Raw genomic sequence first — 71,578 nt, 5'->3', positions numbered from 1 at the left:
TGGCTACATCCCAGCTTGATTCTGCTCTGGTTCTCTGTGTCTACTTGTTTCTGGTACCTTAGGATTTCCATTTCTTCCTTAAGTATTTTCCTTAGGTGTTGTAGGTCTCTATAAGGAGGAAGATTTTCAGACTTTCACAGTATATACATTTTCAGGAACTCTAAGATGTCTAGAAGTAGACATTTTTAAATTAGTAAATTCAAAGATCTGCACACAGCTAAAAATGGGCATTTTTAGAAAGCACTGTGCCATGCATTTTTCTTCAGATTTGAAGCCAGAAGTGGATTTGTCATCTGTCTTTGGTATCTACAGAGCCTACACTCAGTAAGTTATTGATCCTAACTTGTGAATCTTTCACCCTTGGCTCTCTCTAGCTTGTTGTTGGATGTAGCTTTGTTACAACCTTTGGTCTCCCTCCCCCAGAGATGCTCAGGAGTAACGACATAGAAGATAGCAGTGGCATCTGAAATGGCTGTGGGAAGAACCTTGGTTTTCTTCTTGCTTCCTTTTCCATGTCTGTGTCTCCATTATATCCTGCAAAGCCTTGAGCTCCTAAAATGTGACCATAGCCACTGTTGAGACAGGGTCAGTGAGGCTGAGGTTAGATGTAGTGTGCCCAGTTGCACAGGACACTCTTCTCTTCTGAGCCTAGAGCAGGGGCTGGTGTATCCTCTTGGTTGAGGGGTTGGAAATTTGGGGTTTGCATCATGGGACTGCAGAGCGCTGCAGCATTCCCAGATGGAGCTGTGACTGCCTGTGGGGAGGCTCCGTGAGATCTGGAACATTCTGTTCCTTTCCTGATAACTCTTTGTTGCTCTCTTTTTAGGGAGGAATGATCAATTGGAATCGGCTTTTCCCCCCTTTACGTCAGCGACGAAATATCAACTATCAAGATGGTCCTCGATCTGAACAGCGAGCATCTCCTCCCCTGGAAGTTTCTGAGGAGCAGGTAACCAATGACACCTGTACTCAGTCTAATCCACACTGCAGGCTTGAAGCAGTTTGGGCCAACAAGAAATCAAAGCTTGGTTTGGGGCTGTAGAGAAAGTGGGTAAGGTGCATGTCATGGAAGCATGAGGTCCAGAGTATAAAAATGCCAACACTGGCAATCTCAGTCCTGGGAAGGCCAAGATAGGAAGACCAAGGGCTTGCTTAGGCAATCCAGACTAGCCTAATTGGCAAGACTCAGATCTCAGAAGAAAGAGCTCTTGTCTCAAAAAACAAGGTGGATAGCAGCTGAGGAAGGACACTCAAGGTTGACCTCTGCATGGGCATACAGGCGTGCTCAAACACACACACACACACACACACACACACACACACACACACACACACACCCCATATCCTTAGCTGGGTGTGGTAGTACATAACTGTAATCTTGGCTAAGGCAAAAGGATCTTGAGTTCCAGAACAGCTTGGGTCAAATAACAAGACCTCATCACCAAAACAGAATAAAAAAGAAATGGATGAAGTTGGCTCCTTACAGGGTGTTGGGAGAGGAATAGAAGGTTGCTCAGAGAGAAAAGCACCTTTGTGTGGTTTTGACTTTTATGATTCTTAAAAAAATCAACAACACAATTTTGCAGCTACCATAGTAAACATCAATTCAAGGAAAAGGCATCAATATATAAAAAATTGGGCTCTTTCCCCATCGATAAAATACTTACTAATTTACATGAGGAAAATAATAACTATAAAGAAATTGGGTACCACCCAGTTATCAAAATTAACATTATCAATAATGGAACCAAGAGGCGTATTTATACTCTGAAAGGGACTCAAAATACAGAATTTTGCACAACCCGAGAGACCTGTAAAGTACCTACCAGGTATTCTTCAAAAACAAGAATGTTGCCAATGCCCCAGGTTAGAGGAGATGAGGAAGTTTTTCCACCTCAGCAAGGTCTGTGGCCTGGGCTGGTGTTGTAGAAAAGAGACCCTGCAGGGAACGGCTGTTTTTGTTTATCAGCTGATGGCCTGGACTCTAGGCTGGATGAGACTGTCAGTGAAACTACACTCACAGTGGCTGGGAACACGGCTCCGGCCCGGGGTAATGAAGCAACTTGATAAAACAGCAGCTGCCTGAGGAACTCTGATTCCTTAGGGATCTTCTGAAGCTTCACGACTGAAATTATTTCAAATGAGAAAAATGTTTCAAATTTTGTTAAAGTCCAAAACATTGTAGTGATGACACTTGAAATTTCCCCCTGCCTGGGAAAGGCAGGTTTCCACAGCTGGCTACACCAGCCAGGCCATTTGTCCTCAGCTTCTGCTACAAAAAACGGTCCATCCATACTCAGAAGAGCCATGAGTAGGCTCCTCCCACACCCCTGCCTGAGGCCTGCCTGGGTCAGTGTGCCTGATAACTTCAGCTGCTGCCGCTTGGTCAGTTGGCCCCTCTACCTGGCAGCTTCTTGCCTCAGGCTTGTATTTCACTAACTCTTTAGGTTTTGGCAGCAGAGGACCAGATGTGCAGCCAGAGTTCTTTTTTATTTGCTTGTTTTATTTTTAGAGACAGGGCCTCACTTTGAAAGCCCAGGCTGGTCTAATTCATGATCCTTCTGCCTCTGCCTTCCAGCACCAGGATTAGAGGCATGCAATGCATCTGGCTATTAGAGTTCATCTGCCCTACCTTCTTTAAAAATTCTCTCCAGGTGGTGGTGGCGCACACCTTTGATCCCAGTACTCGTGAAGCAGAGGCAGGCAGATCACTGAGTTCAAGGCCAGCCTGGTCTACAGAGCAAGTTCCAGGACAGCCAGAGCTACACAGAGAAACCCTGTCTCAAAGAAAAGAAAAAAATTCTCTAGGCTAATCATCCCAGAGATGAGGAAGAAGTCTCAATAATTTGGCATTTGTCAGACCCTTGAAACGACAGCTTAGAAAATAAGATAATCTCTATCCATCTGGTGAAAAGAAACAACCAGATTCTGTTTTGTGACTGATACAGCTGTGAGTCACACTCTTCACAGACGGACTCTGGCCATCTGAAGTATTGACAGGTGAGCTGTTTCTTGGTTTTGGCAGTTTGGGGAGAAGAAGAAAAAAGATGTCAAAAGGAGAAGGAGGAGAATGTGAAAATGTGTCATTAGTCTACAGGTTTCCCCTCGTGAGTCATTTTTCCTCGATCCTCCCAGAACGACAGTGCTGAGGGTAACGTGTTGTCGATATCACTGTAAAGCAGCTGTTACCTCACCTCCTGGTCGCCGTGTGTAATACACACTCACGAGAGGCCGGCCTTCCCTCCCCGTCCATCCCCTTTCTTTCTCACTTGCTTCCTGAATCTTGTGTTTTGATGTTCCTGATGAGGGTTCTCACAGCCCATAACTGTAATGCACACTCTTGGCATGCTATTAGAGAAGAATGAAAAGGTGTTCTCGGTTGGGCGTGGTAATGCACACCTTTAATCCAGAGCTGGTAGATTCCCATGAGTTTGAATCCAGCAGGATCTACACAGCAGGTTCCAAGCTAGCCAGGGCTGCCCAGTGAGACCCTGTCTTAGAAAAAAAAAAAAAAAATGCTTGACTTCTAGAGGCTCACAGTTAAGTTCAGAAAGTTGTAATTGATATATGACCTCAATTAGCTTGTTAATGCTGGCCACTATCAGAAATGTTATTAGCATACTTAAATATGATTAAACTTTTTTTTTTTTTTTTGAGACAGGATTTTTCTGTGTAGTTTTGGTGCCTGTCCTGGATCTCGCTCTGTAGACCAAGCTGGCCTTGAACTCACAGAGATCTCCTGGCTTTGCCTCCAGAGTACTGGGATTAAAGATGTGTGCCACCACCGCCTGGCATGATTAAACATTTTATCCTTAATTTTTCAATTAAATACGTTTTTATTTTTTAAGTGTTAGGGTCCTATGGTGTTTGCTTTTGCAGTACTGAGGGTGAAACCCAGACCCTTGAGCATGTTAAGTAAGCAGTCTACCAATGGACTACATCCTCACCTGAGCATGTGACTTATTTTGTTTGTGTGGGTGTATGCTCATGAGCGTTGGGTCTGCAGAGGCCAGAGGTGGTTGTGAGCCACACAGTGTGCTTACAATGTGCTGGGAATCAAACTCCAGTCCTCTGTAAGAGCGCTGTACATTCTTAGCCACTGGCCATTTTTCTAACCCCTGACTCATGTAACTTTAATACATCAAAGAAACAGTAACACACAAAGAAGCCCTGTCTCAAAAACAAAAACAAAAACAAAAAACAAAAACAGAAACAGAAACAATACAGTAGCTTTCTAAACCCTCCCAAAAATGTAAAAATTTTGTTTTTCTACAGTACACATAGAGTTCAGGAATTTTAGTGAGAGTTCTGCAAGAAAACCTAGTCAATGGGAACTGCATTTGGTTAGCCAAATATTAAAAGTGTATGTATGTTAAGGCATCCCGTCACAAGTTAGCCTACAGCCATAGATGCAGGCCATCTCTGCTGCTTCTGTTACTTTCGCTGGTTTTTGAGAGTACCACGTTTTTCGGAATCAACCCTATTTTCAGTGATTAGAACCATAGCCCCTCTGCCAGTCCATCACCCATTAAAAGGATAGTATCCCAGCTCCTTTTTCTATACCCAAAAGAGGCATTCATGGAGAAAGCTAGGGTGAAGGTAGAGCCATACATCACTGGGTACCATCTAACGGTGACCCCAAGAAACCAAGGGACAGGATGTCACACCAGCCTTCTTTAGACAGACATGCGGTGAGGAACACAGAAAAACCCAAGTCCTGGTCTGTTCCCAGAACAGTCTAAGAAGTGCTCTGAGTCGTCAGTACAGTGTACAGGGTAGAGAAGCCTCAGTGTGACAGAGTGGTAAAGATGGAGTATACCATGATAAGGAACTGAAGGACAGCAGCAGCCCAGGGAGGAGACGAGGATGCTTCCTGCCTGATGGGAACTGCACCCCAAGTCAAGTCCACAGACACTGGTGTGCCTATTGCAGGCCCGCTGTGGGGCGCGGGACAGTGGGAAGCAGCCCTATTGTAGCTGGACAGATGCTGAGGGAGGGGGTGACATCAGCTGCAAAGAGAGGCTCACCAGAGTTGCCTGGAGAGTGGTGGAAGGGGAGGCTGAATTAAGGAAAAATGGACTTTTATACATATATGAGGATATACCAAAGCACCGAGTTTGTCAAATAATCTCTTGTGCACCAAATGTGCTAAAATGTCTATCTTCAGAATTTCTTTCTCTTCCCTCTCCCTCCCACATATTTTCTTTTTAATAGTTCTTGTTCTTTGAAAGTTTTATACATGTGTATAATGTACTTGGATCATACCCCCACCCAACTTCCTTCTCTTGTCCTCTCCCACTCCCTCTGGACAAGTCCCTCTCCCATTTTGTCCTTTTTTAATGATCCACTGAGTTTGATGAAGGCTACTTGCATAAGCGTGGGTGTGGAGTTGTTTTCTGAAGCATGGGCACTGGACTGATGGCTGCACCACCGGAGAAAAAGTACTTTCTTCCTTCCCTAGCAGCCGTTACTGTCAGCAACTCCTCAGCTGGGGCCCCTCCCCCATTGCCCTGGAACTCTGTACAAGTGGCCATTGCTGCTGTGAACTCATGAGTGCGTGACCCCATCCTCCTTGCTTGACCAGGTATTCTGATAATCACACTCATCCTGAAAATTAGCGAAGCAGTGTATGGTAAAGGGGCCTGTCACCATTCCTGATGACCTTAGTATGTTCTCGAGACTCACATGGCGGAAGGCGAAAACTCACTCCCACAAATTGTCCTCTAACCCCCACACATACACCATGGCACATGCACACAAATAAATAAATGCAATAATCTTGGACCCTAAATAAGATTTTAATTGACAAATAATGAAATTTTGTCAAATTTACTTTTTTGTTTGCTTGTTTGTAAAACAAAGAAGGAAAGAAAATATCAAACTAGACTCGAACCCTCCCTACATTGCAAAGGTGACCTCTCAGGTAACGCATGAGTTAAACAAGCTGAAAGCAGCACTGACAGAAGGTGAATCCACTTCCTTTCCTGGTTGTGTTTGACTTCATTTTAGTCAGCCTGAAATGACCACCTGGCTGCACTGCCCAACCCTGATGACGCTGGAAAGACGTTGGCATGGCGCTTGCCCTTTCCTGAGGACCTGCCACGTGCTAAGCCAGAGACGGGGCCCTGGTAGGGATGTAAATAACCGAGAACCCCTGTCAGAGTAGGAAGAAGAGCCGCATCCCCACAAGGGACCATCCAGCAGCAGCACTGGGGGAGGGCAGCTGGCCCTAACAGGAAACAAATGCTGCTTATAATGGACAGGCAGGGCAGCTCTGGCCCTGCTTATCACATCGGTGTTCACGTGAGCTAGCACAGAGGGGCGCCCAGCTGTGGACCGGGTGGGGCCACTATCCGGTGGGCATCTCGATCTATAAGCATCAGAATTTGGGAAGTTAAAAACCCAAAACACCATTTGTTTTTGACACTCTCAGCTAAAGGGAAGTTAACGAAAACCGCAGTCTTTGTTGAGCAAACCAAACAGTTCTCATTGAAGGTGTTGCTGTGAATCATTGGAAAGAGTGCCTGTCCCATTTGACTTGTATCACAGAGGAGGGGACTTGGGATTGGAGAACTGGGGTACCATTTTGCTAGCTTCTGGGATGAAAATCATCCTGAGATAGGGAGATGTGAACAAGTCATCAAAGTTATTTGAAAAAAAAAAGTGTTTTTTAAAAAGGAAAGACTATGAAAGAACTGACTCTGCGTGTAGGTTTCCTCTCTCACGATGTGGTCTGTTTTCTAAAGAATATGTGGGAGGGAAAAGTAAAGTCTACCTGTTGTCAGCTGACAGTGACAGTGCCCTTTGGTGGCTGTAGTTCCTATCTGGGTTCCTGTCCTTGGGTCAGCCAGCCACAAGGTTCCTCATGTCACAGGAGGCTGAGTAGGCCACTGACGCCTGTGGTGGGCTGTGATGAAAGGCAGCTGACCAGAGTCTGCTCTTAGTGGGAGGGGACTGGACACTAGCACAATGCATGCTCAACCCAAGGAGGAAGAAAAAGGAGGTTCCCCTGGGTGTCCTGTAGATTCTGTTGTCTCAGGCTCTCACCTCCGTCACAGAAAATCAGCATTGGATATTCCACTTGGGGAATTTTAATATCTGTGAATAAATAGTTGTGAAAGACTGAAAAGGAGCTGGTGTGGTCCCTTGTAACCCCCGCACTTGGGAGGCCGAGGCACAGGATTGCTGCAAGTTTGAGGCCACCTTGGACTACAGAGTTTAAGACCAGCCAAAGCTATGTATCAAAACCTTGTCTCAAAAATAGATAATTATATAGGTAGGTAGGTAGATATAGATAGATACATACATACATACATCTACACATACATACATCCATACATGCACCCGTGGTTGCATTGTAAACAAAGCTGAGCAAAGGGGTGGGTTAGAACTTGGACTAGAACCCTCACTGCACGCTAAGCTGGTACTTCACAGTAGTTTTAGACAGTGCCTTCTATGGTGCCAGAGCAGGAGGAAGGTACCCAGTGGGCTGTGAGAGACAGCAAAGGTTGAAGGAAAGGCTTTTCAGAAAACTCCCATGGGGCATTTTATTAGTTTCCCATACAGATTGCTATCAACCTGGTGTCTGGTAGTGACTGGGATGCAGTGTGTGTGGCCTGCTGGTGGCCCTGCCTCAGCTGTAAAACTTACCCATCACAGGAAGTCCTTTAAAGAGTTCTGGGTGTCTTTATGCCTTCTTCGTTTTGTCCATCAGTTCCTTAAGGAGCTCACATCACTGAGCCTGACCACATTAGCCCTCATCTAACCCGTACTGGGCTACAGTGTATGTCAAGCTTTCTTCTTGGTGGGGAGAGATTGACCTGGCCCCAGACATTGGTGAGGTCATCATCTATCAGGGGAACAAGATAACAAGTGGGTTGCCAACCTCCCGTCTTTACTGTAGCCCCATGGCACAGGTCCTTAAAGGTCTCTCTGATAAGCCTATACCAGGCCGTCAGCAGTGGAAACACTAGACACACGTGTCTTCTTAGCCCTGAAAAATACATGAATATGGAAGCCAGCTCTGGTCAAGGCACTTGGTGGCTGACCACAGAGTCTGGAGCACCAAGCTTGCTGCTCCCTTTGGTAGAGGACACTTCAGTGAAGGTCTGTGAAAAGCCTGGTTCAGCTGTCAAGCCAGCACGGGTGGACATGGGGTTGTTAACGTCTGAGAAGGGATGATGGTGAGAGGCTGCACACAAAGAAAGCTGTCATTCTCATGACAGACAGACAGTGCTTGCAGCGCAGCTTGGCATGCCAGAGCCCTTCTGAATTCCCACATGCATCATCACTGCAGGGAGAACTCAAGTAGAAAGCGGTGGCCAGACATCGCTGCTCGCCTTGATCAGCTCCGGGTCGTGACTTACCAGCCCCTGAGACTGCTGCCTGCCGGCAGCATATAGACCTGCTTCCGGCCAGGTACAGAAACACAAGTGACCTACAGCTGTGCCTGAAGAACTTAGGGTGACAAGCATGGGAGAGGGAACCTTTCCCAGGGACTCGGTCATTGTGAACATGTTCATAGACAACACACGAAAGGAATATGTTACCACCCCACTACTGACTGACTCAGAGACAGTGTTCCTCAGCAGAAATATTGCAAAGAACCACCTTAAGATGTCATTGGAAACCAAGACTGAAAATAACTGATCAGAGTGTTTACATCAGGGAGGTTTTCTTTCCTATGACTTGTGTCCCTCCAGCCCTTTGCCACTCAAGCTGATGGGAGCTGGAGAGCGTGGGCAGTAATGCTCACTGTAAAAGGCCCCAAGGGAAGGAGGGAATGAGCTCAGAAAACTGAATGGCAAATTTAGTATCTGACGGCATGAGCCAGATCAGCACCAGGTGACGTGTAAATGTCAGAACAATCTCTGTGGTCTGAGGATACCAAAATAACCCTGTTGACACAAGATGTCACCGAGAGGTACAGCATCTCATCACTGTGGAGATAGGGCATCAACCTGTGGAATGGATAACAGAATAAAATGACATGGGTTTGAAACTGGTTAAGCATGCTGATAAACCACTGAACACAGAGAGAAGTTTCTCATAGGCTCAGGGCTCTATCTTTGATCTGACCTGCTTAAACCTTATCATCAGTAATGATTCAAATGAAGTTCAGAGGTTTTGCTAAGCATACTTGGGAGATACAAGTTGAGAAGGGTGATTGACGACAGCATTAGAATTAATGCTGTCCTTTGGGTTGGTTGAAAAGCAGGGAGAGACACATAGTCATCTTACCTAGAAGGTCACTGTAGGATTTAAGAAACCCAGCCTGAGTGTGCCAGGTGAAAATTCTCAAGTTTTTAGCAGGCTTCTGCTAAACTAGCCAACCAGTTCACATGATGTAACTCTTTACATAGGTATGTATACATACATGCCCATATGCACAAACATACAACACATGTGCACAAACACTGGTCAGTCCACACCCATGGAGTTCCATACTGCTCTGGGTATCATGTTTTCAGATGTCATGAAATGAGAAAATGAGGACTGGGGTCCAAAGCACTGGATCCTGAGACTAAAGTGTTATGGTTTAATAACAAGCTCATGTATTAAAACTTCAGTACTAATTGATGGCACTGTTTCTGTAGGTTCTAGACATTTTAGGGATTGGGATTTTAACTGGATGGAGCAGGTCACTGGGAGAGCAGGTCCTTGGGTGTCCCATCCCTGTGGGGGAGCAGGTCCTTGGGTGTCCCATCCCTGTGGGGGAGCAGGTCCTTGGGTGTCCCATCCCTGTGGGGGAGCAGGTCCTTGGGTGTCCCATCCCTGTGGGGGAGCAGGTCCTTGGGTGTCCCATCCCTGTGGGGGAGCAGGTCCTTGGGTGTCTTGTCTCTGGCCCCTCCTGGTCTCATCCTCTGCCTCCTAACTGCCACATAGCACAACTGTGATGTTCTGTCCAGGCACATGGGAGCAAAGTTACCATGGGCTAGACCTTTAAAGCTATGAGCCACAGTAACCCTGTCCTTTTCTAAGCTGTTTCTGTCAGGTATTCTTGGTCACAGTTACAAAAATCCCAGCTAATTTAGTACTAAAAATAGTGTCATTGCTATAACTAAATCCTAAGTGTGTGGAGCTGGTTATGGGAAGAATTTGGAAGTTTGGAGATGTGGGCTGGATAAAGCCTGGAATTCTTTAAGTAGAGCTTAATGGGTGCTTCTAGGGGAAGCTCAGAAGATCAGAGGACCAATAGGAATACAGTGAAGCCCAGGCTGTGAGGTACTGTTGGAAATTGGGCTGGAGGGAATTTATGTTACATTTTGGCAAATAATTTATCTGAATTCTTTTTCCAGGTCCTAACACTTTGAAGCTAAGTTTTAAAGTTACTAATTAATTTGGTGGAAGAAATTTCAATATAGCATGCACTCTGGCTGAAACCTGGCTTTTTCTGCCTGCTTTTAACCTCATTTATAGTGAGAATTGGGAGCAAAAAGCTGAGCAGAAGGATCTGAAACTGTGCAGTCTGGCCTAGAAAGTAGTGTAGAAAGTTGTAGACATAAGTGGTATAGTTGTAAAAGAAATCAGTGGCATTTTCAAAGAAGCCAAGCACTTTTTACTGGGACGACAGTAGGAAGCATGCCTTAAAAGCATGTTTATTGCCGTGGGGGGGGGGCACACCTTTAATCCCAGCACTCAGGAGGCAGAGGCAGGCAGATCTCTGTGAGTTTGAGACCAGCCTGGTCTACAGAGTGAGTTCCAGGATAGCCAGAGTTACACAGAGAAACCTTGTCTCGGGAAAAAAAAAAACAAAAAACAAACACAACAATAACAAAAAACAAAGAGCATATGTATTAGTCAGGGTTCTCTAAAAGAACAAAACTTATAGACTCTATATATATATACACACACACATATATATGTATAGATGTGTTGATGTATATCACACACACATACATATGGGGAGTTTATTAGAATGGCTTAGAGACTTCGGTACAGCTAACTCAACAATGACTGTCTACCAACAGAAGGCTCAAGGATCTAGTAACTGTTTAGTCCATTAAGGCTGGATGTCCCAGCTGGTCTTCAGTATATACAGGAATCCCAAAGAAGTAGGCCCTAATGCCAGTGAAGGAATGGACTTGCTAGCTAGATTGGGAGCAAGCAGGCAAAGAGAGAGCAAGCCTCCTTCTTCCATATTCTTTATATAGGCCTCTGACAGAAAGTGTGACCCAGATTAAAGGTGGCTTTTTCCACCTCAAAAGATCTGGATTAGAAGTCATCTTCCCGTTTATCTATTAAAGATTATTAACACTCTTTACATATGGCTAGTTTGGCCCCTAAGAAATATCAGTGTGACTCTACCTCCTCCAACTCCCCAGTGCTAGAGGCTGAACCCAATCAACTACACTGTCAGCTCTGTAGTGATTTCTACTAAACCATCTACTGAAGAGGAAGTGACATTTTCTTTAAATTAAAATCTATTTTAATCAAACCAAAAAAAAAAAAAGTGGTCTTCCAACTTCGAATAATTTAATTAAGAAAAAAATCCCTCACACATGTGCCCAGTCTTTAGGGTTTTAGTTCATTCCGGATGGAGTCAAGTTGACCACGAAAAATAGCCATCACAGTGTGGTAGGAACTGACCAGACCCAACCTACAGCTGTCCAGGATGTAAAATTGTAAACTCATTTGAAAGACTTTGTGGTGATTTGAATGAAAATGGCCCCTACAGGCTCATAGGAAGGGGCACTACTAAGAGATGTGGCCTTGTTGGAGTAGGTGTGGCCTTGTTGGAGTAGGTGTGGCCTTGTTGGAGTAGGTGTGGCCTTGTTGGAGGAGGTGTGGCCTTGTTGGAGGAGGTGTGGCCTTGTTGGAGTAGGTGTGGCCTTGTTGGAGGAGGTGTGGCCTTGTTGGTGTAGGTGTGGCCTTCTTGGAGGAAGTGTGTCGCTGGGGGTAGGCTTTGAGGTTTCAGATGCTCAAGCCAGGCCCAGTGTCTCTCTCTCCCTGCTGATGTAGAACTCTCAGCTACTTCTCCAGCACCATGTCTACCTGTGTGCTGCTATTCTTTCTGCCATGAGGATAATGGACTAAACCTCTTAACTGTAAACCAGCCCCAATTAAATGTTTTCCTTTATAAGAGTTGCCATGGTCATGGTGTCTTCACAGCAGTGAAACCCTAACTAAGACAGACTTTCCCTTGAAAACAGAGTCTCAAGGCTCCCTGCTTACACAGAGATGCCTGGGAAGATATTTCCCCAGGTCCAGCCACTTGACACTTAAGCCCCCGAAGCCATGATTCATGGAGGTCCAGCTACGACTCAGGTTGGTAAGAGAGCTAGGCATCATCCCTGTGATGGTGCATTACAGACAGGCAGAATCCAGGAGTTTCAGACTCATGCAAGTTTCTACCCATATTTCAAAGGAAAATCTGGGAGGCCAGGCAATGTAGCAAGGCTGAGTCACAGAAGGCAACCCCTGAGCAGGTTGGTGATAATGGCAATGCCAGGAACAGGGAACTTATGCCAGGGAAAGCAGTGGATGGAGACAGGGCTGCCCAATAGACCTCAAGTCAGTGTGAGACCATGTGTCCCCTAAACACCAAGCATGTTTGTTCTGCTGCAGTATGGTCTATTCTTCTTCTTTTTTTTTTCTTCACTCCTGTTCTCGCCTTTGGAATTGAAGTGTTTTCATATGCCATTTTGTGTTGGTGGTAGATAATTCTTTTCTGTTTTAACATGATTCACAGCTAAGAGTTTGTATTAAGTCTCAAAGAGACTTTTGGACATTGATGGAATTACTAAGACCAAGGACGCAAGAGATAGAATAAATGTATTATGCTGTATGAGATGGCAATACACTCTGTGGTTTAGGGGTTGTGGTGGTTTGAAAGAAAATGGCCCCCCAAAGGAGTGGCACTATTAGGAGGTGTGGCCTTATTGGAGTAGGTGTGGTCTTGTTGGAGGAAGTGTGTCACTGTAGAGGCAGACTTTGAGGTCTTATATATGCTCAGGTCACACCCAGTGAGACAGATCACTTCCTGTTACCTGCAAGTCAAGATGTAGGACCCTCAGCTACTTCTCCAGCACCATGTCTGCCTGCATGCCACCATGTTCCACCATGATGATAATGGAGTAGTCCTCTGAAACTGTAAGCCAGCCCCAATTAAATGTTTTCTTTTATGAGAGTTGCCATGGTCATGGTGTCTCTTCACAGCAACAGAACACTGACTAAAACAGGGGTGGATTTTCATTTCAATGGAGTCTCCTGTACCCCAGGCTGGCCTCAAATCCATTATGTAGTCCTGACGCTCCTGCCTCCATCTCCTCAGTCCTAGGATTGCAGGTGTGCATCGTCAAGTCCAGTGTCTGCTGGGAATTAAATCCAAGGGCCTCATGTATACTAGGCAAACATTTTACTACCTGGGCCACATCCCTAGCCCCAGGAATGGAAGGTGCTAGCTTGAATACAAATGTCCATCCCAGGCTCCTGTGTCAAAGCCTAGCTAGTGACACTGGGGTGACTCTGTAAGTCTTGGGAAGTGAGACCTATCTGGAGGAGGCAGGTCATTAGGGCAGGTCCTTGGGATGCCCTGTCCCTGGCACCTAACTGTCTCTTTCTCTGTTTCTTTTCTGCCATGATATAAGCTGCTCCACAGGCTGTCTCTACCATGAGGGGCGAAATTAACCCTTTTTAAGTTGTTCTCTCACAACATGGGTCTGTAGGACCCCAGGGATTTCTAGTCTGGGATCCTTCTAGCCGGAGACAAGAAAGGGCAGGTGCCTAAAAGTCACATGGGTGAGGAGGAGTCATCAGGCCAGCAGCAAAGGGAAGAGTCCCTGGCAGAGATAACAGAGCAAAGGGAGGCTGTAGAGCCAGTGGGAGCTGGGTGAGCTCAGAGCGGGGTGCCAGCAGAGAGAAGTAAAGGGAGCAAGGGAGCAAGGAGAGCAAGGGAGCAAGGAGAGTAAGGGAGCAAGGGAGCAAGGAGAGCAAGGGAGCAAGGAGAGCAAGGGAGCAAGGAGAGCAAGGGAGCAAGGAGAGTAAGGGAGCAAGGAGAGCAAGGGAGCAAGGAGAGCAAGGGAGCAAGGAGAGCAAGGGAGCAAGGAGAGTAAGGGAGCAAGGGAGCAAGGAGAGCAAGGGAGCAAGGGAGCAAGGAGAGCAAGGGAGCAAGGAGAGTAAGGGAGCAAGGAGAGTAAGGGAGCAAGGAGAGTAAGGGAGCAAGGGAGCAAGGAGAGCAAGGGGAGCAAGGGAGCAAGGAGAGCAAGGAGAGTAAGGGAGCAAGGAGAGTAAGGGAGCAAGGAGAGTAAGGGAGCAAGGGAGCAAGGAGAACAAGGGAGCAAGGAGAGCAAGGAGAGTAAGGGAGCAAGGAGAGTAAGGGAGCAAGGGAGCAAGGAGAGCAAGGAGAGCAAGGAGAGTAAGGGAGCAAGGAGAGTAAGGGAGCAAGGGAGCAAGGGAGCAAGGAGAGCAAGGGAGCAAGGGAGCAAGGAGAGTAAGGGAGCAAGGAGAGTAAGGAGAGTAAGGGAGCAAGGAGAGCAAGGGAGCAAGGGGAGCAAGGGGAGCAAGGGAGCAAGGAGAGTAAGGGAGCAAGGAGAGTAAGGGAGCAAGGAGAGCAAGGGAGCAAGGAGAGCAAGGAGAGTAAGGAGAGCAAGGGAGCAAGGAGAGCAAGGAGAGCAAGGAGAGTAAGGGAGCAAGGAGAGCAAGGGAGCAAGGAGAGCAAGGGAGCAAGGAGAGCAAGGAGAGCAAGGGAGCAAGGAGAGCAAGGGAGCAAGGAGAGCAAGGAGAGTAAGGGAGCAAGGAGAGCAAGGGAGCAAGGAGAGCAAGGGAGCAAGGAGAGCAAGGGAGCAAGGAGAGCAAGGGAGCAAGGGAGCAAGGGAGCAAGGAGCTGCCACCACAGATGAAGACAGGTTGGGTCCACATGAGCAAGGACTTCCCGTTGGGACCTCAGACCAGACCTCTTGTTCTGCTGCTCACCTGAGGAGAGAACCTGGAAGGGAAAGGAAGCTTTAAAGGAATGGCCTTGTTCTCCCCACACCAGGCAGGGCTGAGCTGTATCCAGCCATGCCATCACTGCATCAGTGCGTGTGGGCCAGGCTGATCCTTACAGAATCAATTGTGTATCATTCGGACCACAGCCACAGTGAGAAATGCAGCCTATGCATGCATCCTGGACATGGGACCTGGGAATGAAAGATGCAGGGCAAACACCTCCTACTATAATCTAGAATTCTACTCATCCCCACTAAGTGCTCATGACCATAACTGAGATAAATGATGCCTTCTGTTTGAAAACCACAAGCTAAAACTCCAGCTTCAGACCAGTGTGCATGTGTGCCTGTTTTCTCTCAGCCCCTGCCCCAGAGTTCCTTGGGAGAGGAGAGTTCTGGGTCACTTGAGGTCCCCTGTCCTATACATTCTTCTTGGTAGTAATTCCCATTAAAGAGACATCCCCACATCAGCCTCTCCTTCAGCCACTCGCATGCTGGAGCTCAGTGGGAAATCGTGGTCTTTCCATGTATAGTACCCAGCACTTGCCTTCAACCAGAAAGAAAATTTAAAACGGAGACTAAGACCTCAGATTTGTCCCTGTATAGCAGCAAAAAGCTTGGCATTTATCCGTCTCATCATCTGCTGCTCGTTAGTGCAAATGTCATATGTTTTGTTGTGTAGGTAGTCCGTCCAGGCGGTAAATATCTCTGTGGGGTTGTTGTTGAGACAGAGGGATGGAATCTTATGTAGCCTAGGCTGGCCTTGTATTCACTGTGACAGGTCTAGACTTGACCTCTCACCTCTGGCTCATAAGTGCTGTAATTACACCCAGCCTGAACTCTTTGCCTAATTGAGAAAGCAGGTTATGGATAAGTTTGGGGGCTCCACCTGTCTGCATTGAAGACTGCTATGAACACAGTACAGGAAGCCTCTGTACTCACACAACCAAGATTTGTGGTCTGTGTAAGCCTGGCGCTTCCTGCCCCCAGTGGCTTTAGGTTACCTCCATTTCTCAGTTACTGCCCCTGCCTCAGCTCTCCTTGCATATGGCTACTGCTGCCTACAGAAGCCCCAGGCGTCAAGCAGGACTCAGCACATGCTGCCTCTGCAGAAGAGACCAGAGTGCCTACAGGCAAGAAACTGACCATGCCAACAACCAAGTACATCGTGACGTCAGAGCTGTGGTGTCAGGGGTGAGACTCCAGTGATAGACTTGTTGGCATGTGTGTGCACACATGACTGTTTCAGATCCTCCCTCCAGGATCACACTTGACACAAGAGTGTGGCCAGTGGTCTCAGGTTGTTTACATTGGCCTTCTCACAGCCTGGCCCCAGTGCACCCCACTGCATCAGAGCCTCAGAAGCTCTGTTTCCTTGTCTATTTTGTGTAATGGCTACTTGTGATTATTAGCATGATTGGATTAGGAGACGCTTAGGGCATTAATGGGGTGCCCCTCTGGGTGTGTCTAATGCGAACAGCACCCTCCTGTGGCTGGGTTCCCAGTCCGAACAAAGCGGGAAACAGGAAGATGCCCCTGAGCTCCAGCATTCCACTTTGGCTGGTTCCTAGTCCACTGAGATGTGCGGAGTCACAGTTCCATGACTACGCCATGCCCTCCTCACCATGGCGGACTGTACCCTCTCTCCCATAAGTCACTTTCTGTAAGGTGTTTAGTCATGGCGCCAAGAAAAGTAACGAATACAGTAAGGATCACATGAGATTTTCCTGTGATATAGTAAACACTTTTACTATTTTTACTTGGATTTACTTGAATATATTTTACTATATTTACTTGGATTACCTTTAGTCGTTTTTGTTGATTTTTTTTTTTTTTTCAGAGAGGGAGGGAAGGAAGGAGAGAGAGAGCACATACACCAGAGGACAACCTTGGGTATCATCCTTGGAATACAGTCCATTGTACCTGGCATTTTTACATGGGTACTGGAGTATCCTTGTGCTTGCAAGGCAAATGATTTATCAGATGAACCCTCCTCTCAGCTTCTTTGTTTTGTTTTGTTTTGTTTTTTGAGACAGGGTCTAATGTAGCCCAGGCTAGACTCAAACTCACTCTGTAGCCCAGGCTAACTTTGAACTCCTGGTGCTCTTGCTTCCACCTTCCAACTGCTGGGATTATAGGCTAGATTACAGGTCTAGACTTAATAATCTTTTATTGTCAGATCTGACCTGGGAATACAAACAAACTGACTCTGGTTATTTTAGAAGCTTTGAGCTTTCCCACAAAGTCACGTGAAAATCATGTGGGCTAAGGAAGAACTTAGTTGCTGTGGCTATCACTTGGTATAAATAAAATGCTGATTGGCCAGTAGCCAGGCAGGAAGTATAAGCAGGACAAGCAGAGAAGAGAATTCTGGGAAGTGGAAGGCTGAAGCAGAGAGACGCTGCCAGCCGCCGCCATGACAAGCAACATGTAAAAGATACCGGTAAGCCACGAGCCGCGTGGCAACTTATAGATTAATAGAAATTGATTAATTTAAGATATAAGAACTAGATAACAAAAAAAAAAAAAAGAACTAGATAGCAAGAAGCCTGCTGCAGCCATACAGTTTGTAAGCAATATAAGTCTCTGTGTTTACTCAGTTGGGTCTGAGCCGCTGTGGGACTGGTGGGTGAGAGAGATTTGTCCTGACCATGGGCCAGGCAGGACTGGAGAAAACTCTAGCTACACTTAGTGTTGTTGGCCCTCAGTTTTCTGCTCTCTTTGCAGGTTGCCCGGCTCATGGAGATGGGATTTTCCAGAGGGGATGCCTTGGAGGCCCTGAGGGCCTCAAACAATGACCTCAATGTGGCCACCAACTTCCTGCTGCAGCACTGACATTCAGCCCAGCTGTTGAGTGACAGTGGCATGTCCCTGCCACCACATCAGCCTGAGGACCCAGCAGACTCCAGCACAGATGTCCTCAAGAGGAGAGGGTGGTCCCCACCATACACTGTCCTTAACTCCAAGATGGTTACCATTGTAGTATCAGATAAGTTTGCCATTAAATTAGCATGTATTTTCTATCTTTATTTTTTTACTGGGCCTTTCTCAGTTTGGAGAATCGTCATTCTTAACATGTTCAAATGCATGACAGTTGCAGGTTCTGTGGCAGTTTATAGCACACAGATGGGAACAACTGTCATGATGCTCATGTGGAGCAGTCTGCTTGTCCTCATCTCAGTAGAGGGGCAGGTCACGTGACACCAGGAAGGATGTTTCACACTACTCTTTATGGACTATTTTTTCTCTTAAATTTGTGTTCACATCCCAGTGACTGTCCTGCCCATACTGCCCACACACTGGGCAGTGTCCTCCAGGCCTCCATGAGGGAGGAAGCAGGAGATGAGCCCCCTCCAGCCTAGGGAATCTGTCCCAACTCCTCCCTGCTTTCAGTAAAAATAACAATCCAGTGCCAACTTCAGGTTCTGGAATACTCCATAATACCTAACTGGGGTTTATTTTGCCCAGAATGCCCTATGGGAGCCACTCAGGCTAAGGGGTGAAACAGAGTAAGAGGTGAAGTGAGCAGAGAAAGTTGCTTTCTAGAAACTTGTGGGGCCTGTGCAGAGAGCACAGAGCTGGCCGGCGTGGCTCAGCCCCACTCAGCTAACCTGCTGGCCCTCTGCACATACCACCAGCTCTTCTGGCAGCAGATTCTCCCAGCCCCATCCTTGCCCCCTTGTAGTGGGTGAGGCAATACCCACTTTGGGGCACAGTCAAGGAGGTGTAGGCAGGAGGCAGCCCACTGCCCACTGTAAGCACGAACAGTTCTAGAAGTTGATGATTGTCCTAAAGCAAACTGCACTGGGTGTGTTCTGTGGGTGTGTTCTGCAAAATGAGCAGCAATGTGTCAAATTGATGCAAATTTAGGTGTGTGATACTTACAATAAAGTTTTTATGTGTTTTACTTTTCAGTCATTTTTATTAGACTTCTCTAAGTAAACTTTATTCTAGGCAATTCCACCAAAAAGAACAATGGACACACACTACTCAGGATTCTGGAAGGCTGCGGGTCTGTGCAGTGAGCATTCCCTTCTGTCCCTGCAATGCAGAGTCACCACGGGCAGCACTGACTGCTGCCACTGCACCAGGTCTCGGACTCTGAGCCTGGGACCCTGCTGCTCAGAACAGGCTTAGATGCTCTGCAAGTCAGCTGTGGCCACCCGCCAAGCTCAGCGTGTGAGGACAGTGGCCACCTTCCTCCACTGGCCAGGGCCATGGGACACTGCCCCTGAAGGCAGGGACATAAAGGGACACTCTGAGACCCACCCTCTCTGAACTGCTGAGACAGGGAGCCACAATCCAGACACCCATTGTCTCTTGGTTTCCTCACCTTCCCACAGTTACCCCGCCAAGGAAAAGAAGAAGCCTTTCCCACAGTGCAGCCTCCCTGTATGGAATCCAGTTAGAGACTGGATTCAGGAGGACAAGGGCTCTCTGACAACTGGGACTGTTTCATGGAGGGCCCATCCTGCCCCAGGAACCCTCCATTTCAGTCCCGCAGAGGGTTGACAGTCAAGTGACACTCTGCCCCTCCAGAGTCAATCTTGGAGCCTTCCTTAGAGGTGCGGCGCCCAGCATTGGTCTCCTGCCATTGCCAGCCTCAGGCTCTCAGTCCCGGCCAACCCGCCCACCACTCCTGCCCCACCCCTGCCCTTCAGTCCTGCCCCACCCCTGCCCTTCACCCCTGCCTTCTGCACACAGTGGCCTGGCAGGACTTTGAATACCTGAGAACATCCCACCTTGACAAGATACTCGAAAATCTTTCGGGTCGATTGCACCCCAAAGGAAGGCCTCAGTGGGTGATGCCTGCCAGAGGGAAACATCAACAAGCTGTTTGATTGGGTCTAGAAAAGCCTGAAGGCTGTTGGCTTTGTGCAAATGGTAAGAGACGGCGTTTTCAGGCAAGCAGATTCCAGACCGAAATAGGAAGGATTCGGGGAAGTTATCCATAGTGACAAAATAAAACATCACATTAAATCATACCAATAACTAACTAAAGAAATAGGATTTCTTTGTTTGTTTTTCCGAGGCAAGGTTTCTCTGTGTAGCCCAGGCTGTCCTGGGACTCTCTCTGTAGGCCAGGCTGACCTTGAACTCGAAGGGATCCATTTGCCTCTGCCTCCCAAATGCTGGGATTAAAGGCTTGTGCCGCCACCCCAGCACTTCTACTATATTTAACATAAATTCTCCTAACTACCAGTGCACATCCTGGGATATGAGAGCTTTTAGTAGGTAGGTTCCCCTAGTGTCAGAGTGGTGGTGATGACCCTGGAGGACAGGGATGATAATTTGTAAATATTCAGTACCTCAGTTGCTTACTCATTGAATACTTACTGTGCACTGAGGGCCCTGGATATGTGTTTATGGGGAGGGACTAGAGTGGCACTTGGCCATAGGAGCTTCAACTGGGCAACTGCTGGGCTACTGTCTCACTTCAGGATCCCATGCCTTTCTTAGGTTCTAGAAGAATTCCCCAAAATGGTCTGACTGCAGACCCCAGACTTAAGGCCCCCAGACAAGGCCTCACTCCCAGGTTGGAGCCAGCAGACTGCCGTATTTGGGATGGCCCTTGACCCTGAGAAGGGCCTTGGCTCCCTCCCACCAGACTAGCAGTAGTCAAATGCTCAAGTTTTTCACACATTGGAGTGGTCCTGAGCTCTAAATTTAGAAATTTTGTAATCTAAAGCTTGTTACAGCTTGAAAGTCATTCACACAAAGAATCAGAAATAAGATAAAATGGGAGCTGGCATCTGGTTTTATTCTTTCAACATTATTTTAACCTTTGACATTGATTGTGTGTGTGCCATGGCACACATGTGGAGGTCACAGGACAACTTTTGGGAGTTGGTTCTCTCCTTACACCGTGTGGGTCCTGGGATTAAATTGAGGTTGTCAGACTTGGCAGCAAGTGCTCTTCCCCACAGGGCCATGTCACCAGTCCCTCTCTTAACAACTTTGAAAATAATCAAACCATAGCTCAGTCTGCTCATGCTCTCTAAGCTGGAGCTCCGTCTCTTATGTGATAGGAGGCCTAGACTGGTATCCCTCTCTGCTGGAGGCTTAGCTTGGTCAAGTATTTGCTGGACTTTTTCTGCTTAAAAAACGAGGCACTCTCCCCGTTAAACCAGCCCCTCAGCTAGTTCACTGTATCTTCCTCTTTGTGCACACCGAATGCAGCAGACACCGATGCACTCCAAACTCCTAGAAGACTGGCAGAAGTCCCCTGAAGTCCTTACAGCTTTATTCGTGTGAGACTAGGGCTCAGCCCTGGCTCACAGAGATAGGTTTTAACAAGTCTGCACAGATATGCCAAGCCAGCGAGCCTTCACACACACACACACGCACACGCACACGCACACACACGCACAGGGACTTCTGCTTCCATCCCTTGCCCTGGACACAGTGAAGAAGTGGGAAGAAAATCTTTCCACATAGAGAATACTGTACTGGGGACAGTGTTCTCCCTGGGCGACAGGGCTGATGGGAAGGAAGGAGCTAGGTCCCCCTTGCTGTCACCTTCCTAAGGCCTTGCTGTGTAACCCAAGCTGGGCTCGAAATCCCAGCAGTTCCTTTTTTTGCTCAACCTCGGGAGTGATGCGATGATAGGCCAGTTATTTACAGCCCACACCACAGCACATCACTGAGATCCACTTAGGGTTTCATTATCAAAACTGAGCGCTGAATGGAGCCGTCAGGGGCTGTCTCTTCTAGTCCCCCCAATCCAGCTGTTACACTCCTGTTCTGACAGCGGATGTTTGGGGAGCCATTTGCCAACACATTCAGCTCAGTTCTTAGGGGAAGCACCTTCCTTTCCTCTCTCAGTGCCAGGAATCGAACACATGGAGTCTCACGTGCTAAGCAAGCTGCATTTCCCACCTTCTCACTTGCTGTTCGTCAATTTTCATAATATCCAACTTATTTCATTTCAGAGCAGTGGGCACATCTGAGTCAGTGAGGCTTGGGCACAGGCGCAGCCATCTCTCGGTGAGACCTGACGTGCAGAGAACCAGCTGCGTGGGCCAGCTCAGCAGCCACAGGCCACCATCAGACTTTATCGGCTACCCATTTTAGCAAGTGAAGGTAGATGAGAGAATCCCCATGGGAGGTACAATGGACAGGAGAATGGAAAAAGTTGCTCAGGCTGGGACAGTCAAGAGAGACATCGCCAGTAAAACTTGTTCAAGCAAAGCAGTAGCAGCTCTTCACTAGCTCTGAGTGTCACAACTGCTTAAGTCTTGCCACTGTGCATGCTGAGAGTCCAGCAGCCCCCACCCAGAGAGTACAAGATGTTTGATCGTAGCAACTGAACAGGACAGTATCCCATAGCCACACTCCCTGTTGGGATCTTCTCCCTTCTCTCGGTTTAGTGTTTAACACCGTGTGGCCCCTAGTCCCACTCCCAGTCCCTGTGTAGATGAGAGTGTCCCTAGAGGGACACCAACAGAAGCGCACGGGTGCCTGGGGACGGGCCACCCACACAGAGTCAGAAAGACAGACATCAAAGCCTGACGAATGGCAAAACCTGTGAATTCAAGGGGAAACTGACCTCTGATACACTTACGGCTCTTGCACTCATGTGAACTCACAAGGAAACTGATCTCTGATACACTTACGGCTCTTGCACTCATGAACTCACAAGGAAACTGATCTCTGATACACTTACGGCTCTTGCACTCACAGTTCACCCAAATCTGGAGCTGAGAAGAATGTCAGAGGTCTTGCTGACTAATGTCTTCGTCGCACAGATGAAGGCAGCATCCAGAGCTGCCAGTGACTGAGGATACCTTGACTCCGTCTGTTGATAATCCATCCAGAGAAGGCCCCTTCAGCCCACCTGCCTGGTGGGAGATCTGAGCCTCTTCACAGGGGAGGTAAGTGTTTGCAAGAACGTGACCTCAGCCTCTGGTGCCTCTGCCAGAGCAGGTGTGCATCTGAGTGTGTGGAAAGGACTGTGGTTACTGCTGGGCCTGTCATCATATCCCCACACTCATATCTGCATTAGTGAACACCAGCATGAGAAAAAGGTTACAAAAGGAGATAAGATTAACAGACTTCTGCAGAAGTGTTCAGCAGAAAGCACTGATGAGCAAGCAAGAAAAATCAACTCAAGGCTGGAAGAAACTCAGTCTGGAAATGTAGGGCATCAACTTGGCCTGTAGAGAGAGCTAAATTGTATAGTATAGTAGGGCCCCCAACACTTAAACACTGGAGAACAGATTCTCTACAGCTCTGAGGCCAGCTAGCCTTGCATTCGTGGTATCTAGAGGGACACTAAAAGATCAGTCTCCAGTACACATCATCCTTACTCTAAATGTTACACATGTGCATATATGTGTGCTCCCCCCACGGATTGACATCCACATATGCATAACACACACACACACACACACACACACACACACACATGCGCGCACACATACATATGCACACACAAGCACACACACACATGCATACATGCATGCACTCTCACAACCACACGGGGTGGGGATAGAGGGAAGTCAGTAGTAGAGCACTGGCCTAGCATGCACAAGGCCTGGGTTTAATCCCAACTACAGCAAAAGAAAATGCAAAGCATTTTCAAAGGCAGTGTTAGTCATCTCAGACAGTAATATCTGGAAACAGAGAGGTTTCCAGAACAAAACTAGTTTCCTTGCAGTTCTAGGGTCTGCACAGCCCAGATCAAGGTGCTCACAGGGTTGGTTCTCCTAAAGATGGTGCCTTTCTGTGCCCTCGTGTGGCCTCCCTCCATACCTGTCTGTCCAGAATTAGCACCCATTCTAGTGACTTTGTTTTAATTCACCTCCTTACAGTCTGCATGGTCACTGTGAGGTTCTAGGCATTACAACTTCCATATATGAATTTGAGGGACACACTCAAGTCATAACAGATACCTGAAGTAAAACCCTGTTATGACAAAGTCATTCAGTACTCCACAGGCTTGAGAAGCCTTCTCCCCAGTTCTGCCCAGCCCTGGGGGCTGCTGTGGGGACCCAGGGATGAGGAGCCTAAGTTTGTCTGTGGTGATATTGTGTTCCCCAAAATATTGTGCACCCTAATAAACTTATCTGGGATCAGAGACAGAACAGCCACAATATTAAACATAGAGGATAGGCAGTGGTAGCATATGCCTTTAATCCTAGCATTCCAGAGGCAGAAATCCATGTGTTCAAGGATACAGCCAAGCATGGTGACTCACGCCTTTAATCCCAGAAAGCAAGCCTTTAATCCCAGGGAGTGGTGGTAGAAAGCAGAAAGGTATATAAGGCATGAGGACCAGAAACTAGAAGCATTTGGCTGGTGAAGCATTCAGGCTTCTAGCAGCAGTTCAGCTGAGATTCATTTGGATAAGACTCAGAGGCTTCCAGTCTGAGGAAACAGGAACAGCTGAGAAGTTGGCCAGGTGAGGTTAGCTGTGGCTTGTTCTGTTTCTGATCTTCCAGTGTTCACCCCAATACTTGGCTCTGGGTTTGTTTTATTAATAAAGACTCTTTAAGATTCCTGCTACATTTGTCCCTCACACACTTTTCTTATTTTTTAAAGTCTGTATTTATTATTTGCATGAGTGTGCATGTGATGTGCCTGCACACACATGTTAAGGATGAGTGCATGCCATTGCATGTGGGTGGAGGTCTGAGGACAACTGGAAGGGATGATTCTCTCCTCTCATCTTTATATGATTCCTGTAAACACCTTTGCTCACTGAGGCATTTCTCAGACACCAGGCTTGTTTCTTAAACACTATATTCATGGTATCTTCTTAGTATTTAAAAATGCTAATAAGGTAGAATCTGATTTTGAAGATAAAAAACATTCCAAAATATTTTTAATTACATGACTATGTAACCATCCCCAGTTACCCACCAAATCCGAGAGTCCAGATGGAGGTATATAGTTCCTCCCTGGGCACTCCCGAACACATGTTGTCTCCTGTGGTGATCTGATTAAAAATGGCCCCCATAGTCTCATGTATTTGAATGCTTAGTCACCAGGGAATGGCACTGTTTGAAAGGTAGCCCAAGATGATGTGGCTCTCCATCTGTCATGCTTCAGCTCTTTTGAAAGGATTACAAAGATTAGGAGGTGTGGCCTTGTTGGAGGAAGTGTGTCACTGGGGTGGGCTTTGCCTATGGATGAGGATGTAGCTCTCAGCTACTTCTCTAGCACCGTGCCTGCCATGCCCGCTGCCATGCTCCCCACTAGTGGTAACGGACTAAACCACTGAAACTGTAAGCCAGCCTCCAATCAAGTGCTTTCTTTCATAAGAGTTGCCTTGGTCATGGTATCTTTTCACAGCAATAGCACAGTAATTAAGACACCTCCCCATCCACAAGCTACTTCCTCTCCCCTTTACAAATGTTTGTTTTTGAAAGGCATGCTTCACAGGCAATCTCTCCTTAGTATCCTTGTCCATATCCTGTACGTCAGCTTACTCACTAATACCATCCCTACTAGCTGTCCGCCATGGCAGTTTCTCTGTAGATCAGGCCTGCAGAAGCTCCATCACAAGAGGAGGGGTGTCGTCAATACTCCCACCTGAGATTCCAGATACTCCACCAGCTTCTCGTGGAGGTGCAATATAACTAAAAGGGGGGGCTCCTTTGATGCAGCTTTGAGAAGGTTACCAAGGTTTGAGTGGGACCTTTTTTAGTGATGTTGTAAAAAAGTCCAATAAACTCACTGGCTCACCAGACTAGACTCAGGTGGAATCATTTCATTGTTCTGTCACTGGTACCCTTGATGGGGTGAGGAGACATTTGTCTACCTCTCTCTTGGGAAGAGTTGGTACAAAGCCAAGGTTTCTTGCTCTTCTGCCACAGAACATCCATCAATTTCTTGTAGTTTATATTATATGTACTGCCTACCAAGGGAAGTCATATTATCATGCATGTGGGTGTACACAGTGCATGTACACACACACACACACACACACACACACACACACACACACACACACTTCTAGAGAATTCACTTCCTAGGGCCTGACACTTATGCTGTCTGTCCCATTTCAGAACCATCAAAGACAACAGAGCATGTGCCAGGATCCAGATACTGTAGGTATCATGGGTCTTGGGCATTTAAAAATGCAACTTTTGGGGGCTGTAGAGATGGCTCAGTGGTTAAGAGCACTTGCAGAGGACATAGGTTTAGTTCCTAGAACCCACATGGTGGCTCTCAACAGTCTGTAACTTCAGTTCTAGAGAGTCTTATGCTTTCTTCAGGCTTTCTTGAGTACTAGGTATGCACATGGTGCACATTAATGCATACAGGCAAAACATTCATACACATGAATATTTAAAAGTAAAATTGTAGCTGAAGTTTTCCTGTGTCCTGCCCGGTTGCACAGCTGCTCAGACCCAAATAAACACACAGAGGCTTATATTCATTAAAACTGTATGGCCTAATGGCTCAGGATTCTTGCTAGCTAGATCTTATAACTTAAATTAACCCATTTCTATAAATCTATGCCTTGCCACGTAGCTCATGTTTTACTGGTATCTTTACATCTTGCTTCTCATGGCAGCTGGCAGCGTCTCCCTGTCCTGCCTTTCTCCTTCCTCCTCTCTAGTTAGAATGTCCCACCTAACCCTATTCTGTCCCACCATTGCCAAACAGCTTTATTTATCAACCAATCAGAGCAACATATTTGATCCCCATGTGACTACCAGCATCCCCTATCAGCAGGAATTGGCTAGAAAACTATGCCCACATTCCCAAAAAATGGATTATGGATGTTTGTCTTTGTTTAGATTGTGGTTGCAAATTGTTATTCGTCATAGTCAATCTCTTTCTAAAAGAAGAAAGGAGGATATAATATAAAAATATAGGATATAGATAGGATAGGATAAAAGGGTAGATTATTGAATCTACTTTTAAAGAGCAACTACTTGTTTGAAATATTTTACATTGCTATGGAGTTTAGTTTATTGATACAAATTTAAAGTTAATTTTGTTATACTGTATGTATATTTCTACTCTTGTTTAAAGTACTTTGTGCAACTCATTTGAAATTGTAGTGTATAGTTGAGAAACAGATTAATAATTAGTCTTCTATGATAGTCAAACTTATAGTCATGTTAAGTTTTCTGGGTATATATAGATATATTTCATATAGATAGGTAATCTTCAAACACTTCAAAGACATACAGAATATGGCATTTAAAATGTTTTAAAAATTTAGACTTTCTGGACAGTGAGACATGTCTGCTCCTGGCAGCACTGATTTACTTCAAAGAAAAAGATGGGCATCAATGACACTCCATAAGGAATTTATCTTCTTCCTGGCAAAAATAGCCATTTGGGCAAGAAACTGTTCTTGCCTGGACTGCTTGACAAAATGTTGTATAAAGTGGACATACACAACCATAGAAAGGTCATCACTGAACTTCGCAAAATGAAATGGTCCTTCAGGTTCCCACTTTGCAGAAGAAACTGCCAGACATTCTACAAGATACAGAGAGAAGTGACTGAGAGACTCTAGGTCTGTAGGCTAAAGAATGGATGCCCCAACATTGCAGAAGAACTTTGGGTAACTGTCCAGATAGTCAGCTGTCTCTATCATTCTAGATTTTTGGAAGTTGCTTACAATGCTTTTCCTGTTTACTTAGGTAATATTATATCCTTCTGGGGTCTTTGATGTAGTTGAAGACTAGATAGTTATAATTATGGTTTTCCTTGGTTTTGATAGGAGATAAGGTAGATATGAAGCCTTGGACTCACAAATATAGGATAGATAGGATATCTTTTTATTTTTGCCAAATACAAATAGACTAAATATTGTAACTATAATTCTTGCTTGATAACTGTTTTGTTATATATAATTTTACTATGTTAAAGTTAAAACTTTCCTTTTAAATAGAAAGGAAAAGGGAAATGATGGGTGATGGTGCTCTGCATGCTGTGAATGTGTTGTTTCCATTGGTTGATAAATAAAATGCTGATTGGCCAGTAGCCAGCCAGGAAGTATAGGCAGGATAAACAGACAAGGAGAATTCTGGGAAGAGGAAGGCTGAGTCAGGAGTCGCCAGCCAGACACAGAGGAAGCAAGATATGAAGGCAGAACTGAGAAAAGGTACTAAGCCATGTGGTTAAACATAAATAAGAATTATGGGTTAATTTAAGTGTAAGAGCTAGTCAATAATAAGCCTAAGCTAATAGTCGAGCAATTTTAATTAATATAAAGCTTCTGAGTGATTATTTTACAAGCGGCTACAGGGTCTGTGGGGCTGGGCAGGACTGGAGAAAACTTCAGCTACATAAAATTAATTAGTTAGTTAATTTAGAAAAACAACACAACTTTCCAGGTTCCCACAATTGGAGAGGAACAGAGGCACCCACATCTTGAGGCATTCAAGACACCTCAGGTTGACCTGGTGTACTGAGTTAGTGTGCCCAAGGGTGAGATGGCCTGTCTCTCACCCAGGCTGCCACAAGCATCACATAGCTGACCTCCATGCCTGCCCCTTACACAGTCAATTGGCCAAGTGAGAAAGACAGCTTTAGTAAAAGATGGTGTGGTTACCTCACAGTGCATGGCCATGCCCAGGAGGTAGGGGCTTTCGGTGGGAATGTGCTTTCTGAAGAAAACCAAGGGCATCAGAGCATTTGAGTGTCTAAATGCTGCTTTGTGAAACTCCCTGCTGTCCCCGCAAAATGGCAAGTGGTTAAAACTGTCAGAAGCTAACAGCAAAATTCCCCAGTCACCCCTGCTAGCGGGACAACCACAGTCTATTCCCAGAGATTATGATCCAGGATTTCCATGATCCATTCTGAGATTCCATATGCAGGACAAGGACCCCTGAGACCTGCAGGATTGCTCCCGTCCTCCACTTTCCCATGGGGATGATCTTAGTTAACAGTAGGATGCCTGAAGACATCAGCTAGTGAAGATGAGGTCTTTAATGTAGGTCTAGGATGGCTGGCATCTTTATAAAAACAGTAAATGCCACTTGTGAATAGAAGTTCCCTGAAAATGCCATGCTTACATTGAAAGATTTTATAAACTGGCTGTCTGTTAAAAACTGCCTGGTTGTGGCGAGCTGGAACATGACAGATGGAAAGCCACATCACCTTGGGCTACCTTTCATTCCTTTGCTAGCCAATTTTCACCTGTCTCTGGGTCTGATCTAGCATCTTTGACTATCAGGTAAAATCTTCTGACTGTATCCTTAGCAGACCTGTCACTTCCACCCACCCCAAACTAAAAATGTTATCAAATAGCACCTGAGACCTAAAGAAGAGATTTCCCTGCCTTGCTATAACCTGCCTACCTGATGATCTCAGCAACATATTTGGAAAATGCCTAGATATATGACTGACTGCCTTTTGCACCAAAACAATCAAAGGTCATATAACTACTTAGAAAATGAAACATGTCACTAGGGACAAATTTAACCCATATTCTCTGGCCATGCCACTCAGCCTTGGCTCAGAATAAACTCTCTCTCAATTCCTTTGGAGTGAATGGTCTCTGTGCCAACACATGTGAAATAGTGTCAGGAGCAGAGATGGTGCATTAATATAAATGGCCAAGATGACCAAAGAGCTATGGGCAGCTAGAAGACAGTCCATATCTTGACTTCAGGTTTCTAGCCCCAGAAATAAGGAAGAGTGTCTGATGTCTTAGGCAACCCAGTTCACGGTACTTCAAGTAGCAGCTGCAGGAGAGACCAACATTAGAGGAGCCATGGTCAGAGGCCACCACAGTCTTGTAGGGCCCTAGGCCTGCTACGCTGACTCCTGGCAACTGATGATGGGCAAGGATGTGATGGAACTAGTTTTTAAAACAAAATCTTGGCTCTGGCAGCCTAGCAGGCCACCTGTCCCAACACATCACTTAAAGAGACAGCTAGGTGATTTATTTATGGAGGCCACACTGGGGAACAGGACAGAAAAAGGAGGTCTAGTGACCTTGAAACAGGTTCTTGGAAGCTGCTTTTTTCTTCCCAGACAGGGTTTCTCTGTGTAGCTCTGGCTATCCTGGAACTCATTATGTAGACCAAGCTAGCCTCAAACTCAGAGATCAGCCTGCCTCCCAAGTACTGGGATTAAAGGCATGTGCCCCCACTGCCTGGTGGAAGCTCCTTTTGCAAAAAACCAAAAAGCGATGACTCTTCGCTTAAGTTGAGGGTGCAGTGTGGAGCCTTGCACCCCTGCCTTCGTTTGTGTATCCATCTCCTTTACTGGGGCCTCTCGATCCACCTCTGCAGGATGGCATGCTAATCACTGGAGGAGGGACTGTCCAACCTATCATGAGATCCCTCCAAAGCTGAAGGCCCAGGGCTAAGTCATCTTGTGGTGAGTGAACTGTCAGAAGTGTAATTGGACACATTTGTCTTTCTACAGTGTCAGGATTCATTGACTAATAATAAGCTCACAAGCTCTATCAGTCACCAGATGAAGGCAGTTACCCACAATAGCGAGCATCCTGGTGCAGAAGTGATCATCCATAGGAACGAGGCTGACACCCTCAAGCTAGGAGAACTAGTAGGGCTAGGGTTGAGACACTGATGGGCAAGATCACACTTTGACCCGGACTGCTCAATTATGCATTGCTCTTTCCCCACCTGCCCAAATTCATTTTCTATTTGAGCTTAAATCTCATGTCAGTACTCCAAAGACAGACCCGCTAAGCCCATGTAGAGAGACCCCTCCACTCATGATATCCAGTTATCCTCACTATGTGGTCCAATTTCTCACCTCTGTTTCCATGTCTGGGCGCCTTTACCCACCTTCAGCAGGAATCATACCAGGGTGAAGCAGCAGGAACTCCTGACTCCATGCTTGTATTCCAATAAATCCCTCCTGCATGCCTGCTATTGGCCAGCAGACCTCCACTTGTCTGTATTAAAGCAGAGTCCAGACCTACCGACAGCAGTGTTGACTGTGCACACACTTAGCAGTGCAGCACTTGCCTAACATGAGCAAACTATGTCCAGTCTTTGACTCCGGGAAGGAAGTCTATGGCAAAGCCTGCTTCTCTTATTACAACAGTTCCTGCCTGAAACCTGCCTTTACCACTCTACTCTTCAGCTCTGGCTTTGTTTAAAAATCTTGCACACACAGCTACATACCTATAAACACACATGCATTTGCTTACCTCTCACAACCCACCTGGCCCCCATCAGGATCCCATGGGTATATAGGCTGATTTGAGTCCTCAATGAAAATGATAAACCCCTACAGAACATGCCCTAAGTACCAATGTCTACCCTGAGTTTTCTAGCTGTGCACAGGAGGGTGGATCTTCTTCCTCTACCCTTCCTTCCCTGAACAGTTCCTTCTCAAACCACACTGAGTTCAGCTCAGCAGGGTCTAAGCCGTAAGTCAGTTCACCCTCTAGAATCAACCTAAGCACATGCAGAGCGCTAGCTGATGCCTATTGGATAATTTGTTTCCATTTCTTGATTTGGTGACACTCACTGCTCAAGTGCCTGGACTCTTCCAGTAGTCCCTCTTTTTGGTTTTTCTGTGGTTCCTACTCAGGACATGTCACCTCCTAGCCTCAGCACTGTGAGGCCCTCAGAATTCACTCACTGCCACTGTTTACTTCCTCAGCCTGATGTCCTGCGCCCCTTCCCACTGACCACAGGCTATTCTTCCCTGGAGGTCTTGCCTCACGTCCCCTCCTGCAGCCTCCTACTTCTGCAGAACTTAGAAGCCCTGTCCATCCTTGCTTGTTTGGCCCTGGACAGGAACTCACTGGACTCACGTGTTCTGTTTCTCCAACAGACTGAGCCCAGAACAGTCCTAGGCTTTCTCTTTCCCCTAGTATTTGGCATCAAACAGTTGCTTAGGATGCTCTGCCCTGCTGGAAGCCACAGAAAAGTCACACCCAAGGAGGAGTGGGTGGAGCTGTCACAACAGCTGTGGGTCGAGGGAGGTTGGCATGGGTTGAACAGTCACAGCAGAAGCCACTAAACCACCAAGCTCCTGGGACCTTATGCCTCAGACTGGGGCCACCTAACTCTCAACTGGGGTCTTTTGCTCTTTTGCTTCTTGATGTCGGTGCGATCCTCTGAAAAGAGAGTATTAAATGACAAGTTCCAGGCCAGCCATCAGACTGGCATGCTGTAAGCTCTTGTCCCACACCTGCCAAAGGTTTGCTCCTTAGCCTTTGGGTGCACCTCATCTCATGGTTCTTTCTTCAGTAGTACAAAATATTCCACCCTCCCTGCATACCCTTCTGCTCTTGGGAAATACTGCTCTTTGAGGCCTTACTATGAAGTTACTCTCTTGTCACTTCCTTCCCACAAAAAGTACCTGTCTTGAGACCCAAAGAGGTATGACTGGAAAGGGTAAGGTATAGTTCTCTTCAGGGGCAATCAATTATTAATAATACAATCACATGTGGGAAGAACTATCAAAAGGGCTTCCAGAATTCCTCTGAAGTGTCTCCTCCAAATACAATCCAGACAGCCATTCTGGATATATCAGCAGGTTTTGCTCAATGGTATGAGGTGACTCTGGTCTGCCTTCCAGAGGGAATGACGTGATCTATGAGCAGGGTAAGGTCAGGAAAGCACTACAACAGAAGCAGAAAAGGCTAGAACCAAGAACCAAGGTGATGGAAGGGCATCTGCAATGGGATCAAAGGCCTTTCAGGTACCCAAGAAGGTCCCTGCTAACTCACCTAGCTCACTAAGGTATCGACACACAAAGATGTCAGCAAAGACCTGCTAAACAGCCTGCCACTCTCCTATCTGAGAAACATGGAAGAGTGCCCGTTTGCACTTGCTCTTCTGTAGAAAATGAACCTGTTCGTGGTACTAGACTCTACAGCTTCCTCCCTTTACACTCCAGCTAAAACAAAACAAACAAAAAGCCAGGGTATCAGCCAAGGTAATGTCCCTGCCACAGGATGCTGCTTGGCTGTGACAGGGAGGGTGGGGAGGAAAGTTGCCCCCAGGAGGCCTGTTTCATTTCAGCTCCGTTTCTATGTCCCCCACAGGCTGAGATTCAGACCACATATGTAAGAACGGAGCCATCAGCATCAGGAAATTCAGGAGCAGTCACTGTTCTGCTCTAACTGGGAGCAATGAGCCAGGTAAAGCATGAAGGGTTGTCTGGGGACTCACATATGCTCAGCTTTTAGGAGAAAAGTAGAGGGAGGTGGGCCTGGCTCCAGACTCCCTGGGTTGTGTGGTTTGGGTAAGGCGCCTTAATGGAGCTGGAAAGACACATTTGCAATCCAGATAGACATTACTCCAAGAGCCGGAGTTCATGGGGCTAACTGGCCTTCTCTTGCAAATTAAATTGCCCTTCACCAGCAGGGAAAGGCAAGAGGCTGGGCTGCCCTCTGGCCACCACTGTTTTCTTCTTTCTATTTCACAGAAAATAGTTTTCCCTACTATACCAGTGGCTAATAAACGAGGACTTCATGCAACCATTGATTAAAACTGTGCCTCAGTTATGAGACCGTTGCACTGAAATGTGGCTGTTTTGTTTCTTCAGAGGCTGGCTCTGAAACCTAAATGAAGCCCAATGCTTTCAGCAGCCTGCTCTGTTCCCTGGTTGGGATAGCACGTCCGTGGCTCCCTGTGACTTGGCACAGCTTCCCACATGCTCTGGTTTCCCACAGGCCAGAGTATGTGTCAACACACCCCAAACTTGCCTCCTACTAACAGAGACCGTTACGCCCAATTTTTCCCATATTTAAATTGGGTCCCTAAATGATGCTTCCCAAATTCCAGGTCTGTCAAAGATAAGTTAGATTTTAAAAATTCCTATTTTGCCACAAATTTCCTTCCCTACTGCCCACATAAGGAAGAGCTGAAACAATTTTTAGAGATAAATGACTGACACACTGATCACAAGCCTCACTAAGTAATGTCCTTCATGTCCTCAAGACAGAGTCCCCTTGTTAAATGGTACCAACTAAGAAGCCCAAGAAAGGCAGGACAGTATGGAATGCCCCTCATACTCTGTACATTAATTATTCATTCAGTAAGCATTTCCTGAGTGGCCAGTGGGAGACAGGTGTGCACCGTGAGTTCACGTGTGTGAGTGTGATTGCTAAATGCCTGTGTCCATGCAGATCCATAAGCAGCAACCTAAAAAGGCCAGGCAAGGCACACCAAGGAAGAGAACAAAATATTTATTCCAGCCAAAATGAGGAGAGCCACTCAAGAAGAAAACATGAATTCTAATTGCCCAGAATAAGTGTTCCAAAATGGCACCCAAAGGGTCTGGGTTTCACAGTTTTACAGATTTCAACAGGGGAAAGAGTTGGGCATGTGGCTCAATGGCTGTGGCTTGCGCAGCATGCACAAGCCCTGGACTCAGTCACCAGCACTGCAGGAAAAAATAAAGAGTCAGATTTCTTGATCCCTGGCAAGTGTGATGGCGTTCAGCTGTAACCCCAGAACTCTATGGGACAGAAGTGGAGGATTAAGAATTTGATAGCAGCCTAGGCTGCCTATCAAGTTCAGGGCTGGACTGTGATCCATAGAGTTTCTAAAATAAAATAAAACATTACATCTAAGAGGAACAAGAAGGGAAACGGAGCAATTGTGCTGGTAGTAAACAGCCTAAGAGTTTCATTGGTCGTCACTTACACATCCAGCCAACAGTAAAAAGGGTTTGGGTGAGAGTATTTCTTACCTTTATGGCATCAAAGTCTCCAAAAACCTGTCCAACTGGGGTCTCTTGTCTTATTTCCTCCAGATTGAAAACTTTATGACCTCATTCTTGTGACATTTTCTTAAAAAAAAAAAAAAAAAAAAAAAAAAAAAAGCCGGGCAGTGGTGGTGCATGCCTTTAATCCCAGCACTCAGCAGACAGAACCAGGCGGATCTCTGTGAGTTCGAGGCCAGCCTGGTCTACAGAGCGAGATCCAGGACAGGCACCAAAACTACACAGAGAAATCCTGTCTCGAAAAAAAAAAACAGACAAACAAAAACGGTGCTTGCTCGCATGTATGTTTGCGACCACCTGCCTGCCTGGTGCCGACAGAGCTCAGAAGACGGTGTCTAATCCCCTGGAACTGGAGTTACAGATGGTTGTGAGCTGCCATGGGGGTCTGGGAACTACTTCAGTCTTCTTCAAGGGCATCAGACTCTTAAACCATCTTAAGCTCTGAACCATCTCTCCGGCCCTCTAGTGACATTTCAATCCTTTTTTTATTTCTCATTTTTGACCCAAATCTTCCTGAGTTAAAGAGCTGAAGGTCCAGTGGTTGTGTTCCACAGGAAGAGGCCAGGAGCCAACGGGCAGGTGGCAACAGGAGGGTAGGCGGCTGAAGTCATACACGAGTGCACGGTGTCCATTCTTGGGGCCATGTCTTTTCATTCCGCCCCAGTTTGGAATGGTGGAACACATAAAAACAGAACAAACAAGGAGCAATCTAAAGTCCTGGCGTGAGAGTGCTCCTTACTCCCGAAGACGCCCCCTCCGATGCTGTACTCAGCCTGGGAGACTGGGGTGAGGATGATGACACTCTGGTCCACGGTCGACAATGGAGGGAGACACTGTCATCAGTTAGGACCTGGTAAAATGAGGTCCAGTTAGAATTAAGAGCCTGTCTGTAGGGCTTTTGTTTCTTTGCAATTCTAACTCCAGTCAAATTTTATCTTCGAGAATCTAAGCCAACGGGTTTAGGACAAACCAAAGGTCACGAAAGCACATCTTCCATTGATTCGATCACTGTCTTCTTCATCTTCATTGATCTTGACGAGCATTTCATAAAACCATCAGCTTGTTCATTAAAAGATTTGGAAAGCCTTACAGGGTCTAATAGTGCTAACACTTTAAAATCTTAGAGTCGCTGAGCCAGACGGAGCGGCCTGCGGGAAAGAGTCGCCAAGCTGGTGGTCCTGAGGCAGCCCATGATACTTCCGGTTCCTGTTCCTAGCCGGGGCACTTCCGCCCGTGCGGCTCGTTGGCATGGAGGCCAGCTGGTCTTCCCCGGTGGGCCCCGTTGATGCCGCAGACCCGCAGCTGCAGCGTTTCGTGGAGGTGGAGACGCAGAAACAGCGCGTGCAGCTGCTGGTCCACCACATGACGGAGCTGTGCTGGGAGAAGTGCATGGACAAGCCCGGGCCCAAGCTGGACGGCCGGGCCGAGGTCTGCCTGGTGAACTGCGTCGAGCGCTTCATCGATACGAGCCAGTTCATCTTGAATCGACTGGAGCAGATCCAGAAAGCCAGACCGTTCTTCTCTGAAAGCCTCTCTGACTGATCTCGGCCTTTCCCTCCTTGGAAAAGGAAGGTAGGCCGGGAAATGAGCTCTGAGGGGACAGGTCCCACTTCATCTAAGAGTTAGGAAAGATTCATCTTTTTGGTCTTTGTGGGGCATAAGGGTCCTGGGGGTTTGAGTTGTGGGTGGTTATTTCATACCTTTAGATAGGGTGTCACTATGTAGTCCTGGCTGGCCTGGAATTTACTCTGTAAACCAAACTACCCTGGAACTCCGGCATCTGTCTGCTTCTGTCTCCTGAGTGCTAGGTTTAAACGTGTGCACCACCATGCCTAGGGAACTACCAGGAACTCTGGTTGTGTTTTTATTTTTATTTTTTATTTTATGTGCATGTGTGTGTTTCTATGTGAATGTAAGCCGCATGAGTGCAGAGCTCATGGGGGCCAGAAGAGGGCTTCAGATCCCTGGAGCTGTAGTTGCAGGTAGTTGTGAGAGACCCAGTATGTGTGCCGGAACCGAACTGGGGATCCTCTGGGAGACCAGAAAGTGCTGTTAACGGCTAAGCCCTCTCTCCAGCCCATGGGTTGTGTTTTAGATGGTAATCTTGTGAAAGTGACTGGCAGATAACTGGAGAGCTGCATAGATAGGTATCTGTGAGGCAGGACTTCTCTCACGGTCCCCTTAACTGCCGAAGTTTGGTAGTAGAACTGCTGTCCATAATTTGGGACCACACAGGTAAATCCTCACTTGTGTGGGTTCATTTTAGATGTTATATTATGGCAGATGTGGACCAGGCTTGATGACACAAGCCTTTAATCCTAGCACTGGGGGGCAGGTGGATGGCAAGTTTGAGGTCAGTCTGGGATATATAGTGAGATACTGGATTTTTTAAGGGTTTCTTAAGAAGTCAAAATTATCATTACAATTATGACTGAAAACTTACAAGATGTATCTGATTCTAGAAATCTCTTACCCTTTTGGAACATATACTAATAATACATTTATACAAATACAAGTCTCTCGAATGTTCAGGTGCCTTCTAGAAATCTCAGAGTTTTTAAGAATTTGATTTGGAGATATTTGTTAAAAAGATAAAGGAGTTTAAATTGCTTGATAAGTGTTACCTTGGTTAATCACTCAATCAAAGTCACAATAAAAAAATTTTAAAAGGGGGCCAGCGAGATGGCTCAAGTAAACGTGCTTGCCACGTGAGCTTAGCAACCTTCATTTGATGCATGGAGTCCACATAAAAGTGGATAGAGAGAGCTAACTTCACAAAGTTGTCCCCTGACCTTTACATGTGTGCTGTGACATACATGCACCCCAAACAATAATAATTAATTTTTAAAAAGTCTTAAAGAAAATAAGTTTTAACAAAAGCTCAGCTCTTTCAAGATGGAGAAAACTTCAGTAATCAGGACTGAGTGAAAGAGCACAGAGCTCTTCAGTCTTCCTTCACTAGGCTGCTCCTGAGTCTGAGGTGCACTGGGAGATAGGAATTGGTAAACAGAGATGGGCTTATTTAGAGTTTGGGCCAGAACTGGGCAGAGAAGGATTCCAGCTTCTCATGGCATAGCCACTGCAGGGCTAGAGGTTATAGAGAAGAGGAATCCAAGGCTAGGGATACACATGTGACAGGTTGGCTATGAGATAAGCCATGAGAGGCTCTCCCTGGGAGAAGGTGCTGTCAGGGTATTGGGTTATCCTCACAGCTGAATGGCGTGGTCGTGGCATGGGTGTGTGGGTACACGCGGCTCCATGGAAAAAAAGACTCAGAGGCCCCCTAAGAGTGAATTTAGCCTTTGGCAGCTCCAGCCTGGAAGGACTGAAGCACTCTGCCTTCACCTAGGGCAGTTTTATTTACTCTATTTACAATTTAGCCAGTTAATTTCTGTACCTTCAAAGCAACCTAAAAAGGAGCTCCCAGAGATAAAATGCCAAGTGCAAATTACTTGATTTCTCTGGTACCACGGTTTTCCGGATTTCTTGAACCAAGTTTTGCATAGGCCTTTGATCCTTGGGGGACTCGCTGATCCTTGACTCTCAGACAAGATTCACATAGGGCGATAAGAGGAACAAAAGGTGTGGTTAGACAAAGGAAGGATTAGGGCTAGGTGCTGCTCTTTGGAGCCAAGCCAGGAGCTCAGCAGGAATGCAGCCACAGTGGGATGCCCTGGAGAAAGTTTCTTGTCCATTCCTCATTCTTGAGGGCTTTGGATGCTCTGCCATCTATTGACGGACTGATGAGAAAATCCTGAAATATGTCTGTGCCTGGAAGAAATAACAAAGCACGTGTAGAAACGGAAGTCAGAAGGCACCCAGTGAGTGAGGTCACCTCGGGAGCTGGAAACACGGCTCAGCCATTGACAAACTTGTTGCCTTTTTGCTTCTGCTGAGAACCAGTGCCTGTCTGGTGGCTCTCATCAGTTTCTAACTCCAGTTCTCGGGCCTCAGCATTCTCTCCGCAGCCCTGGGAGCATTCTACACACATGGTACACTTCCGTCCTCATAACAGGCTGGAGAGATGACTCGGTGATTAAGAGCACTGTGCTCTTCCAGAGGACCTGTTTACATTCCTAACACCCACATGGTGGCTCACAGCCCTCCAGAACTGCAGTCTCAGGGGATCCAGCACACCCCCTTCTGGTATCCATAAGCACTACACACACATGGCAAACAGACATACATGCCCTTAGAACACCCATACACATAAAATAAAAATAAAGGTTAAAAACTGTACACATAAAATAAATATTTAAAAGAAAGGACCCTGTTCTTTGTGACCTCTCAGCTTTGGTTATTTTTGGAAGGGCTGACCCAAGAGAGTCCATTTTTCTCTCCCTCCCTCCCTCTCTCCCTCCCTCCCTCCCTCCTTCCTTCCTGTGTGTTGTTGTCTTGCTTGACAACTTCATCCCTTGTCTCTGAACAATGTTCTCGGAAGACATTGCTGATCAGCCATCCTGTGTTTTAGTCTTGGCCACTTGTTGCCAAAATATTTGTTTCAGTTGCTCTGACCTTATCCTGTGTTGGTAAGTGGTAGATAGTGACAAAAGACCCTTTTAATCAAATTTAAGTAGCTGAAAGATTTGGTTTAGAAGGAGGGACTGTTAGCCTATATTTACCTGCAGTCCATTTTTTAAATTGAATTTTTGCTTTTCTTACGCTTGATAGCCTAGCCTCTCAAAACACTAGCAGTGGTTTTGTTATAAGATATATTCCTTAATAGGCAACAGTTGCAAAAATTTACTCCTGCTGGCACTTTTTGTTTGTTCTCTACTTTTGGTCCTATAATCTGGGGTGTGTGTGTGTGTGTGTGTGTGTGTGTGTGTGTGTGTGCAGTACCCACAGAGGCCGGAAGAGCATGTGATCTCAGCACTGGAGTTGCAGGTGGCTGTGAGCCTCCACGTGAGTGCTAGAAATCAAACCCAGGTCCTCTGGAAGAGCAGCCAGTGCTCCTGACTGCTGAGCCGTCTCTCCAGCCCCTTGCCCTTGTCATCTTGACCATACAAGATTCTCTCAGACAAATACAAATGACTCTTGGCCTGGTGTGGTAGCACATGTCTGTAATACCAGCAGACAGACAGCAGAGCAGCAGGTAAGAGGGTCCTGAGGGTGAATCCAGTCCAGGCCATGTACTTTCAGGATGGCCTGGGCTGCAGAGCGAGACCTGTCTCAGAGTAACAATGGACATACTCTTTCTTGGAGCACTTTACTAAAAACATATCCCCATACTTGTAACTTTCTTTATAAGACACACCTCAGTTTCCTCACAGACAGTGGTTTCTCCTTTTACTTGGAGTTTCAATCATAACCCTTAGCAGTCGTGTGCCAGCACCTTGTATAGACCAACTTACAAAGTCTGTAAAGTGTGTGCTGTTTTCATAACACCCTCAAATGTGGAAACAGACCCAGTATATTTAAACTTGTTTAAAGTAATAAAGCAAAATGTTGAAGTATGTAAAATTTTAACCTATGATCCTGATGTTTTGTTATTTTTGACTTATCTAGGAATGACCCAAACCTCAAATGAAAATGACTTAACCTGTTATAGATGCTTCTGTAGTTGTATTGAGACAGGCACTCCTTCGTCCTGAACTCCTGGTTCTCTTCCTCCACCTTCCACGTGCTAGGATCATAGGCAGGTATGCCACACATGGCATTTAATTATCATAATATGAACTTAAAGATGAATAAGCCATATAAACCTGCACTTTACCATTTTTCAGAGTTACTAAGATTTAGGAAGGGTTTAGGGACTGGCAAGATGGACTAAAGTTGTTCCTTGGCAAGCTTAACAACCTGAGTTCAATCCTGGACCCAAATGGCAGATTTTGTAAGTTGTCCGGTTGCACAAATCCTAGTTGGTCTTATTAATAAAAACCCAGAGTCAGATATCAGGGTGAAAGCTGAAAGATCAGAGAAGCAGAGCAGCCAGCCACTAGTTCTTACCTCTACACAATCCTCAGCTGAAAAGGACCCCAGCTCCTGTTTCCTCCCACCTTATATTCCTCTCTCCACCCAGCCATATCACTTCCTTTCTCCACCTCCCTAGTGGTGGGATTAAAGACATGAGATCCCAAGTGCTGGGATCAAAGGTGTGTGCCACCACTGCCTAGTTCTGTTTCTGAATCAATCTTACGAACTCACAGAGATCTGTCTGCCTCTGCCTCCCGAGTTTTGGCCTCTATGGCTAACTAGTGGCTGGTTTTGCGCTCTGATCTTCAGACAAACTTTCTTTGTTAGAGCACACACAAAATATCACCACATTGTCCTCTGACCTCCACATCTGTTGTGTGTGTGTATGTGTGTATAATATGTGTCTATGTATAATAAGTAAGTAAATGTAAAGAAGAGAAAAGCATTTAGGTTAACTTTATTAAGTTCCATTTTTTCCATATCAATGAGGTAACGAGTACATAACCTACAAACACATGTATAGATAGAAGTTTACATGTGCACTTAGGATACACATGTGTGCGTTCATATACTAAATACAGATAAAATCTTACCACTTTCATTTTGGGTTTGCTGCTTGCTGGCTTATCATGGTCTTAGGTCAGTCTTTTCATTACATTTTTTCATCCCAAATTATCTATATAGCCAGGCAATCCTAAATCTGCATTTTTTAAAGGTAAGACTTTTTGTTGAAACAAGGTACAAAATGTACATCCTAAATAGATAGAACTTGGCCTTAACTATCACTATTTGCTTGGAAAAGAAGAGAGCACACAAAGGCCCAGGCCAGTTAAAAGGGCAAAGGGGAGAAGTGTGTAGGTTTAAGACCTTTTCCTATAGCGTGAGTCTGCAGAGAGCGGGTCACCATCAGAGAAGAAATGGTTCTCAGCTATGTTTTATAAAGACTTCAGGAACAGGAAGTTACAATGTCAGAAAGCCACACTTTAAAGCTTAGTTGAGCTGAGAAACATCATCCTTATAGTGCAGGTCACACTGTATTACCTTACTGGCTCCAGGGCATAGCCCTTTAACAAACAAGGCACAGAACATTTTCTGGGCCTGCTTGGGCAGGCTTTGGAAGGCACTCATATTAGTTATTTTCTGTTGCTGTGACAAAATACCGTGACCACAGGTGACGTGAAAAAGAGTTTATTTTGACTCTGGTCCAGGTGAGAGTTTATAGTGGCAGGAGAGGCATGACAGCTGATAGCTGGAGCAGGAAGCTGAGTGATCACATTTCCAACTGTAAGCATGAAGCAGAGAGAGGGAAGAGAACCGGAAGTGGGGCAAGGCTATAAACTCTGAAAGCCCACTCCTAATGATGTGCTTCCTCAGCAGGCCTCCCCTTCTAAAAATCCCATTACCTCTGCAAACAGTGCCATCAACTGGGGACCAAGTGTTCAACTGTCTGGGCCTGTGGGGACAGTCCTCATCTGAATAACCAAAGCATCTTCATACATGTTAAAGCTTTTCTTGTTTAACTTTTCTTTCTTTCTTTTTTTTTTTTTTTTTGAGATTTATTTTTATCTCTGGGTATGTATGTATCTCTGTGTGAAAGTGTGTGCATGTGACTGCAGGTGCCTGAGGAGGCCAGAAGGGGTCGCCAGATCCCCTGGAGCTGGAATTGCAGGAGCTGCTTGACATGAATGCTCAGAACTGAACACAGGTTCTCTGCAAGAGCAATATGTGCTTTTAACCACAGAGGTGTCTCTCCAGTCCTCCTTGTTTTTACTTACTGCAGGTTTCAGTCATTTTAGAAAGAGAACATCAAGTCTAGGGAGATGGCCTTGCAAGTAAGACATCCTGAGTTCAATTCCCAGAACTTATATTTGCTAGAAAAAAATACTGGCAAGGCATATTGGCACACACCCTTAATCCCAGTACTTGGGAGGCAGAGGCTGGTGGATCTCGGAGTTTGAGGCCAGCCTGGTCTACAGAACAAGTTTCAGGAGAACTGTTACATAGAGAAACCTTGTCTTGGGAGAGAGAGAGAGAGAGAGAGAGAGAGAGAGAGAGAGAGAGAGAGAGAGCACCTCACGGGAGAGCCTTTGGAGGAGCATCCTGGAACTCTAGCTCTGATGCCTTTGTGGTCCTTGGGTGAGGTAGCTAAATTCAGGGATGTCTTCTGAGCTCCAGGCTGAAGTGGAGCCCAGAGGAGAGATTAAGGGAGCTTTGACAGAGTGAGGTAGGGATGTAAAGTACATCGTGCAGGAGTCCAGGTGAGCAGACTGGGAGGGCTGGCTGCCCAGGTCTTTGTTTGTTGTGACCTTTTTTTTTAAGGTTAACATGGAATCAGAGTGACATAGAGTTCTGGGAATGAAAACTGGGCCTCCCATGCGAAAAACAGTCTTTTCCTTCCCAGGCCCTCACAGTGTGCTTAGTGGAGAAACAGTTGTGGGAAGACAAGATGCCACGTTCTGTGAAGTGGAAGGCAGACACGTGTGGAGAAAGCCCTGCCTTCTCCGTGTGGGTCTAGGGTCTTGTTGGGCAGGTCACTTAGCAGGGATTTGTGCTTGGTAGGGTCACAGGTAGCAGACAGATGGACGGCCTGAATATTAGGGTCTATATTGTAGGTGGGAAATAGCAAACTGGGCTTTATTGTTGTTGGTTTACCTCCTCTGCCTTTCTCAGCTGAGGAGAAACTACCCAACCATATTTTATTGCTACTGGTTTACATTTTAGTTTTGGAGCTAGAAGGTATTTAGGGATATCTCACTACGTAATGAAAGGCTAATGCTGTTTTATCTGTCAACTTTGCATTTTGATGATCTTTGCTGCGAGGACAGCATTTGAAAATACCCCCGCCCCTCTACACACACTGCCAATTCCTTAATTCCCTGCCTACCCCAACATTTCCTTTACCAAGGAGTAGGGCTTATATTAAAGGCAAGCACCTTTAAGCACCAAGTTGTTACTCCAGCCTCAGGACTTACATTCTTATAAGGAGGGAGGGCAGAGTTCCTCTCTCTCTCCTGTAGCTGCTTTTCAGGTATTGTCCCTGCCTAGAGTTTCCTGTTCCTGGCTGTCCCGGGGGGAGCAGAAGGCAGATGAAGCAACAACATTCTGGTATGTTCATCGCCAGCAGATGTGCAGTGCTGTGCAGTTTTCCTGGAGGAGGAAATTGCAGCAACAAAAGGGAAAGAAAAGTTAATAGGGTTGGGTATGTGTCTGGTAGGAGGGATGTAAGAGAGGAAATCCTGGAGTTTCCTACGTAGGAGGAGACCCCATACTCGGTCAGTTGAGAAACTGCTCTAGAAGCCTTGGGTGAGAGTGGAGAAAGAGGTGGGATTGAGTAGAGAGATGCTGGACTTCATTTGTTTACTCAGAGCCAGGCAAGTGATTCCTGCTGGAGGAGAGTCTCTTAAAAGGGTTTCCATGGCAAACCAAGCAAGGATTTGCGTGGTGAGGCACTGTCAGGAATTACCAAAGCAGAAGCTATGGGCCCTGGGTCAGTAGATTGACTCATCTGAAATTTAGCTTTTGGGTCCCTTTCAAGAAGTTGCTAGTCAGTGATTGGTTCACAGCTTTTATACCCCACCGTTAGCACTGACTGCAAACTAGGTTTATTCTGGACAAATGAAACTAGAAAGCAATTCCCTGGAGTCCAATGGCTGTCAAGTGCTTAGAAGACCTGGTAAGACCCTTTACAAATGGGCTGAAGCTGGTCACATGGATGATGGTCTTTGCTGGTCTTTGGGAGCATTGGTCTGCAGCGGGTTAGAACAAGATGTGGCCAGAGAGGCTGGAAGTCCTCAGCGTTCATCCTGAACACTGCCCACTGGGGTCTTGTTGAGTGCAGGAGCTGACACAGCTTTCGATCTAGTCCCTCCCTTTTGCTTTGTATTGTCATCAGCGCTCCAGTCTTTGGTTTACCTTCCTTTGGGTGTTTAAGACCTTGTAGGTGGCCCCCAAATTAGCCTCTTCTTGTTTTACTGTGGAGGAGAGTTGAGGCTCCTTTAGCTTTCCCTTCCGCTCGTGCCGTGCCATCGTGTGGTACATTGTTGACCACATGACCTCTCCTGAAAACAATGAGACCATTTCCTCTCCAATGACCTTCCTCTTCTCAGAATGTCTGCTGGTTAAAGTCCACCCCTGGGGTCTGTATGGTCCTTTGATTTGAGAATCCCAACTCCTATAATCCCTGGGTCTAGACTGACAGTGGAGGGCTGGCTTGGGCCTCTGAGTTTTGGTTAGTGAGCACCCAGAAGATCCTTGTCTTAGCTTCTTCATCTGTTGCTGATTCATTGATTACCTGCCTGAAGTTCTTCCTGTGGGTGGAGGTGACTGGTATACTTGATGGCTTATATTAAGGCCCCTGGTCCCCAGATGTGACCTTATAGATTTGACGCCATTCTATTTCCATGATATCCCATGACCTTATAATAGAAAGACAGGCAGTATCTGTGAACTATGGGAGATCTTAGCCTCAGAGGGCCACTATACTTCCAGGGCTCCCTCCCTGGCCTTCTTATTTCCTGTTATTTATACTCAGAGCATACTAGTCTAAGTTACATCTTTTGTCCCTTCATAATCCATTGTCTGCCTGACAGCAGTTAAGGAGATACCTCATGGGACAAGTAAATAGGGCAGTTGAGATTTCCCAGCTCCTGGGTCCACAGGTAGAAAGGCTTGTAGTTAGGGCTTGGTGACCACCTCAGATGCAGCGGGGAAATGGAGTGCAAGAGCTCCTGGCTAGATGGACGGTAGCCTTAGAGGGCTTGTTACACACGTGAAGTATGGGTGCTGGTGCATTGTGGAGACCAAGCATGCCAAAGCAGCCATAGCCAGAGGAAGGAGAAAATGAGCAGATAAACAAGCCTTGGGGCCTGTACATCTGGGGGATAAGGGCCTTGAGCCCAGGGTAGCGAGGCTAATGCACTTGAATGATCAGAGCCATCCTTGAGTAATGAGTGTAGCCATGCTAGTTTTGCTCTTCTGGCTCTAAATTTCCTGCCTTTGAGTAAGGGCATACATTTTCCTTCTGGTGTATCCTGATTAACTCTGCACACATTCTCTTCAAGCAAGACAGCCTTGCTTAGAACCATCTTCCTTGACCTCTTCCACCTGATTAGATGCTCCATTTCTACCCTCCCACAGTGTGTCTCCATATTAGTGGACACTTTAAGTGACCGTCTTTGGTCAGGGGGAAAGCCACTTATGGAGGTGACAATTCCCACTCATTGCTGTCCTGCCAGGCTTGACATAGGCTGCTGCAGAAGAGGTGCTTGGGAGATAATGAATAGATGAAGCGTTGGGAATGGGTGCTATTCCACACCTGCCTTCCACACCTGCCATGGACTCGTCTACTGAGCACCTGCTCTGTACCTGGGACTGAAGAGAAGTGGTTATAGTTCTGAGCCAGGAGGTAAAATGGAAACTGAGAAACCTTCGAGCCGTAGAGAACTATGTGGAGTGTGACATGACAATGGCAGCTGGGGTGTAAGGCCACCCGCATCCCCAGCAAAGAGTCACCAGGCAGAGGAGCAGCATGGAGACTCCTGTCGGAGAGCCCATGTGTTTCAGATGCTGGAGCTGGAGCCCAGAGGCACAGAGTCACCTGTAGTCATCCAGGTAGCTGCTAATGTTGCTGAGACCCAGACCAGCCTGGGGGCTCTAAAGCAAATGCTATTAAAGAGACAAGACATGGGCACCTCCCCCTTTACTACCCACAGTGAAAACCAAGCCAACTCTAACTCGTCACAAGTGCTTAGAGTGGAAATGGAGAATAGGCAGAGATGGGCTTCCTTATTTCTAGTGTCTGGAGCCTTTGAGTGCCTGTGAGCTAGACCTTCCAAACAGAAGGCATATACTCTGTCTTGAGAACCAGGGACTGCGACTCTAGGCCCTCAAAACCAGAGGCTCTTTGTTCTGAACTGTGATAGCGTGTGCCCGAGGGCTTTTAAAGCCAGCTCTAAGGCTGGACAACAAGGGACTTCATGACCCTAAACTTTGAAAGCCAGGGGCTTGATTCTGGGTCTTCGGTGTCAGAAGCTTATCATACTGGGCTTTTACCACAATGTCCCCCTTCCAAGCACAGATGTCAAATGCATGTTCCTTGCCCTCTGGTCACTCCATGGTAGCCAGAGTTGATAACTTGGCAGCTTTCTGGAATCTCTCCAGTGGCAGCTCACACATTGGTCCCTTTCTTGAAATGTGATTAAAGTGTGTGTGTGTGTGTGTGTGTGTGTGTGTGTGTGTATGTGTTGGGTGCGTGTGTACCATGGTGCGTGTGTGGAGGTAGGTATAACTTGCAGAGTTCTGGGGATTGCTTGGCAGCAGGCACCTTTATCCACCGAATCAGCCACTAGCCCTGTACTTGTCTCGTTTGCAGTCTCTACCTCTATCCATCTCAGCCCTTCAGAGTCTAATGCCTGTCACCCTTCCACTGCCTCTTACCTCCTCAGCGCAGGAACCCACCAGGGCATGACTGGCGCTCGAAGCCATGGGGTTTCATCTACTTTTCAGGCAAGCAGCTCAACATCCACTGTGCCTGTGATGAACGCTGTAAGTTAGCAATCCAGATCACTGTTACCAGGGCTTCCTGTTGCAGCACTGGGGTGTAGTGCCCAGAAGAGCTGTCTCTCAGGGACTGACTGGAAAATACAGCCCAGGAACATGGCCGACATAGCCAGTTATGACTGCACCAGCTGCCCAGACTGGAGCAGGCTACGATAGGCCGCGTCATCTGGAGCAGCCACAGCTATGGTGCTTCCCGTATCTGGAGTAGAGTCTTCACTGAGTATCTGCCGCTCGAGTAAAATTGTCACTTATTAGTGTGACAACTCAGAGAAACAGTGTAGGCTGAGCTGTTTGATTGACACTCCTCACAAAAACGGCATTGCTGAAGCTGCAGTTGCCAGTGACTCCTTGATCACCTCACGGAGTTTCAGGAACAGCAGGGGTGATCCTCATACCTTAGTAGGGAGACAACAGCAGTGGCCCCCAATCTCAGCCTCCTTTCCTACCCATTCTGGGCAGTTTCAGGCTTCCACTCCTTATCTGGGAAGAGTTTGTAATAATAACAACAACAACAACAACAATAATAATATAAAGTAATAACAATAGGAGGAGAAGGAGCAGAAAAAGAAAAGCCAGGCATGGTAGTGTACTCGTATTGTACCAGGAGAAGCTGGGGCAGGAGGATTGCTGAGAGCATAAAACCAATCTGCTTCACAGAGTGAGTCTGAGGCCAGGACAGATTAAAACAAATTTAAATAATACATTTTTATTCTATGTTCATTGGTGTTTTGCCTACATGTATGTCTCTGTGAGGGTGTCAGAAACTCTAGAACTGGAGTTACAGACAGGAGTGAGCTGCCTTGTTGGTGCTGAGTATTGAACCCAGGTACTCTGGAAAAGCAGCCAGTGCCCTTAACTGCTAAAAAGATTTTTTTTAATGTGCTTACTATAAAGACCTAACATGAAATTTAAATTCCCAGGTAAACCTTGCTGAGCAGTGCTTAAAACCCAGCCACATGCCTCCAGGAGTTTGGGTCTGTCTGCTGGGTTGGTTTTTCTTCCCTGCACTCGAGAGAAAGTGGCAGTTTTGTTCTGTTGTTACTTCTCCTTCTCTGTCAGTCAGTAATTTTGAAAAATTCTATTTGTGTTCAAGTCACCAAACAGGGCAAGAGCCAAGAGAAAAACCCGCCCTTGATTCTGCCTACAGACCAGACCTGTGACTCCACCACATTAACAAAAGAGCAAAGGGAGATGCCACATGAGAAGTTCAGATCAAGATGACAGCTGGGGAAAATTTCACAGGAAAATGCCCCACTGAGAAATTTAGTTAGGAAAGCAACTTCTGGGGAGATCCCTGGGCTCAGCTCAGTCGCTGACCCTGAGATCTCTAACTCCCGGTTCTAAATGTACAGAGCCCACACACAAAGGGTGAGATCAACATGGGATGCGCTTGTAGGGCAGGCTTGTTAATAGGCCCAAGCTTTGGGGTAAGGAAGCATCACGTCTCAGGCCACATGGTGCCTGGCTCCAGCACCAGGAACCGGTGGGTGTTTGAAGTGAACACATTTCCTTTCTTTTTCTACAGCTTTCCTGTCAGAAGGGTTCAGCCTCAAAGGGGTATGACAGGCTTCGGGACACACTGTCCCAAGATATGGCATGCTAGCATCTGAGAAGGCAGGAAGGTCACATTTAACATCCATTTAACATCCCTTGCTCCTCATCCTTTAGCAGGTCAGAAAACCTTTATTAGCCCCGGGTTCTATTCTCAGTATTACATAAACTGGACTTGGTGCTTCACACTTATAATCCCATCATTTGGTAGATGGAGGCAGGAGTATAAGAAATTTAAGGTCATTCTTGGCTACATAGGAAGTTTGAGGCCAACCTGAGGTAGAGACTCTGTCTCAAAGAAAAAAGCAGTGTATATTCATTGTACAAAAAATGATTCCATAATGACATCTTAATGTATGTATACATGCGTGTGTGTGTGTGTGTGTGTGTGTGTGTGTGTGTGTGTATATATATATATATATATATATATATATGTGTGTGTGTGTATGTAAGACATATATATATAAAATACTCTTTACCCATAGTAGCCTCTCATTGGTCTCCCTTTCTGCTCCTGTGTCTTTTAAAGTTTACGATTATGCAAACATGGGAAAATATGTGACATCTGTCTTTCTGAATTTGTTTTATTACACTTAACATGGTGATCTGTTTTATCCATTTTTCTGCATGATTTTCTTTATGACTGAATAAAACGCCATCTCATGTGTACACCACACTTTTCTCCATCTCTTCACTCACTGATGGGCAGCTAAGTTGATTCTATAACTTGGCTATTATGAATGGGGCCGTGATCAACAGTTGTATAGGTACCTATCCTGTACACTGACTTGGCTGATTCCTTGGTTAATACCCAGGAATGGTATTATTTTCTTCGTTTTGAGGAACTATCGACAGTTGTCAAGTACAATTGAGCAAAGGGGGTGATATGATTCTGTCTAGACTCTAGACCCTTCTTGGCCTCTGGGGTATGGTGGGATGAAGGCTTATGACCTATTTTCAGGCCAGCAGGATAAGAGAATTCTCTTATGGACAGCTCTCTTACAGAAAGGAGAAGGGAAGGGCCTTTCTCAACTGCCAAGTTGCCATATTTGGGGTGTCACAATATGAGCCCTGATAGATGTGAGTGTCTATAGTGTTAATAGTTGTGGTTCGTTCACTCATTTTATACTCACTCATTTTATCCTCTACTTGGATGTACTAGTACTTATTTTTTTATTCTCTGTTTGATAACATCTGAATTGCATCTCATCTGGGGCTATCACAGTGAATGGTGCTACCATGAACATTCCTGTCCCAGCATTTGGCAAGCACACACACTCATTTTCCCCAAGACAGCCACACTGAATTGCTGTGCTCTGAAGCATGTTTCAGTTCAGCCTCTGGAGGCTTTTAAAAGTACTAAGAGAACCAGGTGTGGTAAAGCACACCTTTAATTCCAGTACTCAGGAAGCAGAGGCAAGCAGATCTCTGTGAGTTCGAGGCCAGTTTGGCCTACATAGTGAGTTCTAGGACAGCCAGCACTATGTAGAGAGACATTATCTCAAAACAAAAACAAAAACAAAAAACCCAACAATCCTAAGAGAGAAAGTATTTTAAAACTCAAAAATAAGAAAAGAAAATGGAGCATGATGGATATCATTGTAATCCCAGCACTCTGTAGGCAGATTCAGGCGGGTAGTGAGCTCAGTGCTAGTCCAGCTATATAATAAGACTGTCACAAAATTGATCAGTGTTTTTCCAACAGGGCTTTTTCCCTCTATGGTTGTATAGTTTAGACTTTTTTCAAAAATAATTTAGAGTTGGAGAAATGGCTCAGCAGTTAAGAGTTCTTGCTGCTCTTTCAGAGAACCTGAGTTTGGTTCCCAGCATTATATCCTACCTGCCTGTAACTCCAGCTCTAGGAAATCCAACCCCCTCTTCTGGCCTCCACAGGCACCTGGACACATGTGGCAGACACTCACACATACACACACACACACTCATAAATCTTTGTGTTGGAGGAATTGCTCAGTAGTTAAGAACACATCTGCTCTTCTATAGGACCTGAGTTCAGTTCCTAGCACCCATATTGGGCAGCTTACAACCATCTATAATTCCAGCTTCAGGGACTCAAACACCTTCTGGCCTCAGAGGACACTTGCATTCGTGTGCACATACACAAATACATAGATAGTTTAAAAAATAAAGTAAATATTTTTAAAAATGACAATAAAGATATAGCTCACACAAATGTTAGAGCATTTGTGTTAGCATTTGCAAAGCCCTGGGGTTGGCATCTGGCACCACCACAAGTATAATAAAGATAATGATAATGATAGCATGTTTTTGTGGGTTTTTTTAGTTAGGATCTCAGTTGGAACCCTAGGCTGGCCTGGAGCTTATTGTGTAGCCTAGGTTGGTTGGCCTTGAACTCATGTTGAATGAGCTACTATCCCTGGCAATAATAGTAATTAAAAAGAAATATTGAGAGGCTGATGTGGTAGCCCACACCTGTACTCCCAGGAGGCATCCTGGAGTACATATTGAGATGAGAGCCTGTCTCAGAAGGGGGAGAATATAAACATGTGTAGTCTACTCAAACTTTGCATTGAAATCCACAGTAAGTTTAATTTTTAAAATTGTGACAGTATATACAATACAAAATTTACCATCTCATCTAGTTATACTGCGTTTGAGAACATCTTCATGGACCATATTCAGAAAAAATTTAAGCCAGGTGTGGTGACTCTCACCTGTAAGCCCAGCACTTAGAAGGTAGAGACGGGAGGATTCCTGGGAGTTAAGGACAGGCTGAAGGATACCTTGATACCCATACCAACCCTGGGCTAGTGAATGAGATCCAGTGTCAAAATTTTTGTGCTGTTTCAACCAGTTACAGTGGTTTTGGGATTTTAGTGTCATATTCATGTTTTTTGAAAAACAAAACAGACAGCGACACAGAGTGGAAAGAAAGCCCATTCTCAGCATCGGGGGCTGTCCTAGAACAAGAGTATGCCAGAGGACAAGTGCGTCAGACACGTCAGTGATGTTCCCACCAGAAACTTGAACAGACCTTGACATGGGCTTCCAGTCCCTGGCCCATAGTTTACTGATGATAAAGGAAGGGCATGCTCTTCTGCCTTGAGTCCAGCAGACTGTAGAGGGAGCTAGAACTTGGTACGTTCTTCTTAATCTTGGCTGTGTTCACCCAAGGGTGCCCCGTTTGACCCCATCTGCTTTGGGGTCAGCCAGGAATAGTATAAACCTAGAAACTTAAGAGGAGCTGGGGAAAGGACCTGTGGTTTGACATTTTCAGAATTCTTTTTTGTGTGTGTGTGAGAGAGAGAGGGAGTGTGTGTGTGTTTCAATAGTGCTTTTCATGTGGACAGCTCAGCAGAGGAAGCACTAAAATAGAAGGGGCCCCAGAGAGGAGGGGTGCTGGGAGGGGGCGGAAATGTGCTCAGAACACTTGATGATCTCTAAATCTAGGGCTCTGGAGGGTTTTGGAGGGGTAGTTCAAAAGCAGGTCCCCACCCCCACCCCACCTGAAACTTTCCCAGCCTTCTCTGAAGCCTTCCGAAACCCCAAGCTCTAGCTAGCCTGACTACAAGGTCCCCCACAGCTCAGGGAGACAGGGGATCCTTGGAGACTAGGATCTGACTTTAGGAGCCTCCTGACTGCCAGCAGGGCCTTCCTGCAGCTTCAAAAGGCGAGCTGCACCACGCCACTGTCGTCTGTGTCGTGTCGTGTCCCCACCACCACCACCACCACAGGTGAGACCAAGGTCTCATTTTGATCAGAGGAGGGTGTGGCAGCAGGGGTGGGGGGGCAAGATCCCCGCATCTTGCTGCGCTTGACAGCACCTGCTGAGTTCACTTACACTGCAGGTTTCTTGGGGACCAACGTGAGTAGAAAGAAACAGCCAGGAGGTTACTGGGAGAGGGACAAGACACCCTTTTTCCCTTAGCCTCTCTCTCTCTCAACTAGTTCCCTGACTAAAAGTGCCTACCTTTCACACCCCCACAGTGCTACCCACTGCCCCAGGGTCTCTGTTCCTCATCTGGTCACTCTTCTGCCTTGTATGACAATGGCTGAGAAGGCTACAGGGATCCCCACTGTAGGTTAGACTCTGTCACATCAGGGGCTCCTCCTTCAGACACCTGCTATGTAGCATGATTACTTTGTCATCTCTCTTCTCCCATGGTCTGAGACTTGTAGAGACAGTCCAGATGGATGCTGCCCATTTCTGTCACTGATCACTAGAACAAGGCTTACCTGGGAGCTAGTACCCAGGACCTGAGTCAGTGGGGGCTGGGGAATGCAGGAAGGGATTGGAGAGAAGGTAGGAGAGGAAGAAGGAAGATACAGCACAGAGAGAGGAGTGGGGAAGGGGGGGTCCACAGAAATGAGTAGTTCCCTCTGGCCTTATACCCTTCCCACCACTTAAGACATTCAATGGATGGTTTCAAGTGTCTACCAGCTTCCTTTTAGTGCTCTGGAAAGCACATCTCACAACTGTCACAAACACGTCACCTATATAACTGTGGCCCTGAGGGAAATGCTGGATGCCCCAGGGGAGGGTTCTGATACGAGTGAGAGGCGTGTCTGCTCAGGTGTTAGTGCCAAGGGAGACCATATGAGGACCAGCAGCTCCAGAGCGAGCTGTTTGACATGGTAGATGGATCCTTCACTTGAGAAGCATAAACTGTCTTGTTTATCCAATATTCTCAGGGTACCTGTTTGAAAGTGGGCCCGATTCTACTCTGCCATTACATGTAATTGAGGATAGTGTACACACCAGTGCACTCTTCACGTGTGATTGGGTACTTTCAGCAAACGTAAAGTTGTCGCTTTGTCACCACAGTCTGGTTCTGGAAAACTCTCCTCATCCCCAAAGACTGCAGTTGCTCAGTTCCATTCCAGCCCAGACTCGCCTTGTCTGCACATTTCATATGCACAGAAACATATAATTTGTAACTTTTGGAGTCTGGCTGCTTTCACTGAGCATTATTTTCTTGAGGCATATATTATTGCTGAATATTAATCATTAATCTCAGGTGAGTGACATCAGCAGAGAACTTGATCACCAGAGAGGGAAGACTAAGAAGTAGAGCAGGAGTGGTAGGAGAGAGCCAGGGACGAGATTTTTTTTCTTCTCACACTTTGCTGTTCTCCTCCCCACCTCCTGAAGTTCCCGGTATCACCCCGAATGGTGTCCCCAGCTGGAAATCGAATCTTCAGCACAGGAGCCTGTGGAGTCATTTCATATTCCAACCTTAGCGCTGTCCTAGAGTGTGAGAGCTGTTGACTATTAACCTTGTGTCCAGCTACCACCGGGCTCTCACAGTCCGTCTCCAGCTGTTGTCTTGGACCTTGGAAGCACATCCTTTCATCTGCAGCCGTGACAGCATTGTGTCGTTGTACTTTGGTGCTCCTTGTCTTATTTTGCTACATAGGTGGGGACGTAACTCCAGGTGCAGAGGAGCAGCCGTGGCAAGGACTTCACCCCTACATGCTTCACAATTAAGTGTCAGTTGTGATGGGCACGACTGTCTGCAGGCACCCTCGGGCCGATCAGTCACGTGGCTTTCTGTGCCTGGAGTGCTGAGCATTTTATCAGTGGTCAGTTTATCCAGTGCTTTCTTGTCTGTTGGGATGACTAGACACTGACAGATTCTCTGATGATAGCCTGCACTTTATTTGTTGATTGAACCTGTTTGTCATAAAGTACTTGTCTGTGTTTAGCTCCCAGACTTGATGAGAGAAGAATTTTACAGGAACTAGAGGCTAAATCAGGTCACTTACACAAAAGGCAGTCAGTAAGTGTAGAAGAAAAAAAGACAGTGATAGCTGTGTCCTGGCCCCAAAGAGGACCATCAGTGGGGGGTCCCAATGGAGAACGGTCTTCAAAGAACCACTGACCTTATATAAAATGGGGGGGAAAGAATCTTGAGAAGAAGTCTAGGTGTATTTAAAAGAAATGATTTGATAAACAGCTTGAAGTGATCGAACTGCGTATCTGAGGAGACTCCTGAGTGCTGGAGCAAGAGAGGACAGGATCTGAGGTGGAATTAAATTTTCTAGAATAGAGAGAAGCAGCAAAAGACTCAGAAAGGATGAAACCAGGGAGACTGAGTGTCAAGTTCCTCTTCATCATCAGCTAGCTTGGCTGGGTTCAGAATCCTGGAGACACACCTCTTAGTGTGTCTTTGAGGGGGATTCCAGATAGGTTTAACTGACTATGGAAGACCCACCCTGCGTGTAAGTGCACCCTCCTGTGGGCTGGGGTTCTGGACTGGGGCGAGAGGATGTCAGCTGAGCACCAGGATTCATCTCTCTGCTTCCTGACTGCTGAAACAATGCAGCTTCTGCCTCATGTTCCCCCACCCCACTTTCCCTGATGCAGTGGACCACATGTCCTCAAACTGTGACCTAGAACAAACCCTTTTTTCCTTGTTTGTCAGATGTTTTGTTATAGCAACAGGAAAGTAACTAATACACTAAATGAGCTTGGGATGAAGGAGTAGAAGAAGGGGGATGAACTCTGGCATGGGGCAGGAGGAGAAGAAGGGGATGAATTCTGGTATGGGGCCTTTTGGTATCTGACATCACTAAATCCTATGCTTTTGAGGTTCTGGTTGTAGCATGCACATCTCAATAGTTGCTTTTTTAATTGTTGAATATACTTCTAGAATTTGGATTTTTATCAACAGAGAAGGAAAATAAAATGAGAAGCAGAGCTAATAGTACAAGAAGGGACCTAGAACAAGATGCTTCCATTGGCCTCCTCCCAATTAGCTGCTTCCTCTAGCCAGGCAGCACCCATTGACACCAAAATGTGACTCTTCATGTTATGAATCTGTCAGTTAATTATTAGCCAATCACTTCCCAAAAGTCCCACCTCTGAACCACACCTTTAATGTATTAGCCTTTGGGGAAGGCCACATTATATCAAAACTATTACCAGGTGCTTTGTTATTGCTAGTATCTCAAAAGACTGGATATGTTCATTGCTACTTTTAATCATATGCTCTGAGACCTACATTCCTGGGTATCAGAAAATATCCTGGTGGTGAATCCTAAAGATCTAGCTCCAGGCAAATGACAATGTCCTGTTGTGGCCTTCAGTCTTGACTTCTCGTATCCTGCAAACACCACTCAGCACCTTGTGTGTGTTGGACCAAGGACGAACACAGTAGAGACTGCCTGTGGTGGAGGAGGCACAGAGCAGATAATTCAAACTGCAAGTCTGTGAGTCACAACTGAGAGTTTAGGGGGCTGATGGAAGGGCAGACGGTTTCTCATGGGAAGTGACATTTGATCTGGCTTTTTCAGGATCTACAGAGAAGCATGCACAAGGACACAGGACTTTCCTTTAACCAGAAAAATCCCACGTCAAGAACATGTATACCTCAGCTTAGAGTTCAGAGAAGCAGAAAGCAGAAATTTCCCCTGGCTGTGGGGTTGAAACAGGAAACTACCCAGGAACCCTCTGCAGACGAAACCGGGGATTCCCAGCTCCCAGGACAGGTGGACAGTTTTCACAAGAAACATTCTCCATGCAGCTTCCACCTCTGCCCCGGCCTCTTGAAAATGGAAGCTCCAAGAGGCTACCGGGTACTCACCAGTTTGCAGTGAGACCCCAGCATGTGTGCCTGAGGTGAATCTGCCCCTGGGAATTATTCATAGGCTGCATAAAGAAATCTTTCAGAGTTGATAAGGAGCAGTCATGTCTTTCTGTACTTGACAGTACAGTGCCTGCCTTCTGGAGACAGAAGGTTGTCACTGCCTTGAGCAGGTGGAATGCCTCATACCTGGGTTGTTGAGGTGTGAATAACGCTGCCTGTGCCCAGAACCGCACATGTTGATCCAGGGGACTGTAAGGTCTTAGCTGGTGCAAGAGCTATATAGGTTATGGATTCCTTCCTTCAGAGGGGACCTGAGCTAGAAGGACAAGCTTCATATTGGTAGGGGATGGGTTTCCCTGATCATTAAAGGAGAAATAGGATATTTCTACAGTGTTTCTCTATTACTTCCAGGACCATTACAGGTTGGATGGTCCTCCCTTCCCCCATGCCCACGTTAAAGTCCAAATTCCAACAACCTGAGAATGTGTATAGAAGGTCAAGTGGACGGAGCCTGATCTACTAGACTGATGCTGATGTTAAAAGGAGGAGATCAGGACACAGAATGATGGCAGAGACCCAGGAAAGGCAGGCCCAGAGCTGTGAGGAAAAGCATCTCTGTGGTGGAAGTAGCCTGGTCTGTGGTACTTTGTTACCCAGCCCAAGCAGATGAACACAGCTCTCAATGAACACCCACATTCTGTCACCACAAGAGTAAGTGTAGATGCTGGCCAGGAGTCATTGGTTAGAAAGGCCCTGTCACACTCCCCAGGGGTTATTTCAGTATTGGGTGACCTGGCTGCCTACTGGGGACAGAAAGTGGGGTTTCAGAGTTGGTTTCCCAGCAGCCCAGGCTCTGCCTGCTGATGTCAGCAGCTGCCTTACAGTAAACACGGTTTGTTGGGGCAAATTTTGCCTGCCCAGAACTAGTCTTCATCAGGTTAAATGGCTCATGGCCTCAGGGACATGAGTAGCTTTTGATATTTAAAGAAAAAACAACCCAAAGCTCAAACTGTAACTTGGTCTTTTACCTGGTTTATTAGACATACTCTATTGTAGTTGGACCTTTTTGTCGGGACCGCAGGCTCCCCAGTAATGACACAGAGACTTATTATTAATTTTAAAAGCTCGGCCATAGCTTAGGCTTGTTACTAACTAGCTCTTATAGCTTAAATTAACCCATTCCTATTAATCTACTATTGTCTATTGTCACATGGCTTGTGGCTTTACCTGTCCTCCAGCATGTCTTGCTCCCTCTTCATCACCTGGTGACCCCCTTTCTTCTTCGTAGCATCCTGTGTGCCTGAAAATCATGCCTAGCTATTGGCCATTCAGCTTTTGGCCAAGTACTTTTTTTTTTTTTTTTTTTTTTTTTTTGGTTTTTTCGAGACAAGGTTTCTCTGGTATTTTGGTGCCTGTTCTGGATCTTGCTTTGTAGACCAGGCTGACCTCGAACTCACAGAGATCCACCTGGCTCTGCCTCCCAAGTGCTGGGATTAAAGGCGTGCACCACCACCACCTGGCTATGGCCATTCAGCTTTTTATTAAATCAATCAGAATGACACATCTTCACAGTGTTCAAAAAGATTATTCTACAACATTCTATGGTACAAAGGGAATAATAAAATGAGTCAGCTTTGAAGTCTCAGGCACTTGGCAACCAGACTTTAGGCTTCAAGTGCATTTTGCTTACTGACTGGGAATATGCAGAGGACTCTGGGAACCCTGCTCACTTGCCCTTCAGCCCCGGCTGGGCCCCGCCTTTATAAGTCAGAGCCTTTCTCTCCCACCTTCCACCAGAAAGTTCTGGAAACCTGTTGGTTTCCAAAAGAGTTGCTGGTGGCCGCAGCTCCTTTGTGAAACTTCAGTTAGATTATACCCAAACCCTTTCTACTGTGGCATGGCACCTCCCACTGACCACACTCCCTGAGTGTAAGAGTGTTACTCCCCAGGGCTGAGCTTGGCAGGGGAGAGTACAAAGAGGCACAAGTTTTGCTATTTGCTCTCTGGGCTTCAGTGTCCACAGCCACCCCTCAGAGGACCTTCATGAGGGGTACGTTCACATGGACTGTACTTGTGATACAGTGGCCACTAGATGTAATGTCCCTGTCTTCCCCTCTCTCTTAGGACCATGGCAAGCAACTCTTACAGTTCAGAGGTTTAGTCCGTTGTTATCATGGTGGAAAGCATGGTAGCACACAAGCACACACGGTGCTGGAGAAGGAGCTGAGAGTTCTACATCTGGATCAGCAGACAACAGGAAGAGACTGGGCCTGGCTTGAGCACCTGAGACCTCAGAACCTACCCCCAGTGACACACTTCCTCCAACAAAGCTACACTGACTCCAACAAGGCCACACCTCCTAACAGTGCTACTTCCTATGGGTCTGTGTGGGCCATTTTCATTCAAACCACCATATTCCACTCCCTGGCCCCCGTAGGCGTAGAACCGTATCATAGTGCAAAATGCATTTAGTCCAAATTCAAGAGTTTTCATAATCTGTCAGTCTCAAAGTTGTTTAAAAGTTCAAAGTCTCTTCTGAGACTCATGCAATCTCTTAACTGTAATCTCCTGTAAAATCAAAATGAAAAAGCAGATAACATACCTACAGCATACAATAACACAGGATATACATTACCATTCCAAAAGGGAGAAAAGGGAGCATAGTGAGGAAATGCTGGACTAAAGCAAGACCAAAAACCAGCTGGGCAAACTCCACACTCTGCATCTCCATGTCTGATGGCAAAACACTCTTCAGATCTCCAACTCCTTTCAGCTCTGTTGACTGCAACACACTTCTCTCTCTTGGGCTGGTTCCACTCCCTGTTATCAGCTGTCCTCGGCAGGTATCCCACTGCTCTGACATCGCCAACATTTTGGGGTCTCCAAGTCAACCCAGGCTTTGCCTTCACAGCTTCATGCAATGGCCTCTCTAGGCCTCCATGCAGGAACACCCCTGACATGTGCCTGGCCTCAGTGGCTTTCCTTAGCTGTGGAGGGAGGTTCCATAACCCCTTTCTTCTATCCTTGACTCTAAAGCCAGAATCACATGGCTGAAGCTTCTAAGTTCTGCTGCTTGCTGAGGCTGGAACATGGCCCCCTCATTCAATTACATCTTCACCAGCTTTCTGTTTTTGATGGTTTCCTTTATTGTGGTTTTTTTCACTGCCTAAGCTTGACTGTCTTGGTATTCACTCTGTAAACCAGACTGGCCTTGAACTCTGAAATCTGCCTGCCCTCTGCCTTCCCAGTGCTGAGATTAAAGGTGTGCACCACCACAAAGGCTCTAAGCTTTTCTTTAATTCCCTCTCAAAAGTTGGAAGCTTAGTTTGGTGGGGTCTTGCCCTGCAGTCTCCACTCTTGTTTATTCCATTTAGCATCAGGATTTTCTTCATTTTCTTCACCTCCTTGAACACAGGGCTTAGCTCTGTTCTGCGGCTTGGTGCCACTTGAGCTGTTCATTTTGTGTTTTTCCTTGCTCAGGTCGCTCCTTTTCATTAAAGAGTTTCATAAGAGTGAACACTAATAACCACACGATGGAGTACATACTAGGCTGTTTTGAAATTTCTTCTGCCAATGCCATTAATCCAAAACTCAGATAGCCTCAGGTAGATTTTTCAGACAAGGGCAGAAAGCAGCCACATTCTTCACCAAATACCACAAGAACAGCCTCTAGGCTACATACTAACATTCTTCTCTGAAACCTCTTGAGCCAGCCTCTACAGCACCACTGTCTTCTATGTTCTATTAAATGGCCCATTAAGCCCCACTTAAAGCATTCATCTGCTTTTCTAATCCAAAGTTCCGAAGTCCACATTCCTTCAAACAAAAGCATGGTCAGGCCTATCACAACAGTACCTCACTCCTGGTACCACCTTCTGTCTTAGTTAGGGTTTTATTGCTGTGAAGAAACACCATGACAACAGCAGCTCCTGTAAAGGAAAACATTTACTGGGGCTGGCTTACAGTCCATTATCATCATGGCAGGAAGCATGGTAACACTCAGGCAGACATGGTGCTAGAGAGGCAGCTGAGAGTTTCCCATCTGAATCCACAGGCAGCAGTAAGAGACTGCCACACTGAGCCTGGCTTGAGCATCTGGAACCTCAAAGCCTACCCCCTACTGACACATCTCCAACAAAGCCACACCTCCTAGTAGTGCCACTCCCTGTGGGCCTGTGGGGGCCACTTTTATTCACACCACCACCCCCCCCTCCACGTAAGACTGGCTTCTTCTTTACTCCCATGTCATGTTCATAATGTTCTACACACTGAAATCAGAATGAAGATGTGCTGATGACTCAATTTCTTGTCTCCTCTGATCCCACACATCACACTAATTTGTATCTAGCCTAGCTAGGACTAGCTGTGATATATCCAAACTTGTTGGCTCCCCTGGAGCTGGATTTACAGGCAGTTGTGAGCTGCTCAGTGTGGGTGCTGTGCACTGAGCTTGGGCCCTCTGCAAAAACAGTTCATGGCTCTTAGCCAGAGTCGTCTTTCCAACTTCAAGATGTCGTTTTATAATTTTATGTGTATGACGACTTTGTCTTCATGGAGGTGTGTGTATCATATGTGTGCCTGGTTCCCATAGAGGTCAGAAGGCATCAAATCCCCTTGGACTGGAGTTACAGGTGGTTGTGAGCTACCATGTGGGTGCATGGAATCAAACTCAGGTCCTTTGCAAGAGCAGCAAGTGCTCTGAACTGCTGAGCTGACTCTCCAGTCCCTTAAGACAACTTTTGACTCTAAAAGACATTCACGCTCCTTATAGAAGGGGTAAAATGGAGGCCATCGAGGTGGTTCAGCAGGAAAGATACTTTCTTTTACCAAGCCTGATGATCTGAATTTGGTTTCCATATGGAAGAAGAGAACTAACTTCAACAAGTTCTCTGTCCTCTGACCTTCCCTAGGTACACCGTGGCATGACATGCCCCTTTCTCTGACAAAATTAAAGGTGAAAAAATAAAGAGTGGGCTGTTACACAATCATAAAGAAGAAAATCCACACTGTGGCCAAAGCCAGCTTCCAGTACAGATGGAGTCAGATCTGTCACACTCTACTGCTGCGCATGCAAGGAGATGCACCCCAGAGCACCCAGTGGCCACTCAGCTTTCCCACAGAAAGTACTTCCTCAAGCATAGCCACCCCTGGCAGCCTCACTCTATCATAAGATGAACCTCTGGTATAGGCCGTCCTGTCTCACACTTTACCTTGCTCATAATATAACCCTGCTGCTCTTTAAAACCGCAGCCAAGGAGGCATCTCAACCTCCTTTGTGGCCCATGTAAGCTGGACCTACAACGTAGGATTCCTTGAGCTGCTAAGTCCAAGGTTTTTCACTCTGTTACCTGATTAAAGAAATACAATGGCTTTGGTTTTATTCTTGCTGAGGTGATTCTTGTAGTGGGGCTTCACATTAGGCCTTTCCTCAGGCCACAGTTTCACAGAACTCAAAGGCAGGCAACTCACCACACAGTTACCTATTCCTTCCTTCCTATGCTTGTATCAGCCAGAGCACCCAACCAAGCGGTCCTGGGCTTCCTGAAGGGTCACATGGCTGAAATTCATCCAATCCATGATATTTTTAAAGAAACAGCCATGCAGACACTTGTAGAGTCCAGCAGGGCTCCAGTGTGTCTCGGTTTGGGACACTGTCCCTAGTTTTCACAGCAGAAATATGAATGGCCCCCCAGCTGTGGTGGGTGGCCCTTAGAGCATACTAGGCAGGGATCCTCTACTCCTCAAGTCTTCTGCTGATTAGCCCCTTACCCCAGTGCTGTGCTAATAAGCCTAGCTACCCTTCCAGTGCATGGGGGGTGGTGGGTGTCCTTGTGTGAGGATGCCTCAAGTTGAGACTTGCACAGCTTCCTCCTGGACTAGGTCTGCTTCTCTGTAGTTTTTCCTTGCTATGGTTCTGCTCTTCCCTTCACCTTGGAATACACTATCAAGACACACGTGTGTGTGTGTGTGTGTGTGTGTGTGTGTGTGTGTGTATGTGTGTGTGTGTGTGTGTGTGTGTGTGCACACGCCAGTGCGGGTGTGCGTGGTCACAGCCTGGCAAACGTGCAGTTAGCAGATACTGTTGCTACAGATAGAGTCTGGCCTTTAGAATCCAGCACAAACAGAAGTGATGGCTCAAGATAAACCTGAGGTACCATAGCAACCTTAAACATGTCTCCAAGGGATTGGCTCTCTCAATATTTTGGGTCCATCATATGCCCCCTGGTGGTAGAAGGCGAGCATGACAGTGCCACTGTGGGAACATGGCAGATTCTCCTTGGTGTGCAGGTTAACTGTGTTAGTGTGACTGGCTGACTACTTTAGTCATGAGGATAATGTAATATTAGCCTGCAACCTAGTAGTGTGCTAGGGAAACCCATTATAAACTTACTTTCACAAAATAGTTACAACAGGCTGGGCGGCTGGCTCGTCGGTTAAGAGAACTTTGTGTTCTTGTAGATGACGTGAATTTGGTTCCATGCACCCACCTGGCAGTTCACAATCTGTAACTACAGTACAACCTGACTCTTGTTTTCAGCCCCCACATATATGTCTACACAGTACATATACATGTACTGAACATGGGTGCTGCACACACATGGCACACAGACATGTAGACAAAACATGCATATTCATAAAATATAATTTCTTTTTGGTTTTTCAAGACAGGGTTTCTCTGTGTAGTTCTGGCTGTCCTGGAACTTGCTCTGTAGACAAGCCTGGCCTCAAACCCAGAGATTTGCCTGCCTCTGCCTCCCAAGTGTTGGGATTAAAAGTATGCACCACTACTGCCCGGCTAAAATAAATTTAAAATCTTTAAAAAAGTGCTCTGACAACCCCATTGAATGACTATATATCGTCATTTATAGAGGAGAAAGCTGTTTCTCAGGCTGAGTACACCATTCAGGGGCACACAGCTTGGAGGAAGTAGGCCAAGACTTCACGACAGGCCAAAACCCGCATCTTGACCACTTGCCTATCACTTGACCCCTCCAGGTACCAGCAGTGGTGTTCCTCTGAAGTGAACTGCGTGTGGGTCCTTTGCAAAGAAAACTCTTCGGTTAATAAAGTGTACTTGGGCATAGCCTAATGGGATAACACTTTCCCAGCATGCACGAGGCAGGTCCTGGGTTCAATCTCTAGCAGTGGAATGCTCAGTAAAGAAGAGACTTGGGTACAGGGACAGTGACCCTAATGCCCAGGGCAGACTCTGCGGAGGCACAGGGGCTTCCATGGGGAGTGCCAGCCAGAGCGGGGAACAAAGCTAATCTCTTAGGTGCCCAGACTAGTCTTGAACTCACTCTGTAGCCTAGGCAGGTGTTGAATTTGTGATCCTCCTGCCTCAGCCTCCTGAGTAGCTGGGAGCACACACCTGAGCCCCAGACCTGGCCACTTCTTAGGTTATCACTGAGAAGTAGGCAGAACTAAATTCTCAAGGAGCCTGTGAGAAGGCAGTGCCTCCTGCTAGGAGATCCCAGCTCTGCCAGGCTTTTTGAACGGACCCCGGGGTCTGGTCTGTGGTGTGGTAAAGGACTTTGGGAACACTGCAGCTGCTGGACCTCGCTGTGGAGAATCTGATGACCGGTGACACTGGGCTTCAGACAAGGTCAGCCCGAGAATGTGCTTGCCATGTAGCACAGCCAGATAATTAACACATCAAAAACAAGGTAATAAAGATAACCCGGAGCTGAGCGTGGGGGGGGGGGGGGCGCGGCGACGACACACCCCTTAATCCCAGCATTCAGGAGGCAGAAGCAGGTGGTTCTGATTTGAGGACAGTCTGGTCTACAGAGCAAGTTCTAGGCCAGCCAGGGGTACACAGTGAGACCCTGTTTCAAAAACTTTAAAAAAAAAAAAAAAAAGAAGTTTTAGTGCTGGAGAGAATGGCTCAGCAGTTAAGGTCACTTCGCTATTCATCCAGAGGTTCTGAATTCCATTCCCCACATACATATGGCAGTTCACAACCACCTGTAACTCTAGTTTTAGGGGCTCTGGTACCCTCTTCTGCCCTCCGTTGCACCAGGCACATACATGGTGTGCCTACATACATACAGCCAACACTCATACACATAAGATAAAACTAAAAAGTAAATCTTTTTTTAAAAAATCCCTCAGGCTGGGGAGATGGCTCAGTAAGCAAGGCACTTGCCATGCAAGTGCGAAGACATGAGTTGAGCTGTCTAGTACTCATGTAAAAGTCAAGTGTGACCACATGTACCGGTAACCCTAGCACTGGGCAGACACAGTCCGGCGAGTCCCAAAATGGTGAGCTCCAGGTTCAGTGAGAGATCTTGTCTGAAAAGATGGAGAGAGATTGAGGAAGACACTCGATGTCAACCTCTGGCTTCCACACTCACACATATGTATATGCACACACACACACACAAACTTAAATATTTTAAAAATTCACCAACGATCTGCTTATTGTGTAGGTTATACATTGATGTTCAAAATACAGAAGGTGAATAATGCTACATGCTCTTCCTAGCAGATATCAGTATTGCCGACTTGTGTGTCGGCACGGTGTGTGCGTGTAGGGTGTTTGTGCATGTGTGAGTGTGCAAATGTTCCCTCTCACTGTCTACACGTCATTGCACAGTGATGATGGGGTTCAAGAAGGCATTTCCTCAAATGTGCACCTTGCCACTTCAAAACCTAAGCTGAAGGAGTTTGAGAAATGCAGTGTACAGGAGAACTCTACCCTTCTCCTGGAGGAGCCGAGGACAGAGAAAGGGATGGTGAGATGGGTCTGAACAGCCCTTGCAGTCTCTCTCTTGGTTGATACCCTTTTATCCCAGCCCCATTCTCTGGCTCTTTCCACTCTTCATTAGTCTAAAAGGCTTAACAAACCATGTCTTTGTGTCTTCATTTCCTTACTGAGGCTCTCATGTTAGGTAATACACTATATAAATCTATTTGTTCTTACTAATCTGCCTTCTGTTATCAGGACATCAGCACAGAACCTTGAAGATAAGAGGGGACCTTGTTTTTCCTCCCCTGTTGTAGATGTTCATCCCCCTCTTTCTTTTCACAGTTGAGTTTCACTGTGTAGATGCACTGATGGACACTTCAGCTGGTCTCCATTTTCTGTAAGCAATGGAGCAGTTAATCTCCTTTCACAAAAGCAGTTTGCATATGCTCACACACAAGTGGATTTTCAGATTTCAAAAGGTCCATGTACTTGAAATGTCCATAAATACTTCTGGGGTCACCTCCGAAGAGGTAAGGCTGTTCCTGCTACCTCCAAGGGCAGGTGTCTACTCTCCGTACACCAAAGGCTGTGATCTGTGCCAACCGCATAGATGAAAATGGCATCATAGAGGACTTCTTAGTTTATGCTTTTTCTTTTTGCAGTGCTGGGAATTGAACCCAGGGCTTCATATATGGTAGGCAGGCATTCTACTCTGAGCTATATCCCAGCCCCTGTATTTTTTTGTATAAAGGTCGTATTAAACATATTTTTGTGTGTTGAAGAGCCATCAGGCTTTCCTATCTGTGAGTGTTTAGCCATTTTTTTCTCTTATTGGTTTACTGTAGAGCGCTTTCTTTGTTAAGAAAATTGGATGTTTGCATGAGTTATGTGTAGAATGAAACAAATTGCACAGCATTAAAGTGGGATCTTTTTCCATCTTGTGAATAGTTAATTATATATATATAATAGTTAATATATATATATATTGGTTTTTCAAGACAGGGTTTCTCTGTGTAGCTTTGTGCCTTTCCTGGAACTCACTTGGTAGCCCAGGCTGGCCTAGAACTCACAGAGATCCGCCTGGCTCTGCCTCCCGAGTGCTGGGATTAAAGGCATGCGCCACCACCGCCCGGCATTATTTTTTTAATAGTATAATTGGTCCCACAAAGTAATTTTCTTATTTACTTTTAGGATTCAGATTAATGCACTGGTTCTAAATATGGGAAGCTTTATTGAATTTTAGTTTGTTTTCTGTTGCTATGATGAAAACTCTGACTCAAACCAACTTGGGGAGGAAAAGGGTTATTTCATTTTATGTCTTACAGGCGTCAAGCAGGGCAGGTGCCTGGAGGCATGAACGGAAGAGACACTGCTTACTGGCTCCTTCCTCGTGACTTGCTCAGCCTGCTTTCTTATACATCTCTGGACTAAACTTACACACCCTGCCTAGGTGGCATGCGCACAGTGGGCTGAGCCCTCCCACATCAATCATTAGTCAGAAAATGCCCCAGAGTTGCCTACAGGCCAGCCTTGTGGAGGCATTTTCTCATGAGGTTCTTTTCCTCACATCACCCCAGCTTGTGTCACATTGAACAATAAAGAGAAGGAGGGAGGGAGGGAGGTGGGAGGACAGACAAATGACGAACTAGCCAGAACAGTGCGTTTAACTTTTAAGCTAAATATGAAACATCTGCAGTTTTATTTCACCTTGCTCTGTTCTCATTGTCTGAAACTTGTTTTGATGGTTCTCATTCTTCCAGCATCTTAGACCCAACCCAAGTTCCACAAGCCTCAGTAAAAGATGCCTGACTCTTGAAACCACAGTGAAATTCTTATTGCCTTGAAATAACCTATTTCCTGGGCACAGTTGAAGGTGTCCCATGCTGTAATGAAAGCTATCTAGATGGTTATATGAAGACAGAAGCAGAGATTGGAGTATTCTAGCCATGTGCCATGGAAATCCTGGGGTCGCTGGGAGCTGGATGAGACATGAATGAGCCATGGAAATCCTGGGGTCGCCGGGAGCTGGATGAGACACCCCAGAGGCTCTGGAGGGAGCATCGTTCTGACACCACCTTGAGTTTAGAACTCAGCTTCCAGGACAGAGGGAGAATGAGAATCCACTGTAAACCACCCTGTTTGTGGTACATTGTTATTGGCAGCTGTCAGAACATCAGCAGCACACCACCTACTGCCTTTTGCACTGGCAAAAACCACAAGTGTTTACATGCCAAATTACTGTTGCTATAGAGATCTGAAAATATTGTTTTAACATCATCATAACTTTGAAATTATAACAGTTACTAATTGTTTAATAAGGTGTTAAATAACAAATTTGTTTATTGCGTATTTCAGTACTAGTGTCTCTGCATTTCAATACAATGATCCTGTTTACTTTATTTTTGTTTTTTGCATTTACAAACATTATTCCAGGAAAAGGTCCCATTGGCTCTACCAGAACTCTTTCCACACACAATACAGCTTTCACTTCAAAATGAGTAAGAAATGGTTTATTCTGGAGCCAATACGAGTGACTAAGGTTGTAAAGATGGATTCAGGTTGCCTCAAACATGACAACCGTTTCATGTTTTTCAAGTACAGAAAAACCCATTTAAAGCACTTTTCAAATCCATGGGTGGAGACATTGGGTAAGTGGGTTACAGCAAAATGGGGACATCTCTGCTGTGGGTCTCATGTCATGCTAAAGGGAGTGTGGCATGCTCTTTCAGGACATTTTTAACCTTTGGGTTGGTGTAGCCTGGTGGTCTGTTCATACATCCCAAAGATTTCACTTAATAGTCTAAAGGATGTCAGGTCAGACAGGTCTGCAAATGGATAGCAATTAAGGAGACTAAAGACAGTCCAAGATAACTTTGCAATGTTCCAGCTCTCCACAATCTGAAGTTCTGATCAGTCGTCAGCCTGCAGAATCTTTAACATGGGTGTGGCCTTTTGGGAGGGGACCCTCACAAAACCCAAGGGGGCCCATCAACTTCAGTCTTGCATGCATTACCACAGTAGATCAGAAGAGGGCACTAGAGGACCCATGCAAAGTGTGGAAGTTCATACTGCTTTTTTACCGTACTTCTCTCCACTACAGATCCAGAAATATCCTCTGAATTCAGGTTACTTTAGAATATTGATATAGGTACTGTGATCCAAATGTGGAATCACCTTCACCTGATATCCTTTTTTATATGTTGAACTATTTCCTACCATTTTTTTGAATGTGCACATGAGCATCTGGTACTGGAGTTGTTTTAAACCATGTCCTACAGCTGGAGCTACTTGTAATGGTCTTTTGTCTTTGTTTGTTTGTTTGTTTGTTTTTTGAGACAGGATTTCTTTGTGTAGTTTCGGTCCCTTTCCTGGATCTCGCTGTGTAGCCCATGCTGGCCTTGAACTCACAGAGATCCATCTGACTCTGCCTCCCGAGTGCTGGGATTAAAGGCATGCGCCACCACCGCCCTGGTGCTACTTGTGATTTTTAAGTTCTATAGGACAGGAGGAAGTATGCAGATATACAAAGAACAGGGCTGGGTGATGATTCCATGGGTAAAATGCTGGCTACCCACGCATGAGGACCTGAGTTTGCGTCTCCAGCTCCCGTGTAAAAGCCAAGTGCAGAGAGTGGCAGGGCACCTGTGACCCCAGCACTGAGGAGGGACAGGCTGGTCCCAGGGGCTCACTGGCCAGTCAATGTAGCTGAAATAGCTCCAGGTTCAGTGAAAGACCCTGTCTCAAAAAACATGGTAGAGAGTGACAGAAGACACTCAGTGTACACTTCACATGTGCATCATAAGCAAGTGCACCTGAACACACACACATATGCGTGCGCGCACACACACACACACACATACACACAAATAATAATAAAATTTTAAATGAGTAGCCTACACTTGGGGTATAGTAATGTGCTTTATATAGGCTTATGGGGTTTGGCGTTCAGCTCTGGCTCCACCCCTACTGAAAAGGGCCTGAGTACATTATAGGTGTGGTGATGTCTGTGGCAGTTTAGCTGTCTTGCAGGAGTAGGGGGTCCTGGGTCCATCCTTAGAGCAGCAGGAGTATTATGTGCTGTACCCTATCCCTGAATCCAGTCACTCTGACACTGGTTGCCCAGAGTTTGAGTGGGGCCAGGCCGGAACTGATAATGGGCAAAGGGACCATCTGTTGAGAGCAATGGAGATGTATGTAGACCAGATCATGGTGATGGTTGCATGCTTCTTATTATAGCAGAAACAAAAATCACCAGATTTAAAAATGGATTATATTTTATTTAGTTTGTATATGCGTGTGTATGAGTGCATGACATGGCACACATGTAGAGGGCAGAGAAATTGGTTCTCTCTTTCTACTGTGTGGATCCCAGGGATAGAACTCAGGTCCGTAGACCTGGCAGTAGGTGCCCTTACCCTCTAAGCCATCTCACCAGCCCAGCTGTTTAAATGGTGTTTTATTTACATTTTACTTAAACAGAACTGTTTATGTGTGTCCCCATGTGCATATGTATGGAGACCAAAGGAGGACACTGGGTGTTCACCTCTGCTGTCCTCCATCTACTCCCTTTAGTCCCTCGCTAAGCCTGGACCTCACTCCTATAATTTTTTTTTCAGCTAGGCAGCAAACAGTTGTGATGAGAACTGCAGGTTGACTGTGGTGACCGTTGGGATACCTCAGATGAGCTTTGTCTTGTAAGTGGGGAATTAAGAAAAACAACTCAAGGATGTGCTGTAGGCCCTTCGCAGTGGTCTGCCCGACCTCGCTGTCTTTGCTAACTACATGTTTTGACATATCTGCCTAGCTTACAGCTGCAGTAAGGGGACCTTAGGGTCTTTATGGCAGGGTTCAGCTTTCTTGCTTCAGTATGGACCATGAAAAGGCCTGGGACTGCACTTGGGCCCCAAATACCCAGTGCAGTCGCCAGTCGGCTGGAATAAAGACTTTTAGTGGCTCATAAACTGTATCCAAGCGGTCTTCTCTGAGAGAGGCCCCACAACATTGTGGAGGCCCCAGGGAGATTCCCAGAATGGACCCTGACACTTAGGGGCCAAGGGACCCCCCAGGATCAGGAAAGAGCGCACTGGCTGGAGAGGATTTCTGGAAGTGTGCACCCTGGGATGTTCTGGGGCCCGGGGAAAAACCTTTCTGACCAGTCTCTGCCAAGTGCCGCCGAGGCCGCTGACTATGCCACCCAGAAAGGAAAGAAGCTGCCGTGTGGTATCAGGAGAGAAAACAGGGAAAACTGGCCAGGAGAACAGGAAGGAAAGTGTTTGGAAAATAGACCAGTCTGCCTGTTGTAAGCAGAAGGGTCACTGGAAGAAGGAATGTCCTAGCAGAAAAGAGAAAGAAAACAAAAGGTGCCCCATCCTCCAGCTAACTGAAGTTGATCAGGCCAGGACTCCATCCAGCTCCGCCCCTGAGAGCCCGGGATGGCAGCAAGAAGGGGCAAATCTGTTAACTCCTGATAGATACTGGGGCAGCCCACTCTGTTTGACAGACCCTCTTGGGCCCCTCACTTCCAAGACAATAGCAGTTGAAGGAGAGACAGGCCAAACTGCCCATTTTCTGGGGATAACCTCCCAGACTGTGGGTTTAGGATTGGGTAATGTAAATCCTCTTATCTGGTTCTGCCAGACTGCCCATACACGTTAATTGGGAGGGACTTATTATGAAAACTCAGAGCCACTGTCTCTTTTGAAGAGAACTCGGCTAGTCTAACTCTGGCCAAGCCCATGCCAACATTCTGGTCACATGTTCTCTATCTGAGGAGTACCTCTTACATGACTGAGCCACGGGAAGGAGGAGCTACCCTCAGGCTACCTATAGAAACTTAAAGTACCCTGATGTTTGGGCAGAAGGAACCCATGAGGCTTAGCAGCACACCAGCCACCCATCATAATTCAGTTACTAAAGTTTGCTACACCAGTAGGAGTTAAACAATACTCCATGGGCTAGAAGTCTAAGCAAGGAATTTATTGCCAAACATCTAGACCAATTGAGGGAGGCAGGAATTCTCATTCCCTGCCACTCCCCATGGAACACTCCCTTGCCCCCTGTACTGAAACCCGCAGGAGATAAGGGAGGTCAACAAAAGGGTGAAAACTATCCACCCCAAAGTACTGAGCCCTTACCTACTGAGCCTATTGCCCCTAGAAAGGAAGAGCTGTGCTGTTCTAGATCTAAAGGATGCTTTCTTCTGCCTCCTGTTGGACCCAGCCAGCCAACCCATATTTGCTTTTGAATGGACCAACTCAGAGGCTAGATATGCCTGTCAACTAAAATGGACTTGGTTGTCACAGTGTTCAAAAAATCACCAGCATTGTTTGATGAAACCCTGAGCACAGATCTCTTGGAATTTAGACAGAAGTATCCATAAAGTACCCTGCTTTGATATGTAGATAACCTCCTCCCACTCACTGGTCCCAACCAGGAGACTTAGTTTGGATAGTGAGAATCCCTGTCCGGACCCTGGAACCTGTTTGGAAGGGACCCTACCCAGTCATCCTCAACACCCCAAATGTTGTCAAAGCAGGCTGCCATCATTCCTCGGATTCATCACACCCAACTAAAGGAGACCACAGAAGATGACAGTGACTGATGCACTGCCACCCAGAACCTCTGATCCCCTAAAGATAAGGTTGACCCAGGTCCTTAAATTTGGGTATCATATTTCTTTTCTTCCTCCCTAGGAGATGGGCCTATAACCCCCATAGATAGGAAATCTGGAC

At 46.3% G+C, this 71,578-nt stretch overlaps 2 protein-coding genes across 5 annotated transcripts in view; both read left to right on the top strand.

Moving 5' to 3' along the window:
* The window catches only part of Ubac2 (UBA domain containing 2), a 180,876-nt gene extending 162,926 nt beyond the window's left edge, over positions 1 to 17,950 (top strand). For both annotated transcript variants that reach the window (XM_059273179.1, XM_059273177.1), the window contains 2 exons: positions 827 to 949; positions 17,655 to 17,950. In XM_059273179.1, the coding sequence (XP_059129162.1) occupies positions 827 to 949; positions 17,655 to 17,762 (231 nt within the window). In that variant the 3' untranslated portion in view covers positions 17,763 to 17,950. The remainder of the gene's footprint in view (positions 1 to 826; positions 950 to 17,654) is intronic.
* A 17,840-nt stretch (positions 17,951 to 35,790) lies between these two features.
* On the top strand, positions 35,791 to 67,246 carry LOC131919123 (putative mitochondrial import inner membrane translocase subunit Tim8 A-B). 3 transcript variants are annotated; one of them, XR_009381163.1, is made up of 3 exons: positions 35,791 to 36,134; positions 55,863 to 56,187; positions 58,280 to 59,434. XR_009381163.1 is itself a non-coding variant. In XM_059273172.1 (2 exons), exon 1 carries the CDS (start codon positions 35,811 to 35,813, stop codon positions 36,102 to 36,104), a length of 294 nt encoding a protein of 97 aa, XP_059129155.1. In that variant the 5' UTR covers positions 35,791 to 35,810; the 3' UTR covers positions 36,105 to 36,134; positions 66,608 to 67,246. The 3 variants fall into 3 exon arrangements, 1 of the variants encoding a protein (XP_059129155.1); XR_009381164.1 differs by lacking the exon at positions 35,791 to 36,134 and adding an exon at positions 45,976 to 46,088; XM_059273172.1 differs by lacking the exons at positions 55,863 to 56,187; positions 58,280 to 59,434 and adding an exon at positions 66,608 to 67,246.
* Positions 67,247 to 71,578: the final 4,332 nt, after the last annotated feature.

Source organism: Peromyscus eremicus, chromosome 9 (genome assembly GCF_949786415.1).
Source record: "Peromyscus eremicus chromosome 9, PerEre_H2_v1, whole genome shotgun sequence".
Lineage (NCBI taxonomy): Eukaryota > Metazoa > Chordata > Mammalia > Rodentia > Cricetidae > Peromyscus > Peromyscus eremicus.
This window is presented reverse-complemented; position numbering and strand designations above follow the sequence as displayed.

Excerpts from the sequence above, each read along its gene's own strand:
- LOC131919123 (XM_059273172.1), top strand. The coding sequence starts at position 35,811 with ATGGAGGCCAGCTGGTCTTCCCCGGTGGGCCCCGTTGATGCCGCAGAC.